This window comes from Hippichthys cyanospilos, chromosome 13, assembly GCF_059441005.1.
Source record: "Hippichthys cyanospilos isolate Australia breed blue-spotted pipefish chromosome 13, RoL_Hcya_1.0, whole genome shotgun sequence".
Taxonomy (NCBI): domain Eukaryota; kingdom Metazoa; phylum Chordata; class Actinopteri; order Syngnathiformes; family Syngnathidae; genus Hippichthys; species Hippichthys cyanospilos.
In genome coordinates, this window is record NC_142381.1 from 16302498 (window position 1) to 16373814 (window position 71317).

Below are 71317 nucleotides of genomic sequence, written 5' to 3' on the forward strand. Positions count from 1 at the left end.
AAAAAAATGTAAAACTGCAATATTAAATTATTCATATTTAAAATTAGGAAGTTACTTCACTCACCAGGTGTTTCCTCAATTTGTTTCTGCCACATAAAATTACTCCCCTGCTCCAAAAAGCTTACATTTTACTATTACAAAATAATTGTCAACCCTAAAAACCTCTTAACAATTAGTTGTCAGGAGGTTAAAAAAATGAGAATAATTCATTAGTATCTGTAATTAATTGATTGAATGAATATCATTTTATTCTCACCTAAACATTTTTGAGAAAAGCCCCAAACCCAACTCATTTTTTTTAAATAAATTGCATTATTGTGACAGATCAAATTATTGATATACAATAACAAAAAAGTTATCTTTTTTTTCTTCTTTTTTTTTTTTAACAGATGCAGCCGTTACCATTTAGCTTCTGGTATATTTAATACTTGTCCAAAGGCCTGGCAACAAACTTTGGTTTCCTAGCCTGATGCGTTCCGCCAGATTTAATCATCATACAGAAAGCATAGTAAGAAAATTAAAAGTAAGACTAACATGATTAAAAATCATAACGCTTTAGCGATGGCTCTTATGAAATGATCACAATTAATCTGTTATTTTGACAACTCTTTTTACATGATTATGTTTTATGTGCCCCTACATATTACTATTGGGTTTGTGGAACATGAATTAAGCATTAAAATGGGCCCATTTTTATCCAGCTCAAGGGGCGGCCATTTTCCCACTTGCTGTCAACTGAAAATGACATCACAACTGTTTAGGGTTTAAGTAACTGGTCATGACCGATCACAGCTCAGTTTGCAACCATCACATGACCAAACTCTAAAAAACAGGTGAGCCATGATTAGTTGTTACCAGAGACCTGACCCATTCATGTATTTACAAGAACAACTGGATTTTGCTGAATAAGATGAAAAAATATGATGTCATCTTGTTAATGAACTGGATACGCTAATGGGTGTCAAAGACGCCACTTTTATTGGATCGTTTTTAAAGGGAAGGTCAAACGCAAAATTTTCCTGCCTCTCCCGCTATGATAAACCGCCCTGAAAAATAGTACATAATCACTGGATGTCCTTTGTAACTCAGACAGATTTTTTGCCCACATGGTAGCGGCCGCACTCGTGGCTTTTTCGGGGAGAATCCCTGTTTGTGTAAATTCTTTTTTTGCGGTTGACCTTCCCTTTAAAAACGATCCAACAAAATTTGCGTCTTTGACACCCATTAGCGTATCCAGTTCATTAACAAGATGACATCATATTTTTTTCCACCCAGTCTGCTTCGGTTTCACTCTACTTCCCCACAATAATAATTTTTATTTTCGTTTTAACCTCCATTTTTATTTATCAGAAACAGTAATCCACTTGTATTATCAATCCAAAAATGTATTTCCACAAAATTCCCCTTCTACCTACGCCTCTATTTGCGGACATAAGGTAATTGCTACAAAATGTATGAAGCGCAAACAGCGTCACACATATCTGCCCATTGGATGCACATCAAAGCATACATGACTGCACGTGTTTGTGCGCATAGATGTGAGTTACTTTCGTCATGACCGCACACATAGCATGCCACAGTAAACCTGCAAGTGTAATACAGGTTTTTGACGACCAATGAACACACAGAATATCGGAAGCTATCAAGCATGTGATGTCGTGTCACAATCTCCCATTGCTCACAAAGAAAGGCCTCTGACTCTTTTGTGGTCCGCATATATTACAGTTTGTGTGCGGCTGCTACATCATCATCTAACGCTTTCACATATAAATAATACAAAGTCTAATAAAATAAAGAAACATCTTCCAACATTTGAAGAGGGTATGAATAAACTGCATGATGCATAGAGAAACAATTTGAGATACCGGAGAAAATGTGTGCGGTAGTACACAAATAATGAAAATAAATAGCCAAAGGCAAAGAAAAGGATAAAGTGAAGCTTCTTGGATGAGAGAGAATTTTAAAAAAAAAGAAACAAGACACAAATCCTGTTCAAAAGGCAAGCTTGATTGCCTGCCAAAGATTTTGATAATTTAATTGTATATTCTGAACGTCATTATTACATTATTTATTTTGTCATTCAGCTCTACCTACTTTGGATTTTCACTATTCCAAATTCAACATCCCCAAAAAATCACAACAGGAGTGCTATTTTTTTCAGTCAATATACTTACAAATTTCCCACAGTGTAAAATTTTACTTTAAAAATTTCCCCATAAATTCAGATAAGACATAGATTCCTAATTTTGAGTTGTCCACTTACTTTACTACAATTTAAAAATCATTGCAACAGCTTCCTTCCAGGATAATTATATGTGTACAATTTACCAGTTTTACCAGTTTCATCTCAAATATTTTGATAAACATCAGTTTTGTATCCAACAAAGTACTGTATTTTAATGGTCCACCCCTTTATTAGCTTACAACATGGCTGAAACCCATTATTTCGGCTTCAGATGTGGTGGATTTCTCTAAGTGACTAGTTTTTGCAACCTTCACATACTTACAGTAATTCACCTGCTTTAAGATTTCAACAGATTAATTTTCATATGTATAGACGTACCTTCCAAAGAAATTTTTATTCTGTTCACTTCCCCCAGCAGCAGACAATAACTGAGCAAAAGTTGAATAGCAATAAATAGCAATAAACAACACACGGAGACAATGGTGCTAATAATGTAGTGCAAAATATAATGTAAGTATAATGTAGTGCAAAAAAAAAAAAAAAAAAAGACATGATCCTTGCACTTGGTCTGGCACCCCGCCTATACAATACAATACATGTTTATTATATAGTCACAATATTTAACTTTTTAAAATGGTAAAATTCCAAATAATTTTCAATTGAGCAAACGTGTACGTTTTCTTTTTTGAGTGACTTGGCTGTGTTCTGGTACTGCATGTGGCGCTATTGAGAACAATATTTAAGTTTTCCCTTTTTTAATGAACTTACTTACGCATTTCAATTTGATTACAATGAATTCCACATCATTCCACGTAATCTAATGCAACTTCTAGCATTCACCTTTCAGCATTTCTCTTGAAGTTGCATGTCTAGATTTGTTATCATATTTCATGACAATAACTTCTAAATGAGATCATTTTCCTGTGGGTTCAATATTAACTTCTGTGGGTCTCTCGGATCATTTGATCTTGAGACCGTGGGAGCAAGACTTCCCATTTTTGTGTTTGAGTGCTCGAGTCTCTCATCAGGTTCAATAATGGACCACAGTGGAGGGAAGTGGTATCGCCTTTCAAGTCTTTTATGTCAGCAGAGGACTGGCTAGACACACACAGCCTGACTTATGACCAGCGGGAAAAGTTGGAAAGGGGCTAGGAGAAGCACTCAGAGAGCTTGTGGAAATGGCGAGCAGGGAAGAGAGTGAGATGCAAAATGCAGAGAAGAGGCAGCTGTCTCAGAGGTGTGTGTGCGTCCTATTTTTAGTTTCCCTAATGCACATCTTCCAGCTCAAACAGCTGCTGGAGCATTTGCATACCAAAACACTTGAGTGCTGTTGATGTTGCCGGTGAATTCCACGCAACAGGGAGGCCTTCACTGGCTCAGGTGTAGCTTAGCCGTAGGAGGATGAAGCCCCACCTCTTAGTCCTGCAGTTGTTATTTTTTTGTTCGCGTGAGTTACCTAAGCGCAGCGTCACATGACTAAAAGTGCTGCAGCTGCACAAGACGGCAGTAAATAGCTTTTACGTCCCATGCGAGGGTGTGAGTGGGACAAAACAGGCCGGAAGGGGTCATTAGTGAAGGTCTTTAATCCCATATCGTGAAGGGATTCCAAAAATTGACTCGTAGGCTATTGATAAAAGAGTGGTTAAGAAAGCTTAATATTTTCTAAACACATTTGGTTAAAAAAATAACCCAAACTGGACAAAACAAAAACAGACCCAAGGGGAGGATCATTATTTTTAAAACCTCTCACCCCGAAACAAAAGCTAGTTTGAAAAAAAAATAAAATAAAAAAAATACCCCAATATGGACCAAAATGGGTTATTTTGTTGTGATTCTGTTCCACCCTTTTTTGTGACCCAAATTTGGTTATTTTTCTCTCAAATCTTTGTAGAATATAAAGGGAAAAATTCTGGGTTGTTTTCCGAACCCACAAATTGGGTAGCTGTGGTGGTAGACTGGGTTACTGGAAAAATAGTCTCTTGAACTTTATTTAAATTTATTTAAGGAGGGGACTGAGCCAAACTTGAGTCATTGTGATTCAACTTTTTCAAACCAACAAACAGACAAAAACCACACAACTTGTTGCAAAACAACAAAAGAAAATGGGTGGTTTTGCGCAACACAATCCAGAAAGTTGGATCGAGTGGGCCTAAACAGTGGCTTAGTTTCTTTTTGACCCCAATTATTTCGGTCCCACTTGCTTTTAAAGTGTACACAAAAAACTAGGTGGTTCTCCTAACCTAGCTAGGTGTGGATTTTGAGCAGACATGGTTACTTTTAATGTAAAAATCAATTGGTCAAAGATAACCCATCCTGGGTCAGAAAGGTACTTATCCAATATTGGGTCAATTTGACCCAACGTTTTGAGTTGTTTTGGAAAAAAACAAACAAAAAAAACCCTCCAAAATATTGGGTTGTTTACAATCCAGAAAGTTGGGACAAATTGAGCAGGTTGGTCAATTTTCGAGCCAAATTTTTTTGACCCAATTGTTTTAAGAGTAGATGTAAACGCAATGTGGGGCACTCTGACAGGGAGAAGCCACTTAAATGGTATTATTTTTAACCTTGGCTATATTCATAACAAGTTTAATTCATTTTTGCTGGATCAAATCTTGCACTGGATATAAATAACGTGGCATTAGCTTAGTCCCTTTTAGACCCAAGTCTAGGTGAGCTTTTTAACCCAGTTCGGGTTCATTTTAACCCAGCAATCTTAGGAGTGGAATGTCTTGAAACATTCTTGGCCCAAGCCTCAGTTGACGTTGCCATGAGAAGTTCCTGCAAACGTAGATAGGGGAGCAACACAACCCAGAAGTACGAAAAAAGGTTGTTTCATTTATTTATCAAATGTAAAATATTTATAAGATTCAATCTACTGGCAGAGGACGACCAGGCATAGCAAACTGTGGGTGGAAGAATAGCAAAATTGTGTTATGGGTTGTGGATGTTTAAAAAAAAAAAAAAAATGCATGTGGTGGAGAGGCTTCCTGCTGCTCTGCATGCATTTTTTTTTGGGGGGGGGGTCCAGAATTACATTTGCCGGGCTTTCAGGCAGTCAGAAGTGAGTAGGTCAGCACACCGGGAGCTTCTAATGCGTCACTGTGGAGCCGTCGACCGACACTGGGAGTGGACACCTCGGCCGCATAAAAGGAGTCTGCCTGTTTAGACGCAAGAAAACTGCAGCCGTTCCAGTCGAGCCAGTTTAGCAAGGGCGCAGTGTTTTCCCTCAAACGTGTCTCTTTACAAAGTTCATCACAGGGCTTTGATGCACCTAGAACTGCTGCCTTTTTTTTTTGGCGTTAAGCCGCACCGAACGACTGTGTGAGGATTACACATTTTGACTGATGTCGCATTCAAATTAAACTCCGGAAAAAACACACAGCCACCCTCTCTGACGCACATCTTCACATACGGCAGGCGGATGATCAAACGCAAACGTGGGGGATAGGAACTTGGGGAAAACGGGGCGAGAGACGATGCGGCGACAGATCGCATTCAAGTGACTTAGCGGCAGTCTGAGCATGGCACTGTTTTAAATTAAACATGAAAGCGGGAGAAGAAGGCACTCCGGCGGATGCTGAGACTTGTGACAAAACATGATATTGTGAGAGACAGCACACACAGCTCCGAGCGACCCTTGGGAGGACGCTCCCCTTCATGCGGACTTTAAGTGGAAGGAGTGGCGGTCGACCGCAATCGGTTCCGGGACACACATCTGATTTGTTCTATCCCGCAACTATCTTTCCCATACAAGATAATGGAAATAGAAATATTTGTTTAGCGGAGAAGTCAAGTAAAAATTAAAAAAAAAAAATCTTTACAACATGCGCTCCTAGTAAGCTAAACATGGAAGTCTGATTAACTCATTCACTGCCAATGACGGTTGTAGACATTACGGATTCATTTTGATTGGGCTGGTAGTGAATGAGAATAGGTTGTGTTTATGGAATATGAATGAAGCAGCAAAATCTAGCCCGTTTTTAACTATATCTGGGGCGGCCATTTTGTTACTCGCGCTGGACTGAGAATTACATCACAAGTGCTCAGGTAACAACCAATCACGGCTTTTTTCACCTTGTGCATGAGACTATTGCAAGGTAACCCGTGATTGGTCGATTCCTCATCCCTGAATAATTGACAGCAAATGGCAAAAAGGCCAACCCCTGTGTTGATTGATTTTGCTGCTTGATTTATACTTTATAAACAATAATACAAATGCATTGTTTAGATTTGTGAGGACACACAGAACATATTGTCAAGTAAATGAATGACTGAAATTTAGTTTTAAGCATCTAACTATCATATAAGTGTAAAAAAACAAGTTTAAAACCCTGTAAGGTGATTGAGGAATAAATCACCTTAATCTGAATCATTTGTTTTTATAAAGTTTTAAATTCTAGATTAAAAATACATTTAAAAAGAGTATACAATATTAGGGATGGGTGAGTAGTGACACCAAGTATCAGTATTGAGTTGATACTTGATCATATTTCAAAATATTGGTATTCACAATGGCAGCCCTTATTAGTATCATCACCTCTCTTGGGGGAGTTTTAGGATCAAATATTACAGATTTGAAATAATAATAAAGAATTGCAATTACCATCATGAAATTTTGAGAAGAAATGCTTTATTGGACTACAAAGACCTTCTTTAAAATTATATAATCGTTTTGGGGGGAAAATATGTGTATCTAAAGTGGTATCAGTACTTAGTATCGGAGACTATTCTAGAGATGAACGCATTTCTATGCATCAGGGGTCACTAATAGGATGCCCGCGGGCACCACGCAGCTAGAGTTCTTTTTGCCATAAATACCCAAGGTTGCACTCCATCTGTGTCCCAAGTTTATGATTTTGTGTATATGCCAAAAGAACACAATTAATCGACGAGTCAAATGGGATAACTTTCTCTAACCGGTGCACTCTTAGTTGAATCAGAAAGTGACTTTTGTAGATTGTAGAGAATTATTGTCCCATGTATAGCACGAAATCACACAGTGAAATTCTTACTCTGTTCACAGAAGACGGCAACCACTTCAAGATCCTCTCGACTTTAGTAATATTCCTGTGAGTGAACACGGATGGACTCAAACGTGGGTTCAGTCTGCTCGCTTCTTTTATTGAAAATAATGCTGAGACAACCTCAGCTAACACGAGCTGCTGTTAGCTGCAAAAGGCACTGGCTGCCAACTGACGTCCGCTCTCTGCCTCGTACCGTTACGGTGATTATTTTAAGTAAGAATATGGCTGCCATAAAAATGCATACCTGTGCGTCAAAACCCTGCTAATGTGGCTGATGGATCAATATTCCTCTAACGGTGTTCAATAAAAAACAAAAAATCTAAGTCTTTTTAAGTTACTGTTTATTGGATGCACCCATACTCTTCGCCTTCATTTTTGGGCAATGAAGACTTATATCTAGGGAATTACATAACCGTTTATTATTTTTCTGGATTGCTTGCTGACATGTCTATTTTAGAGTACCTTGTTGAAAAGCCTTACGAGGACCCTATTGGATATATCCCAGTCGCTACTGGCTTAAAAGGGATCTATTTTCACAACTCAAACATGTATTTATGAGGAGACATAAAAAAAGCAGCTTGACAAAGTAGTATCCATTTGTCCACTACAGTATATAACTTCCGCATTTCAATTTAGAGGTCTCACTGTATATCAGAGCCACTCACACCATATCGGAGGTGTCTCAGAGGGGTCCAGATTGACCTTATGTGCATCCTCCCACCTCTTTAGTCTTGATATACTCTGACAGACAGTCCATCACCTCCACACATAGGAATGCTATAGTCATCAGTCAGTGGAGTTTTGACAACAAGGAACATTATCCATGAACTCAGATCAAGATCTGTTTAGATCCCCTTTCACTCAGTGCCATTAAACTAAGAGAGCTTGGAGAGAAAGAGCCTGTGTCAACACTGATATGACCATGTAAATAAGTCATGCGGATCTCTCTCTCGCTCTCTCTGCCACATACACTTTTAGAATTCCCTGATTTCTGCTGACGTGGAGAAACACATGAAAATTTCATGTTATTTTGAAAAATTCAAAAGGATGTTCTGAACTTTTGTAGGCAAGATGCATAAATCATGTATTCTCTTTGGACAAGCAGGGACTTGGGGGTTTGGAATTTTTCAAATCTAAACAACGATATGAAGACAAGAGCAGAAAATCAACACTAGTCCAATTTTTCTCACATCATTACAAATCTTAGAATTTGCTAAATGCTCGGTCTAGAGCTGGATTGTTTTAGTCACATATTTAATTTCATTTTGATTAGTAAATTAGTTTTGATCATTGATTTGGTGAAAACTCTTCATTTTAATTCATTGTTTATTAGCTATGAATGTTTTATAAAGCCATTTCGCACAAACTGTTTGATTCTTTAGATTTATTCATGTTATTACTTTATATATGATTAAAGTTAAATAGCATAGAGTGTGATTTTTCTTCTCAAAAATATGATCCAAATAGACTTTACATTTGATCAACTCCATTGGATTGACCAATATTTTCCATTTTAGAAAATGTTCTTCATCAGCTTCTATGTATTTAATTCACTGATCGATGAAAGACCCCTTTGATGAGCTCCATAAAATAATACATTGGAGCTGCATTGCTTCCACGCATACATTATCCATGTCAAACTGTCATATGCAGTGCTTCCACCCAAACATTACCCATGTCAAGCTGTCATAAGTGAATTTTTAGCCGTTCCTAAAAGATTTCGATACTACCTGCCAATTGCTGTGTTTATCTATTGGTGTATTTTAAAACATATTAAGTGATCAATAATTTTAAAATCCTATAGTGAATTTGAAAAATATTTAAAAGTACAGTACAGTTCGTACTAAGTGGCTAATTTTGAATCCTACGGCCTATAGTTCAGTGTGGTGCTTTGTGTGTGTGTGTGTGTGTTTTTTTTTTACTAGCTACCAGGGGGGAATTGCCCGATAACCAAAGGGAGACAGAAGATGATATGGAAGGGTTGATTTAGAGTTTTAATGGCTTATATAGGGGGAACTCACCATTATTATTCAAATTCAGGTGTGTTACTGTTGTGTTGATGCGGTATTCTAAGAATCTGGGTGTGTCTGTGTTTTGTTGAAAATGTGTTGGTGCTGCTCTGGCGTCTAAACATGCAGGCATCAGTCAGTCTTGAAGGCATGATGTTTGCTGTAACAAGGAAATAGTTTAAGTAAAGACAAAAAAAAGAACTTTCTGCATAAATATCTGGTGTTACAACCTGCGGCTATACATGACAAAAACACATTTTCTGTTCATTTTTTCTTGTTGCGTCTTACGATGGTGTGTTTCATCGTCTGAAAATTAGAGTACATACTGTACTTCATCTTGAGATTGGATTAGTAATCAGTTATTGTTTGATTTATTTAACTCGCTGATCGGTTCCGAAAATCCATGAGTAATGGTCTACAGCCTAATTACAAAAAAAATATGCTGGTCGTTTATGGGGGCTCAAATGGATTAATCCCTCACACACGCAATTTATGGGCAATTTAAGCCAACTGTATTCATATAGCAATCACAAAATGTTTTTTTCCCACCTGCATATTTTAGAAAATATCTGGAGGACACAAGCAGACTCGAACCCTCAACCCAGAACTGTGAGTCAGACGTTCTATTCACAAATCCAAAGTGCTGCTATTTCATGTATTTGTACTGTAATATCTAATTTACGATTTTGGATAAATGCCCATCTTTTGTTTGTCAGTCCTAATAAAGTGTTATGGAAGGCACTTTTGAGTACGTATATGTAGTTCTTTTTGAATGAAACTTAAGAGTTCTTGTCGCTTTGCTTTTAACAAGACTTCGGGTGACGCTGCATGGTCCGTAAACGCACCAGCAGAGGGAGACGATGACATATGACAAGTCTGAAAACCTGTTCTATTTCCTTACATTCATCCACAACCGAATGGAATACAGCCCAATGGAGCAAGTTCTCGTCGGAAAGTCTTTAGATTAATTAATTTAAAAAAAGGGACTTCGTTATCGTTCATATTCACGACTGAAGACACCTGCAGCCTCATAGCTCGGAGAATGCGGAAATTGGATAACACGGAGTTACATTAGTAAGTAAATTCTAAATAATTAAAGTGTTACGTCATCTTGCTCTCACTGCCTAATTATACCTTGTTTAGTCAATGACAATAGTTAGTATGTTAAGGGTTAATGTCGACTCTAGTGAAATTCGATACAGTTCCTGTTGAGGGTGCCTAACGCTAAAGAAGGAGCTTGTTACCTGTTGCTGCTTGTAAACGTTTGTTTCCACGCTTCTCAGGTGCGTCGTGGTCGCCATTAGCCGCGCCGATTTTTCTTTTGTCTTGCCGAAGCGGACGACGTCATGGCGGCGGCGGTGGAGAAGAACTCGTCCTTATATTTGGGAGTTGCTTTGGTGTTCTGCGGACGAGCATGTAAGTTGTAAATGTTTTCAGCCTGTGTTGTTCAAACACAAATGCACAGTCAAGTGAATTGACATGTTGTGACAGCGGCTGCTGTAGCACATGTGAACTTGGAAAAGGAAGTTTGAAGGAAATTTACACTTATGCCGTAGATCATCAGGTGGTATTAAGAACAAGTTTTCATTCTGATTCAGAAGGTGGGCAGTTTGTCACAAATGCAAATTAATCAACAAGATGGACATTGAATCAGTAGTGGCCATTTTACTTCTTTTTTTTTGCTCTGTCATTCGTCGGTGTCCCGCCCCCTTCCGTCATCGTAGGTCCCCCGTTTTTTCAAGCCCCTTTCATCCTGCTAAATAAATAAATAAATAACCTCATAAACCTCCGAAAAATTCTTTTACTTCTTGTGCGATTTTCTGTGTTTACACTTCCCCTACTTCCAATGTATAGGAAAGTTAGTATTTTTCAGAAATTTTAAAGATCAAATTGGGTGAAGTGACAAACCATTATTAACAGTGACAGGTGACATAGGTGGTGACGATAACGATGGATAAAAAAAAATTCCGTCGGCCAAGCTTGCTTTTGATGTTTCCCATCAATCAACAGACTTGATTTAAATATTCAAGGTCACTTTCAGGGTTCTGGAAAGCTGCTAATGAGGTAATCATTTGAGTCAGGTGTGTTAGTTGAAGGAAATCTGACCTAAAACAAAATAACCTAAAGTGCAACATTGTGCCTGTCAAGTTGTATCTTAAGATTTTTTTTGTGCATTTCCCAACTTGAAAGAATGAGACCCCAGGTCAGATTTGACACGTCACAGTGCCTGAAAAAAAAATGCAATTCTTATTGAAACATTTTTACTCAACTGAACCATTTGTTGCTGGGAAAAAAAAAAAAATAAATCAATAAATAATGTCACATCTAAAAGGATCTGGAATATTAACACAGGAGCAGAAATGTCTAAAATAATTTAACCTAAAGAAAAAGACATAAAACTGTGCTGATTTTTTTTTCTTTTTTATACATCACATTACTTATTGATACGATGTCGGAAAACAAATGGACAGCAATTCACAAAGTTTTTTTAACTATAGACTTTAACTGAGAGTGCCACAGTTAAAGGCAAACGTAAAGCCTGTTCCCTGTGCAACTTTGGGTATTGATGGTAAAATGAACTCTAAAGGCGTTGCGAGGAAAGGGAAAAACAACTTCTAGGAGCGCATTAAACTATACACTGGTGAGGCTTCACTGACTGCTCACAATTTGGGAATTCGGAAACACTCTTAAATTAACGTTACAGATATGAACACAAGAAAATATGAAGAGTTTAGGAAGATGAGATGTATTCTGTTTTACTATAGTTTTTACATTGTTGTCAAAGTTTTGGTGCGTCTTACACATGGTAAGATAGAAAATAGCAGAATGTATACACTGGTGCGACATACATTTGGGGATTACAGTACTTGGACAAACTCATCCCAAGTCAAATTCAAGTAGTCCTTCCTAAATTTGAGCCAAGCAAGTCCCAAGTCTTGAAATTAGCAAGTCTAACTCCAGATTCCCATCTCTGCTAACATCTCTCACCTCTTGTGTTTCAGAATGGTGGATTAAGTGATTGAGAAATTCCAGTCCCCACACAAATGGAGGCGCTCTCTGTCATGGCCTTGCTGGAGTGCCCTCTGTGTTCGAAGCAGCTGGACGCATCAGCCAAGGTGCTGCCCTGTCAGCACACTTTTTGTAAGGCCTGCTTGCAGAAGCACGAGGCGGCACACTCGCAGCTGCTCTGCCCAGAGTGCAGGGCGCCCGCCAGGGCCCGGACGGTGGAGGAGCTGCCTGCCAATATCCTTCTGGTGCGACTACTGGAGGGGTTACAGGGGTCAGTGGGGCCTCGCGGAAACTCGCACTACGCTGTGCCCTTTGCCAGGAGCGGCGGGACTGTCAGGGACGGTCATTACAGAGAGCAGCAAGGCCACAAAGAGGTCAGTCTGCATTTCTCTTTACCACTTTTGCTTGGGAGGAAATTAGGAAATGTGTCTAAAGACATTAAATGTAAAAATGAGGCTTTTTGGATGTACCCCAACCTCACAGTGATGTAAATGTGTTCCAAGTAGCAGTGATAACACAGTAGTTCTGTAGTCACCCGTTTGTCTTCTTTTTAGGAAATGAATGATGCAAACAGATGCAACCATAACAGTTTATGTGGAAAGTAAACATATAATTTGGAAGTAACTGAGTGAAGATGATTTGGGTTTTTTTTCCCCTAACCCTTTTGTTCATATACAGTGTGTGTGTGTGTTATGTGTGTTATAATGTTATATATATATATATATATATATATATATATATATATATATATATATATATGAGGTTGGGGTCGTAAGGTGAATTGGCCGTATGACTGGCAATCCAAACCTATGTTAAATATCTAATGCGTTTAGAACCCCAGGTAAAATCAAAATTGTACATACATATTAAAAATTGGTACCAAAATAGTATAGTAAGTGCTACGTATATATAATATACATGTATACAGAAAACATCATAAATAAAAAATATAGAAAGGATTTGTTTACCTTTGAGTGCTGCTTGTTATGCCCATATTCCCTAATAAGGGTCATCTCCAGCATCGTTCATCTTCTTACTTCTCTCTTTAACATCACTAGCAATCTTGGGACCCATGACTAACCCTTTCAACTTTGAATTAAGCAGTAAAATGCACTATAAATTCGGTATTGTAACCACTCACAATCAAACAAAGCTTTACTGTTCTGCAATTTTGAAACAGGTGAAGGCCTACCAATAGCAGACCACCATCTCCGTGAGGAGACACTGGCCAATAGCAGAATTGTAGTGACAAATTGCAGGGCCGGCAACTGAAAATAAGTCTTATTACCTAAAACGCCTGCAGATGGAGACGAAACAACACAAATACAGCCAAGCCCCTAGGGTCATGACAGTTACAAAACCGGAAAAATGTCATTAAGAGGGGATGAAAAAACTCAGTATTCCATGTCGCAACATGAAAATAACATAAGTCAGGGACGTTGTAACGTTATATATATATATATATATATATATATATATATATATATATATACAGTCGGCCCCCGGCTTACGAGCACCCTGATTTACGAACAATTCGCCTTACGAGCGTGGATCAGGGAGATTTTTGTCCTCCGCTTACGAACAAACCTCTCGCCTTACGAGCAATTCGACATGCCGGCCATTGAGTATGTAGAAATGTTCTTGTTTAATTGCGTCTATAAAATCAACAGTAGGGACACCATCAATCATCAGTAGATACTTGTGGCAGTAACGTGAACGCTATTGGTCTTACAACGTCACACTAACTGTCTCACTCACGGTCTCTAAATATATTACCATTTAAGTGTAGTGTTTGTACAGCTAAAGGGAAAAACAGCTGACATGAAATTAAATGTGCCGATTGCAGGACAAAGAATTGTCATTGGTTTAAATGTGTGTTTTTTTTAAATTAATTGTCAATACATTCCAACCGTTTAAAAAAAAAAGTGCGAATAATTATCAGTCAGTCACGGAGATGCGAATATGCTATTGGTCGATTAAGGTCACCCGGTTTCACTCACGGAGATGCTATTGGCCGGCGTCACACGTCAATCACAGAAATGCCGATATGCTATTGGCCGAACGCCTTTATCTAGCTTGATGGGACAGGATGGAAGGAAGGAGAGAAAATTAGTGAAAAACGGAATGTTGTGAAGACTTTGCAAACTTTATCTGTTAGACATAGCTTCTAAAATTACTAGCAGCGGTAAAGAAAGAAATAAGAGGATGATGTTTTAGTATCTGCGTGATTTGCACCCTGACTGAAAGAGTTACTGTAACACTGTAAGACCAATAGCATATCTATTGCTGTATTAACTTAGAGCGTTAGACTCTGCCCCCCTCTGCTTACACCCAGCTCAAGTCTCGTCGTTTTAAAGGTAAAAGCTATTTATACATTGTAATTATCGTATAATGCAAGTGTACAGCAGATTATGTCACTCAATTTTAATATATGTATACAGTGTGTCGTTTTTACCTAAGGCTTGGGCGCGCGTTGCACGCATTCACGAATTAACATGGGTTTGGATTGCCCGCTATACGAGCAATTCGAGATACGAGCGTAGCCGCTGAACGGATTAAGTTCGTAACCCGGGGGCCCACTGTATATATATATATATATATATATATATATATATATATATATATATATATATATATATGAATATGTATGAAGACCTTAAAAGGTGTTGGTATTCATTTATCCATATTCATCCATGCATAATTACAATGAACAATAATAAGATTTTGGTCTTATTGGTTAGGTTTACACAAAAAAATAGGCAAATTAACCATGCGTTCATTTAAGAGATGGCCAACCTAATGAACGCTCACTTGCAGACCTTAAAGCATTTAATATGACAACTTTTTTTGTCAAATTGTTTTTTTTTTTTTTTTTTGAGGGGTGGGGATGAGACAAACTTATGAAGTTTACTGTCATGCATGCTAACAATCAAATTGTTTGACCTGTTAAGCGCCAAGTGGCAGTTTTCTCATCTTCCAGCCAATGTAACATGAGTCATCTGACTCATTGTGTTTGGCACTCCTCCTTATGGTCTGCATATTTCTTTGTACTTTTTCTCTGCTGCATTCCTTGCGAGCTTTTGTTAACGTATACAATCCAAATTCTAATCGCTCAATAAACACAATAGAATGTTTCAACAAAATGGCCATTTACAAAATGCCCATTGAAAAGGACTATTCTGTGTGATGCTCAATTGTAAATGAATTCTGCCTCCTGGTGCATATTCCTCCACAATGTCAAAGTCTGATCTTCCCCACCACTAAGTGGTTTTATTCACGCAAAAGCCAGAGGAGATGAATACGATTACCTAACACGTCACAGCCTAAATGTGATCTGAACTATCAAATTATTTCCTCAGGCAAAGTGCAAATCAAGGGCTTCTCAAGTCTCAGACGTTCAGTTTTTTTTTTTAAACCAGTTCCTACAATGAGAACGTTTCCTTAACCTCTGACACTGACTGACATGAAGACGCTATTTTTGTCATTTTATATTCGAGTCCCGACTAAGATGATGACAATAGGAGATTGGCTTATAATAGAAGCCAGCATTAGCTTCTTTTCACGCCTAATTTTAGGCCAAATGGTAAATGAAATACATGCAATAACATATCTAGTTTATATTCTGACATCACTTTACTTTACGTCACTTTACTTTCATAGAGCTTGAAATTTTCTCTTCTGAATAAAAAAGCTGACGCTATACTGCATAACCTTTACATAGAGCTTTGAAGCGAAACAAAATCTTATTGTTTCAATAAATGTATGGAATGTGTTCTTTTCATAATTCAAAACAGATCCCGGAGTCTTAAAATGTATTGGGCATTACACAAAAAATCACAAGGATCAGGAATAACTGACACTGGCTAATTTTGGAGGCAGATCAGGCCCATGCTTTATCAATTTTGTCTACATTGAGAATGTAGGGAGGATAGGTACTCCTAATTGTTCATCATTTAAACCATTCAATGTTCACAAGTTGGACTGTAAATCCCTAACTTCGGTTCAGTTTGAGTTCAAAAAGCTCGGCTGAGTTCAGGAAGGGGGAGAGTTTGTGATCATTGTGCTATTTGGACGCCCGAGACAAGCTTCAGTTCATAGCTGCGTTATATAACCTATTCTACTTATCCTCTCAATCGGACCAGGCTTCACAAAATGTAATTTTAGTGTGCTTGATCTTAAAATAACATCAACCTGGCCATGAGAAGCCCTCTGTGCCTGAGAAGAAGGAAGAAGATAGCTTTGTGTCTTCATTCGGTCGAGTTCCTGTTAACTCGTCTTTAAATGCTGCATTAATGGAGAAAAGAGCCCATCTGGAGAATAAAGATTGTAGAATTAGTTTGTACAAGTAGGCTGTTGATGATTTATTTTAGTGGCACTCAATTTCCTCTGCAAAGATATTACCGGTATTTCTAGTGTTTTCTCCTTTCATTTACCCAAATAACATAACCAGAAAATTATCTCAGAGTATGTCGCGATAATTATGATTTTTATGTTGACTAAACACTAGTGTAATATTTCTTTTATGAATTAGGATTCTAAGCAGTATGATGGCCATGCCCAGTCACATCTCAGGCATTTGTCATACTTGTCATACTGTATCCGTACACATGTCTACCTACCACTTCTCAAGTGATCTTTCAACGTGTCCTCATGTGAACTCGGTGAGTCTGGATAATGTGTTGGATAATTCATACATTACTTGATGTCCCATTTCCATTTATCCCATATTTTGAAGCATTGGCTGACTTCCTTTACGCGTCGCCAAACAGATTTCACTGGTGCATATTCTACTATTCGGTAGCTGCTCCGGTAAAAATATCACCAATAAAAACAAGTTCACTTCATAGCGCACATGCCACAAACTACTCATCGCTACTGTATTCACTTGACATATACAATGCACATATGGCTAATTAATATGGTAATTTATTCACGTGTAGCTGATAGTCCCTCCATGAGCATGGGTGGGATTGGCAGGCGATGAGAATCACAAGAAGATCAATACGTTCATTATTTTGAATTGACTTAAAGTGTAACTCCGAGATGGATATCAGAAAGATAATTGCAGCAAGGAATGAGGGAGGTAAATTGAGTCTTAGCTAGCTAGGCAGCATAGGTTTTTCTTAAGTTCATGCTAAGTTAGCTAACGTTATTTCTTGCGTCAAGCCATCATTTTGCTGTACGAGCTGTTGGTGGTATTTGCATTACCAGATTAAATCTTTGCTACTGTATTCACTGCACATGAATAATGCGCACATGGCTAATTAATCTTGTAATTTTTTCCTATGTAGCTGCATGAAACATAATGCTGTTTATGGTCTGTTGGCTCTGCATGGATGATAATTTGGAGAACGCAGCCCTGAGCTTGTGTTAGTTGAAACATGTTGCAGCTGGAATCAGGGGTGCCAAACATATGGCCCATGGGCCGGTTCTGGCCCGCAAATGGGTTTAAAACAGCCCCTGTGATAATTTTGTGTGTACAAAAATATGATGAATTGCTTAAATAAATGAAAAATTGTAAATTTTTTATGATTAATAGTAATGTTGATATTTTACGATAAAAAATAGTCATGTACTTTATTTTGGACAGTTTTAAAAATGAATAATATATTTGATGTTTTTGTTTTAAAGTTAAAAAAGTATACAATCATTTTACCAGTCTGGCTTTCTTGGGAATAGATATTAAAAATTCAGCCCACAAGCTTAAACGAGTTTGACACTCCTGCTCTGGATGGTGCACTGGTTCTCAAAAGGTCTACCTCCAGGAGGAAAAACAGTTTTCCTTCTCATCAAGTTGTAATCCATATACATATATTTACTGTGACATTTGTTAATATCTGTTCTCGGTTTTTGCTCACCTCCTGTTACGTAGTTTGAAACCATTTTATTGCGCAATTTTTTGGGCTCCAAACATTTCTGTCAGGACCCATAGTTTTTTAGTATTGCAAGTCCCGGGGACCCAACAGTTTTCAGAGGTAAAATGAGCACTGCAGGAAAGACACCCTTGACAGTATTTGAGTTCCATGTCAATTTGTTCTCTAGGCATTTACTTCAATTGCAACTGGTCTGTTGTGGTTATTTTAGGGAGGTGGTTCTCAAAGTTGGGGGCAGGGACTGTTATGTAATCCATGTCAACGCTAATAAGTTTGTTGGTGATGTTCTTCTCTTCCCCAGGTTTCTTCAAGAACTTCCATGCACAGCCATCAAGGAGATCCAGAAGGAGATCTGATCCTCACCCCTCTTAACGGCATCACGACAAAACAAAGGGGAACACCGGTTGACGACTGGCATTATAGACACATTAGCGACAATAGCGGCACCTCCGTCACTGCTGGGACGCTGCACACCACCAGCCAGACGCCCCAACCGCTTTACCACCAGCAGTCGCTGCCTCTCTGCCGAGCACTGTGCGACTTTAGTCCCAAAGAGATGAACGTAGAGACCAGCGAGTCTTGTCTCAGCTTCCGGAAGGTATATGTCTCTCAATGCTACATGATTTGTTTTATTATTACTCTATATGTTCACTTATAGGTAAGGAATGAAGTAACTTAATTCATTAAATAATTGAACAATTCAATGCATTCTGGGAACTAAAAAGGAAAGTCCTTACTTTTTAAACCAATCATTCTCAAATAGCTGGACACATATCTCCCTGGAACTTCCTTCAGTGGATAGTGAGATTCTAACAAAGCAGTGGCCTGCATCTGCAAATAATAATCAAAGGATTTTTAATGCTGTGGCATTATTTGTTACAAATGCTATTAAATGTTTCCTTTCAAATTAAGAGCAAGTTAATTAGAACATGAAATCTAGAGATACCATTCCAAATGTAGTTCCAAAGTTTCAGACTTGGATGGCCCAGCATTCTTTTTAAGTGTTTTTTTTTTCCCCCCCAAAAAAATGCTCTTTAGGGCCATTTTGTACTTTCAAATAGCATCACAAAATTATTTTGATGCTTTTAGACTGGGCACAAGTTTTCTAATGTTCTTTTTCTGAAAGGTGAGAGAGATCAAGGCCTGACTGACTGATCTCACTCGATGTTTGTCACTTTTAGATTCTTTTACAGGTATTTTATCAAGTACAGGAAGGTCCTTGTGGTGGTCATTCATAATAGTGTTATTTTTTTTCATTTTGTTCTTTTTACTGTTATACCGCATTCATTGCTGCCCTCGAGGATTTTTGAGAGTTATATAAGGGCCTGGTTGCTGTATGCTTTTCCATTAAAGCGCACTTGAAGCTGGCCTTTCTTTCTTTTCGTTTTTTTTTTTTTTTTTTTTTAAATGGAGATGTTTTTTATAGCGACAAGACTGGTCACAGCAAAGGCCCAGGCCTTCACCAAGGGAGCTGATGCCTCATGAGTGGCCAGGCTTTACTATGATCATAAAAAAACTGACAAGCTGTCATTTTTTTTTCCAGCCCTGTCACCTCTTGCCTCTTTGTCACTTTTGCCTCCCCTTGAAGTTTGCTCACGCATGTTTGTGCTCCGCAGGGAGACATTCTCACTGTCATCAGACGGGTGGATGAACACTGGATTGAAGCCAAGCTGGGCGACAGAGTAGGAATTTGCCCTCTGCAGTTTACCGAGGTGAGTGTTCTCCTTATCGTACTACATGCTGTCAGAATTCCAGCATACTTGCAGCTTCCTCGTCTGTTTCTCACGCAAATCTTGGGATCTATTCCTAAATGTCACTCTGTGGCTGCAAAATGCTGAGAATAGGGAAGGCATCTTTGAAGCCCTGCTGTGTTTGCAGACGCTCATTAGTCCGGTTCGCAGCGCTTGCTTAGCTTGCTGCCTGTCATTTGTTTTCTTCTGAGCTACTTGACTGCAGGTATAAATATGCGCCACGCTGGGACACATTGCTGGTTCATGTGATGGATTTAATCCCTTGATGCCAGAATTTATTTCAAATAACTACGGATTTTTGGGGGATGTTAGTAGATGCCTAATTAAGCATCTTAAGTTAGTAGCTGCTTAAATTGAGTGCGCATAAAATATTAAATTTGGATATGATGCAAATTAATGATGAGGCAATAATGGTAGGAGATCGTTGTAAAATAATCCGTAACAAACTCAGGTGGAGATTATCCAGCAAGTTTAACTGAATTTTACTCTTGAAGTACAACAATTAACCCGCAGCTAACTGATTATCAAATTAAATAACCTGCAGCTAACTGATTATCAAATGAATTTTTTTTTATTATAAATTTATCATTAGAGAACCAAAAATTGTCCAACTCCTCATAATTTCAGGCTCACAGCAGTAACTCTTCTCAGGTTTCTTTAGTCCTTTATGAGAGCAGGCTGATTAGGATTTTGTTGAATCAAAATAAGACATTTACAAGCACCTCCATTTCGGGTAGCAGATCAATCTTTTAATCAATTTCATGACATGTTGGTGACCCAAACAGTAAATATGTCATAATAATAATATTAATAATGTTTTAGTTAATGTTTTAATGTTCACATTTGACATTCCAAGAATAACAAAATAGCACAGCTCGAGCTCAACGGTCCAAAAAAGAATGTACTGTCGTGTTCCATCTGACAGAAAACCAAATAAATCATAAATAAATAAATAAATGGTTGAGCAATGTTCTTTCTAAGTTGTTCTAAGAGATTGGTCACAAATCAACTGCCAGTGGAGAACTACAGATGCTATTTTTGTCTGTATTAGGAGCTGAACGGGTGTGATGCAAATTTGTGACATTTAGCATCAATTATTGTAAGGTGGGATGATCTGTCTCAAACAAATTATTTTGTTTTGTTTTTTTCTACACAAGGAAATCATAGTTTCTGGTTAACAATCCACAGTTAAGTAAATATTGAAAGTTGTAACTTGTGCAAAACCTCGCATTCAAATGATTAATTTTTAGCCCATGGTTAACGTGCTGGCATCTGAGTTCGTCCACTTCCTTCTTTTTTTATTTAATCTCACATCTTTCCTTACTTATTTCCCAAGCACTTCCCCTCCCCTCTTCAGTCCTCTTACTCCTCCGTATCGTTCTCCTCAAGCTCCGCCTCAGCAGCCTTCCAATCTTTTCTACCTCTGGACTCTTTCATCCTCCTCTCCTCGTGCCGCGCAGCCAGGCGTGAAGACGCGGTAATGCTTTCTCTGCTCGGATGGCATAACAGCACATCACTGTGGTGAGTGAAAGCATTAACCCAGCCGTGCCTGTTGTGTGACGCTCTATATTTCACCTTGCCTCCCACTCCGCTCTCAGCGCCAGTCGATCCTTCCAGGCTTACTGGCTGCTACTTATCTTTTTGCCTGCCCGTCCAACAAGTTGGAGTGGGTGAGTGGAGTGATGAGCAACCGTATTTAGACAGCGGCTTGGCTGCTCAGCGCTCAGCCTGTCAGGTGCTGGTGACAGGTCGACTTTGAGAGGCTTTCCTAGGTTGAAGACGGGCTGTAAGGAGCTGACATCACTTTCTCTTCTCTGCTTTCGTCTTTGCCAGCTAAACTCGGTGGCAACCAAACTGCTGGAGGGAAAGAGTCCACGGAGGAGTGACTCAGCAGAATTTCAACATCGGGGCGGTAGCCGAAGCAAAGACAAGGCCTCAGAGGCATCGCACAGGACCGCGAATCACAGAGTCACCCAAGTTCTCGCAAAGACTCCTCTTAGCGCTCTGGTGCCCTCCAACTCACACAAGCAGCCCAAAATAAACAGTAGTAACTTTTCCCGCACGCCCGGCTCGGAGGAGATCGGTCGACGACAGTCACACCGCGCCTCCGTGCGATCTCCCGTTCGTGGGCACGCACATCCCTCCAGAGTGAACTCTCAGAGAGTTCGCCGCCACTCCGACGGCCAGCAAAAGCTCCTCTTACTGGTGAGTTAACATCTCATCGTTCTCTGGTCTTCTATTTTGTTGTTCTATTTTGTTCTTTGAGCTGATAGATGTTTTCATTTGAAAAGATCAGGGTGTACTCGGGGATTCAGGGTGGGGACCATTGCGCGTCAGACCCAAAGAATGAAAACAGACAGAGGGGAGTCACCCTGATCTAAGCACGATTAAGACAAAACACATGTGAAAAATGCTGCGAATGAAAACTGCTCGGGGAAAATATTGAAGGCCGAAGGTGAGCAGAGTGGAACTTTTCAAACGTTCGTAATCGGAGACCTTGGGCTTCCGCCAGTTTCTTGTCAGAGGTGAACTTGACACTATGTGTGCCGTTTTCCTCTTCCAACAAAAACTCAGCCAAAATCATCACAGGAAAATTGTTATTCTACGAGGTAGCATAATAGAGGAGTATAATGCCCTTTAGAAAAATGCATGAAAATAATTAAAATGCCTAAATAGCAGGATCTAATGTTATGCACAATAACTTTGACACTCTGGGGATTCACACAACGACAATTTCCCAAACTTTTAAAATAAACTATATATATATATATATATATATGTATAGATATAAACTAATATAGCCATTTTCAGCTGTAAAAAGTTAGTATTGTGACTAGATTGTTTAACAGTGAAATTATTTTTCATGTACAATTAATAACTTTATAAAACATTTTGCTACTTGATGTCGCCTGAAAATGACATCACATTTACTCAAGGCTCAGGTAAAAAAGTAGTTCAACTTGCAAACTTCACATGACCAAACCCAGAAAACAGGTGAGCCGTGATTGGTCGTTACCTGCGCCTTGAGCACATGACATTCTTTTTAGTCCAGAGGAAGTTGGAAATGTCTTTAAAAACGTATTAAACGTTTTAATTACCATCCTTTCTATTTTTTTTTTAAAGTGACGGTGTAAAAAAATGCACTCCTTTTTTTTAATTATTTGGTTTGTGGTAGGTCCATAAAATGTCAGAAAATTCACATTTTTTAAATGATTTTTTTCCTCCACAGTAGAAACTGATGTTTATAAATGTCTTATTTTGTTTCAACACAATGACTATCAGTCTGCTTTCATAACAAAGAAATTCATTTAAATTAATTTTGTCTAGCAAGGGACTGAATTTCTTAAGGTTTGGACTATTAATCCATTATCAAAAATAATGACCAATTAATTAAATTAATTTCAATCGAATACTTATTGATTAATCATTGCATGTTTAGTATTATACATGATTTTTTACCATATTTATAGAGCGGACAAAATGTTAACTTTTCACTGCTGAAAATGGCTAAATATGTTTAGTTTCCCTTTGAAATCCTGTACATTAACTTGCTTAATCTTAGCGTGACTGATTACTATAAAAATTGGATTAACACATCTAAAGCACTTATTTTTGCAATCCAATCCAAAATTCAAGAGAAGATGGGGTGGCAGGGGGAGTCAAAAGAACACTTTCATGCAAGATCAGCTCAATATTTCACAAGTATATTATAGTTAAAAGGAAAATCCAAATGTTTTGTGGTTGTAGTGTGCAGTGGTGTAGAACTACTCATCGCTCTGACAGCTGTTTCTGCAATCTTCATTTGCATCATTTGGATTCATCAGAAGGGCAAAGTAACAGAAACGCCTACACCCACTCTAAGAGAACACAATGTTACATCGAAACTGCATTTGTACACCTTATAGGCTATCTTCAGTGACTGAGTTTCATTTCGTGGGGCTCATAAAAACATTGATAGATAGCCTATTAAGGTTCATGTGGCAGAATGATGGATAGCTGATGTGGACCTCGAGCTAACAATTTGGATTGTGTCCCAAATGAGACAAGGGCGTAGTGGAATGAGCAAAAGATATGCTGTGTTCTGATCACCTCAGCATAAAACGTTCAAAGGACATGTGAATGGTGCCTATGTGCTGACCATCCATTTCCTTTTTTTTTTTTTTCCTTTTTTTTTTTGAGGGAGTGGGACACAACTTAATGAGGAAACTACAGAGTCACAGTAAGGTTATGCAGCACCAACATGAAAGCCTCAGCAAAGGTTTTCAGAGTTTAACTTTGCGCCAAGTGCCCTGCTTCCTGAGATAATGATTTCCTTTGATTCAGCCCGTTTCATTGCTCTACCCTGCAATTAAATATGTCAGTTCATAACACCCCCGCCCCATGCGCACACACACACACACACCTCATGTTGGCCTGATAGCAAGATTAAAAATCTGACCGATAATGATATTTCAAAAATTAGGGAGTCACCTTGAGAAAAGTGAACAAAAAACTCAAATTTGAAGTTCTCTATAGGCAACTAAGTAAGAAGATGAGGGGAAAAATGAGCGATACTGTAGATTCAGCGTGTAGGAGGCTCGGAGAGTCCCTCAATGCGTCTGCTTATCTCTCTCATGCTGATGATGATGAGTCACTGGTGAAATTTGTTATATAACAGACCCCCATCTCTCGCTCGTTCTCTCTCACCCCCATTGCTTTAAAACTCCTTCCTCTTCACTAAGCAGGTAACATCCACTCACACATCAGTAGGCCAGCAATAGCAGACAAGCCCTGCTTTCTTTAAGGAGGTCTGTCCTGAAACATGATGCTCGGACCGAGGACTCTTGAATCGGATTTCAGACCATTGAGGGTCAAAAAAAACAAAAAACAAATGTGGATATCACCCCTGTTCAAATTGCAGGGTTTTGTGATACACTCAGTCCAAAACGTGTTCCAATTAAAATAATGATTCCATCGATTCATTGGATTTGACATTTAGGTTTATTCCAAAATTATTGTTCTTTGATTAAGGCTTGTAAACTATATACAGTATTCTTGTTTAGTGATATTGTTTAGTGATTAAAACAACTAAATAACATCAAAGCAATATTGCACCAGAGGAATTGATGTTACTCACCAAAGTTTCTGAAATTGATTCAGTTATTGGTTCAGGCACTGATTTCCAATATAAAAGCTAAATTTTGAAAATTGTTTATTTTGATTAAAAGTAACAGATAATCATACATCAGATGATAACTACATTTAAGAAGCTGAAATGAGAGCATTTAGACATTTTTAAGTTAATGGCTTTGAACCTTGAACCTTTTGATCCTTTTTTTTTTTCTTCCTATCATTAATTTACAGAATAATTGGGTGGGGACTTTATTGGTGAGTGGCTGTTAGAAGAAACTGCAGTTGCACAAGTGTGCACACCCTTTTAAAATGTGGATGTGGCTGTTTAGAATTACCCAATCAAATTTAAGCAACCACATATCCTCAGTTGATCATAATTCCCTCTTGAGAATATTTCAGATGTATTTTATACAGGTTGTAGGTCATGTGGGTCAAGTTTTGATAATACAACTTTCCATTATGATCTTTTTTTTCTGAAAGACACACAAAGTATGCAGGTCCATCGCATACATTGCAACTCCCTCCCATGTGACAGGGATTCTGAATTCAGCAAATCAAGTCAAGCTTCCGTGCCTTTCTGTGAGTGGAACGAGTGGGTGTACGTGTGAGGCAGGCAACCAGTGAGGAGAGAAGTGCAAGGAAGCAAATTTAGGCTGAAGAGATGGACCACATTAACTTTTCAGTGAGGAAACCTGCTCAACTACCTTTTGAGTGTCTTGTTATTGAATTGCCATTAATACCATAATAATATTGTCTTGTCATGTTTATACTCCTGCTTTGGGTCTTAGTGAAATAAGCTATACTTTTTGAGCATCGTCTTGGTTATCAATGAGTGAACTTAATCTGGGGAAGGGTGTGTAATTATTTCCAGAGGATTGCTTGGTCCTGTTTATACTCACACACAAATTATAATTACCACTAAATAAGTTCTTGGTACAGATTTAAAAGTGCCTCATTATTGCAAAGTTATTAAGGGAAGAGACAGAAATTAAATAATTGATTTAGTGGATAGACTTAGAGAGAGGATTAATATTTTATCCTTTTACCCCTTCACATCTTCATTGCAAAAGTTGTCAAGGATGTGGTGGATGTTTGAAATGCTCGAATTGAAAACATCATAAACCATCAATCAAAAGAAATATAATAGATTGACAATTGCCATTAATCCTGTAAACAATTAATGTACAAAACAAGAGCTACAGTAGGACCTATTTTTCATTTGTGCTTGAGATATTGGAAATTATTACAAATTATCGTTATCTGCATTGTACAAATACTGTACAATGAACCTTTATCAATAATACTGATTGCCACTCAGCAATATTTATATTCTAACACAAAACTGAAAAAGATGTGTGAACAAAGAAGAGTATAGAAATTATCCACAAGTAATCAAAATACAAATATGTGCTCTATTTTCCAAAAAATATAAGAATATGACTTACGGTAGGCTAGAAATTGAGGGTATATGTACCTCTGGGGGGCATGAAGGCACTTCAGAGATTTCTGCGGTTATCAGCAAATCTATTTTACTGTAGTGACAGAAACAGTACTGTACATTTTTTCTTTTCTAACTGAGAGCAAATGAATTGCCCTGAAAGCCTTCAAAAAACATCAACGCTTATTACATAGTAAACATGTTTTTGCTTGTAGCATCTTATTTTTTTCAATGAATTTTGTATGGCCGTCAGAAGATTTCATATGGGCCGAAATGGCCTCTAATGGAAAAATGGACCTCCGCCCGTAAATTATAAGTCCCGTGTTTGGCCAATGGAGTTCCTCTGCTTGTAAATAATCTGTAGCCATTGCTGGGTCATTGCATGTTGCAATTGCGTGACTGCTGCTTGAGCGAGACGGCCTCCTTGTATCTGATAAAACAGACCAAGAATAGAAGACGGACACAGAGAAGTGAAAGGACCTAAATAATTAATTCAATACATGAAGAATGCAGTGTCGTGCTTTCTCCTGCTGTATAACTTGCAAGGAGTTAATGGCATTCACAAATGATTAATTACTCTTATTTCATCAAGAGTTTGTTCACATTTTTTTCGCCGTCTTGCCTGTAAATATGTCAAGGCTGAGATTTACTTCATGATCTCTGAAAGCTCGAATGTCTCCAGGACATACTCAATGCACTTTATCCACATATTTACAGTACATATGTGCCTCACAGCTTTGCTTTTCACAAGTCACTTTTAGGTAGTAGCAATGAGTTAACGTAAATCCGAGCTTGCTTTATGTTTCATGTTAGCGTTGAATGCAAGTGTATATGCAACGCAGCCTAATGGTCACACAGCCTCAGGATCCAGGCACCTGCTATAAAGGGAACCTCTTGCTTCACTGGCCTCTATTAATTCTTTAAGCACTAGATGTGCTTTAAATAGCAATATGCTTGTGCTGAGGCCACGACGGGGAACATTTCTCTTGCCGGCCAAAATATAACACGTAATTGTCTAACTCGGTCCAATACAAAAGATGTAAGAAACACAAGGGATGTTGGGCCAATTTATTATCAGTCATGGAATAATTGTCCATTTTTTTACGTCACCATATAAAAACACATTGCTTGCACACACACCCAGATATAAAAAAATTCCTAATACGGTATTAATGTGAAACTTGTAACCACCTTCTTTTTAAACTTTGTAATAAAATGAAGTGGACAGCCCGAGAACCAGAAAACCTTAGTACTCACGCTCTCTTTTGCAAAAGATTGTTTTTGACTCGGTCTTTACCCTTTTCTCCTGTCTTTTATTATTGATAACTCTGACATTCAGTTTTACTGTATGAACAAGTTTTTTGTGGAGGAAAAAAAATGTTCACATTCAATGATCGATGCGCGAAGGGAAAAATGAATGTGAGTAGTGTACTCACTGAAGATGTGTTCAATGACAACTCACATTGTAAGACATCACAAACTTCAAAATACTAATTCAATGCATCAAACAGAAATGACTAGTCCCTTAACGCTGAGTATATGTTCTGGTATGCTTATGAGTCGTATCCTTGAGCTGTTCCCCAACACCACCCAGAGTATTTTACACAGAGTGTGCTGTGGTTTAAAAGTTCAACCATCCTCCTTAAATTCCAGTTGATGACCGTTTTGCCTTCATTTCTTTACAGAGTGACAAGATGACCAATGAGGCTCCACCCAACATCTCCATGGCTCTGTCAAACTCGCAAATTTCTGGCGACAGCAAAAACTCCAACACGCAGCAACTCTCCATCAGTGTGTGAGTCAACGAATCAAAACTTTTGTAGTGGGATCAACTGAAGTGGACCGTAATGTATATGTGATGCTGTATTAATTGGTTTGGGTTAGAGATAGATCAAAACGCTACCCATCAGAAAACATTCATCCCTGCAGGCAATTGTTTACTTAGCGTAAAAGTAGGTCGCACACTCTTCTATATTACTGACAACGGTGTAATTTACATAGCCACTTTGTAAAGGGAAAATGGAAAAAAACAACAACAACAAGAGACTATGAAATTGACAACGGTGGTGTTTTTATCAGTTTGCTAACTTATATCGTAAAATCACGTGACTAACACACACCATATATAATACATAATGAACCTTAAAAAGTGTTTATTTATGTATGTATTTGTTTGTTTTATAATTCCTCGCTCCGATTTACTCTTATTTTTTCACAATCTGAGTGAATAATATGAAGGGAAAAAGGTTCAAAACAAAATCTTGCACATTTACACACTTTTAGTAATTTTAGTAAACTACTTTTTGTTTCTTTGCATGTCTTTAAAATTTCGAATGGCTTTTAAATAATGTACTTTTAGTTAGATTGTATATGAAAAGCACTATAAATCAGTTTTTTTCCGGTATTGTTTTTCTTCTTGGTATTGGTAAACACCAAAACAGTGTGACAAAAAACACCTGATTCTTAATAACTGCTTTTTGTTTGTGTTTTTTTCTCGCAAAACTGTTGTTAGCAGGATTTTAAAGTTTAATTGCGTCACAAGTCACATTTTAGGGGAATTTTGCATTTTCCTATAATGGTCTGTCCTCTTTCAAGTTATTGGCCAATCAAAAATGTTAAAAATTGATTGAGATGCAATGCTAATGGTTGAACAAACTTGCCATGCTTTACAAACTTGCTTCACGTTTTTACAGTATTTGAACTATAACGAAGTTACTTTGTGTATGAAATGCTCTATATTTTATTGTAACAAACCCTTGGCACTACTTATTAGATAGTAAAAAATTTAAACGGTGAAAAAAAATCAGGTTCTTAAGAAACTCTCTGAAGTTAGGATCTTTTTTTTGTTTCTTGTTTTGCCCCCAAAAAAAACATTATTTACTGGATTTTACAGTTCACAAGTCACATTTTGATTAATTTCGTACTTTCTTCAAAAATTTAGATCATTGGTCAGTCCACACACTTGGGAGTTATTTTATTTATTTATTTTTACAAATTTTTGACCAATCTAAAGTGTGAAAAATGTAACTAACTTGCCCTTACCAGACATGTGAAACAAATTTGAGCAACCGTATGTTGCGAATGAAATGCGCTATAAATCAGTGACAGTTATTTCCACAAACTAAATGTTCAGGAAACACAATTTGTTTCCTAATAAGATCTTATGATTCAGGACTCTTTTTTTTTTTTTTTTTTTTTTTCCCCCCCAAAAAAATAATCCACAGGATTTTTCAGTTCACTACCCTCACGTCACATTTTGTTTTTTGTTTTTTGTTTTTTTCCTAAAAATTTACACTCATGCTCAGTCCACACAAGTGGGTGTTTTTTTTTTTTTTTAATTACCTGGCCAATCTAAAGTATGAAAATCGATTAACATTCCTGCAAAGTTAATTTTTTCTTCTTTTTTTTTTTTTAAATACAAGGATTCTGTCCAGCGCCCATTCAATGATTTGATGCCTAGAACGGGGGTCTTGCAAATATTCTGATGTTACTGTCATAAGTGATTCAAATGGCTTCAAGCTTTGTGCAACTCATTTTCCCCCACAGCACTGTTTGAATTCCAATTAGTTTGACCATTCGGGGAAATGCAATTTAAGATATTCCAGCCTAAACAAGTTGAGGACATTTAGAAGCACATGTCTGCTTCCTAGATTATGATAACGTGTGTTACCTCACCCTTCAGGTGTGCTGTGCTGTACTCCTATAAGCCGCAACGGTCAGAGGAGATGGAGCTGAGGAAAGGCGAGATGGTGGGCGTGTACGGCAAGTTCAAAGAAGGCTGGCTGCGTGGGTTGTCTCTCCGAACGGGCAAAGTGGGCATCCTGCCCAGCAACTACATCACTCCTGTGCTCAGGTGAAAGGCCACGATCCCTGACGGCGGTATGCGTCAGCAGAAGGACGCTCAGATGCGGATGCGGTGCATTTGTGTGGGCAGGAATATGTTAAATCATTCTAAATGGGAAATGTAACAGACGTACAATATTAAGTTACATAAAAGATTCTAAAGAATGCTTCATTTAAAGCTCTTGTGAAACTTTTTCTTTTTAACCACCTAAGCAGCAATTTCGTAAAATGGAGTGCTATTCTACCCATATTTGGTTTATTAAACTCTAGAACAACATTTGCTTAGAGGAACAAAATTGTCTGAATACATTCATGAATAAATAATGTGACAATAAAAACCAGTATGAATAAAATAAATGGAAATATAAATGGGGAAAAAATGCATAAATAAAAATGAACACAAAAATTATTGCAGAAATAAGTGCAAAATAAATATATAAATAGAATTCAATCTACAGCTATAAATGAAAATGCTCTGCTCCCATATTAATTTTTTTTCACATTGAAGATGATATATATGAAGAGTTATTTATTTTCATTTTCAATTTTATTATTTATTATCAGCAGTTTTGGTCCCCCAAACATTTCCAGTGGTACCTCTAGACGTCTTTTATTCAACGCGATAATTTAGGTCATATGACATCCACTGTTTTACTTCTGGCTCATCACCTGGAAAATTGTGTCACTCATGACACTAAAACTAAACAGAACAAACAACATTTTGAAAAGGAGGGAATGTAACACAATTTAGCAAGAAGTTACTTCATGTTCCAATTAATTTGCTCTTCATTTGAAAAAGCATGTATTGTTCATGTTATTTAAATATTTATTTGCTCTTATTTCAAAAAGAAAAAAAATGTGTTTTTTTTATTTATTTATTTATGTATTTACTCGTTTATTTGGTAGTTTTCCATACATTTGTAGTGGTATCTTTAGGTGTTTTTTATTCAGCAACTTAACTCATTCAGTGCCGTAGATGAGAATTATCAATTCTGGTCAAATACATTTTTTTTATGGAGAAGAGCTGAGACCCTTAACTAACGCTTACCTAATATAACCCAATTGACCACTGTAGTGGTAACTGTGACCATTGGATGGCAGTGTTTCGACACTTACAACACAGCTATTACCTACATCAATTCTAACTGAAGAATGGAAGTCAATCATTCATATGGCAGCACCCATATTTACATAGACATAGCACACAATTTTGGCCTTGAAAGGTGAGTGAAAATGCTAAGTACAGTCAGCCCCCTGCTTACGAGCATCCTGATTTGCGAACATTCCGCCTTACGAGCGTGGATCAGGGAGAATTTTGTCCTCCGCTTACGAGCAAACCTCTCGTCTTGCGAGCATTCCGTCAAACCAGCCATTGAGTAAGTAGAAATGTTCTCGCCTAACTGCGTCAATATATTCAGCAGTTGCGTCATCTACAATCATTAATAGATACTAATGGCGGTAACGTGAACGCTATTGGTCTTACAATCTCACACTGACTGTCTCACTCACGGTGTCTAAATATATTACCATTTAAGTGTAGTGTTTGTACAGCTAAAGGGAAAAACAGCTGACATGAAATTAAATGTGCCGATTGCAGGACAAAGAATTGTCATTGGTTTAAATGTGTGTTTTTTTTTTAATTAATTGTCAATACATTCCAACCGTTTAAAAAAAAGTGCGAATAATTATCAGTCAGTCAAGGAGACGCCAATATGCTATTGGTCGATTAAGGTCACCCGGTCTCACTCACGGAGATGCTATTGGCCGGCGTCACACGTCAATCACAGAAATGCCGATATGCTATTGGCCGAACGCCTTTATCTAGCTTGATGGGACAGGATGGAAGGAAGTAGACAAAATGAGTGAAAAACGGAATGTTTTGAAGACTTTGCAAACTTTATCTGTTAGACATAGCTTCTAAAATTACTAGCAGCGGTAAAGGAAGAAATAAGAGGATGATGTTTTAGTATCTCCGTGATTTGCACCATGACTGAAAGAGTTACTGTAACACTGTAAGACCAATAGCCTATATGCGTTGCCGTATTAACTCAAGAGGTTAATCTCTGCACCCTATTACGGGTGATGATACAGTGCCATATAATGGTTGCTAGACAAGATTGCATGTCAGGTTAGTCGGCGATCTCCCGATATGCATTGGGACAGCGTCGTTGTTGCAATTTTGTGAGTTGTAACCAAAGGTGAACTGACGCTCGAACAAGCCATAAGTGTGCTGCCTAGTAAATGCAACACACACAACCACCTCTCCGCTTCCACCGTGCTCAATTCACGTCGGGAAAAACAGTTGACATGAAATTAAGTGTGCCGATTGCAGGACAAAAAATCGTCACAGATTTAAATGTGTTTTAATCAATAAGATGTCAATACATTCCAACCGTTTAAAAAAAAAGTGCAAATAATTATCAGTCAGTCAAGGAGACGCCAATATGCTATTGGTCGATTAAGGTCACCCGGTCTCACTCACGGAGATGCTATTGGCCGGTGTCACACGTCAATCACAGAAGTGCCGATATGCTATTGGCCGAACGCCTTTATCTAGCTTGATGGCACAGCTGGTTGGGATGGAAGGAAGTAGAGAAAACCCTGACTGAAAAAGTTACTTTGACACTGTAAGACCAATAGCATATCTGATTTACCGTATTGACTTAGAGCATTCATCTCTGCTCATCTCTGCTTATCTCAGCACAAGTCACGTCTATCCAAAGGTAAAAGTCATTTATCCTTTGTATTTGTTATTTAATGCAACTGTACAGTAGATTATGTCACTTAATATTAATTTATGTATACAGTGTGATGATTTTACCTAAGGCTTCTGCGCGCGTTGCACGCACTCACGAATTAACATGGGTTTGGATTGCCCGCTATACGAGCAATTCGAGATACGAGCGTAGCCGCTGAACGGATTAAGTTCGTAACCCGGGGGCCCACTGTATACTGTACTGGCCCTCTAGAGGTTTCCTTCTCCAATAACTCTTGGCACTGAAAGAGTTAAGAAGCGAGATAGTGTCATGTGTGGTTAATTTCTGTTACATCAGCGGAAAAATTGTCTCACTGATGTCAATAAAAATTTGGAGACAGCAATTTGCAAAGGAGTCCCGACAACACAATTTACTTCATGTTTCAATGGCTTTGCTCTTAGTTTGAAAGGAAAAATGAAATATTCTTGTCTCACCCATTCCCTCTTTGAGAACTGCTGATTTAAAGAGTGGCTAGCTAACGTTATCATACTTTATGTCCCTGCAGAACGTCAGCCAGGCTCCTGGAGACTAAAGCGGCGAGCACGTCGTCACAGCACAACACAGTGGCGGCAAAGAAGCACACAGCTGCCAGGAACCCCGCTGTGGTCCTTGCTCCTGATAGGGTAAATACTGATGGAGCACTGTACTCAGCAGGACAGGTCCCACATGTGCCAAATGGAGCACAGCACGCAATGTCATCCACAGGCCCCGGAAAATCATCCTTCTATGGGAGCTCGCCAGGTTGGGAGACAGTTAGGCGAATATTTAACCCACATAGAGGTGACTGCAGCGACTCCATCTTTTCATTTCAGAATCAGTGTACAGACCCTCGGACAATGTCTCCTAAATTATCTTTCTCCAATATGTCTTTTTCAGTATCCAATCCTTTCAACCATTCGTCCAATTTAAACGTACCCTCCAACTCGGAGCACTTTGCTCAAGTTCAGGCATCCGGCTACTCGCCTGCCATGCAGAGGAAGAAAAACGGAGGCATTCTAGGCAACACTGGAAGACTTGCCGGCTGGCTGAGTGAGCCAACAGCGCTCTCTGCTGCCCCGCTGTCAAAAGAGCGGGACTTCAGTTCCTTACATGAGGCTGGGGCCTATCATCCTGAGCGGCATCCGTCCACTGGCCCTCATTCAATTCTTGTCAGGCCCGATTCGCATAAGAGCACTGCAGACAAGGTAAAGTACTGCGTAAATTAAGTTATTTTGTAGTCACTCATCTACAAGAGTGTCTACTGGACACAATTTTCTGCTGATCTACTTTAGATTTTCATTTTTGCCTGCATCAAAGCAAATAGAATCGTGCTGTAGTATTTTATGAAAAAGAAAAAAAATGCACAGCTGTCAACTCAGTGGTCTAAAACGTCCTCTGAAAGGAAAATGTTGATGGGATGATTTTCTCCCACAAATGTTGTTTGTGTGAACAGCTGCCCAGAAAAACAAAGTCAGATTGTCATTGATACTTTAAAATTTACAGTCTTTTTTTTCCAGATTGCATCACCAAGTAGTCAAAATTAATCAATTATTGGACAACTAATTGATTATCCAAAAAAATCATAGCTATTTTAATAATCATGTGTAGAGCCATTGTTTCATTTAACATTGTCCAAATCCTCTCATTTCACCATCTTAACATGAAAGGCTCTAATCCGGCCTGTTGTGTTTGGTATTTTGACAAACTCTGCTTTTTGTCTCAATAAGCGTTCCGGCGCAACTGCACGCCACGCCCATGGCGCATCTTGCAATTCTGTGACCAAAAGTAGACCAAATTTTAAACCACAGTCTTATTGTTTATCTTTTTTTAATCATGCAAAAAATACTTATAAGCATGCGCTTTTGAAAACAGACCAAACCAGTCTCAGAGTAAGCTTCAAAAAGGTATCTGAGATATCAAACCCCTCTTGTTGTTTAGCTGTTTTCTTAGCCACTAAATCACTAGTGTCAAACTCAAAGGGGGCCTCAAATCTGGCCTACCACATCATTTTATGTGGCCCACCAAAGTAAAGTTGACTGACTTCATTTAACTTGCGAAAATACCCAAATTGCTCATTTATTTTTTTAAAGCATTGCGCTATTACAAGCATTTTTTTTTGTCAATCCACCTTTTAAAATAACGTTACTCAATTATACCACTTTAAAAGGGCCATAAATAATTGAAAGGATTACAAATAAAAAATGAAAACAAAATACAATACGTAATAAACAATAAAATAATAAATTGTAAATGTGAAATAAAAAGTAAATAATGGAAGCGTTGATAGAATAATTGATTCTAAAAATATGAACTAAAGACAGCCTTATTTCTAACACACAATTTTTTTGTCCTTGTTGTTTCCAGCCTGCCAAGTCAGTGCGCTTCCTCACAGATGAAGACCCTCCACCTCCACGGCTTCGGACCTCCTCCTGGTCTTCAGGAAGCCAGGTTCCGTCCACCTTCGCTCCAGCACCTGCCGCACTAGAAGTATGGGCACCGTCACTTACCCTTGGAAGAGACGGACCAGGAATCATCCTCAAAGACGGAAAAGCTCCAACTCCCAGGAAAGGAATGGAAACTGTGCTCTCGGATTTAAACCCAAACCCGCAAAAACCAGTGTCACTGCAGCCCCCGCTATCAGCTATGTCGGCCCAGTTCAGCCCCACCAGGTACTTTGAGAATTAGAACACCCGATAACAAAAGAGTCATTGTTCATGATGCGTTTTTCGCCCTCAGGCACCGAGTGAATTCAACACACCTGGCCCAGACAGACTCTGAGCTCAGTCTGCTTCAAGGAGAGCTGGTCCTGGTCCACAGACCTCGACCTGATGGCCGCGTCCTAGTTACTCAGGAGACCAGCGGCCAAACGGGCCTCTTTCACAGTAGTATTCTTCATTCTCTGGAGAGGCTCACTTGACTCTTGGTTGAAAAGATATATTTTGTATACCCTTTGTCAAGATCCAGCGAATGAAACTGCTGAAAGAGATTTCCATGGAGTTTATTTTTGCCCTGGGTTCATATTAAAATATGTAGAAATATATTTTCTTGTTTTTTCAATGTAACAGCATGTACTGTATGTCTCACTTGTACTGAGAATTTGCACACAAATTCACGGCTTTCTCCCCATTTTTGCCCATGTTACATACAGTACATAGGTGAGTGCCTTTGTCAAAGCCTACAAAGGAAAGACAATCTATTTAACGTTGTGAAGTCAAATATAAAAAACTTCTGTGGCAATAAACTACCTAAGACGACTAACAGATATGTGTCATGCTTAAGTGGGTTGGTTGATAACAGTCCAATTACCACTACAAAAAGGAACCAAAAGGAAGCAACATCACATTAAAGCCAAACTATGATAAAGATGAGACTAAATATTGTTTTCGAAGTTCAAACTATATAGAAAATACAAAATATACCTGCCAGGTACCAGATTTATAATAGCCATTTCAATAAATGTGATGCAAGCTTACAAGTTTGCTTGTACAGAATATTCAAACTATTGTGTGGAGTCTACATTTGTTTGTTGCACCGGACTTGTCATTCGCAATCTAGATCAGATAGTAAATCTCTGAAGACATTTTGCATCAATAATTAAAACATGTCTATTAAAAAATGATTACTGTATATGACTAAACATAGTTGAAATGTGATGTTACTTAAACGGATACTTATTTTGCCATTTTCAGCAGCAAAAACCTAATTTGTCTAAAATTAGATAGCTTCATTACTTTTCCCATTTCATTTATTTAAAAAAAAAAAACACACACACATATTGTGTCACTTGCTGTGAAACAAAAATGACAAGTTTGGTCATGTGATGTTCGTAAACCGAGCCTTGATTGGTCATCGTCTGATCTCACTTTAACGGTAGTTATCGAACATGACAATGAAAGGTTAACACATTAATTTTAGAAGAAATAGGTTGCTGAAAAATGTCTAAATATTGAAAGGATCTTTTGTAAACTTTACTTGGAAACTTATGTATTTATCAACGATGGAAAGCACACTGTGTTTTGAGAGCAAATTTAACGTAGCTTTTTGTGGGGTAAAAAAACGACTTTTGAGTTAATTCATATTTGTTTTTATAAAGGTCATAATATGTCGCATTATGACAACTGCGAGGAATTTCGATTTCGTTACCTCGCAGCAGGTGACGCATGCGCAGAGAGTCTCAGCCAAGCTGCCGAACGTGAGATTGATGTTATGGATTTTACAATGGCGTTTAAATACTTTGAATAACCAGTCTAATGTCAAACGAACGCCACTTTATGAATACCAGTTATTACGCATATACTGTAACTACACATCTGCTGCGTTACTATGCCGGTAAGTCGCTCTAGCCGTTTATATTTTGCTTTGTTGGCCAAGGGTTCCTCCCTTCCTCCCAATCCAATGAATGTGATGCTAACCGGTTAGCTTGTTAGCTCACTCGCCGTTTACCGGAGTGATACGAAAATGTACATTTTGTGCTTTGTTGCATGTTGTCTGTTTTTGTCCAATGCATACAACTACAGGAAGTACTCGTCAATTTTTCTTTAACTGTTGATGTTATCCAATGTTAGCGTCTCGTCATCCTTAGCAACCAAACGCCGATGATCCCAAACGAGTGTTGATTAGCCAACATCCTCTGATTTTTCCGTTTCTACTTGTGCATTCCAAATGATTTCCGATCATATTTCATGACCGAACGTGATATCTTGCAGAGCAATAAGCTTGACAAGCTGGAGGTGAGCGATAACGTCAAGGTGGTGGTGCGATGCCGTCCGCTCAACCAGAAAGAGACGGCGATGTGCCACAAGCAGGCCGTCGCCGTGGACGAGATCCGCGGTACCATCACCGTCAACAAGCTGGAGACCCAGCAGGAGCCCCCCAAAACCTTCACCTTTGACACGGTCTTTGGACCAGAAAGCAAACAGCTGGATGTCTACAACCTCACTGCCAGGCCCATCGTTGACTCTGTGCTGGCAGGATACAACGGTAAAACATGTGATCACGTTTTTGTTGTTTTATTTGATTTATTTATTTATTTATTTATTTATTTATTTAGGGGGGGGTGTCACGAATCATAAAACAGTTTCCCAACATTGAGCCAAGGCGCACATCTTGCAACCCATTTGGATGTTTTTTTTTTTTTTTTTTAAATGTTTATTTCTTTCCATTATAGGTACCATCTTTGCCTACGGGCAAACTGGAACCGGGAAAACCTTCACCATGGAAGGTGTGCGAGCAGTACCAGAGCTCCGTGGGATAATCCCCAACTCCTTTGCTCATATATTTGGTCACATTGCCAAAGCAGAGGGGGACACTAGGTACATAAACACTATTAACTCAAGGATTTTATTTCATCATAATTAATATTGCCTCTTTCTTTTGTATGTTGCACTTTTGCATTTCCAGCTGAAACATTTTTGCCATTGTACATTTTTTACAGGTTTCTGGTTCATGTATCATATCTGGAGATTTATAATGAAGAAGTGCGTGACTTGCTGGCCAAGGACCAGACACAAAGATTGGAGGTATCATATCCATAACTGAAAATAACGCAATTCCGCAAATACAGGATGCATCCTTAATTTAAGGGTCAGATTCTGGTATTTTCTGTTACCGTGTATAGGACGCACCAACAGTTCAGCCACAATGTAAAAACTATAGCAAAATACAATAAATTGCATCTTTGGAAATTGTTCATATTTTCATGTGTTCTTATACGTAAGTTATATATTTGTTGCCAGTTAAGTGTGTTTCAGATTTTCCACATCGTGAGTGGCCAGTGAACACTGTGCCAGTGTAATGCTGAATATGCTCAAAGCAGTAGCTTTTTTCTTTTCCTCGCGGTGCAACCTAAGTTCATTTTGCCATAAATACTCGAAGTTGCACAGCATCCATGTTTCACCAAGTTTATGATTGTGTGTATATGACACGGCTCCATACTTTGCCACTTTTAATTGAATCAGCTGGCGACATCATAACCTTTACTTGGTCCTCTCCGTTTTTAGTCATATTCCTGTGTATGAACATGTAAGGACTTGGACGTTGGTTCAGCCTGCTTGCTTCTTTTATTGAAAATAGTTCCATAACAACCTCAGCTAACATGAGCTGCTGTTAGCTGCCACAGGCACTGGTTGCCAATAGTCAACAGATTTCATTCCTCTCGCTCATCCCGTTTCGGTAATTATTGTAAGTAAGAATACAGCTGATGTAAAAATGTGCATCTGTGCATCAAAACTCAGCTAACATGGGTGACATATATATATATATATATATATATATATATATATATATATATATATATATATATATATATATATATATATATATATATATATATATATATATATATATCTTTTTTGGGGGGGGAAGTGAGTCAAAAGTAACTACCCAATTACCCAACTGTTGGGTAATTACGATACTTTTGATTCAGTGATTGATATTTAAACACATTGTCATTGTCAGATCTATAACTGGCAGAAAGAATTGCTGCACATTATAAATGTCTTTTTTCTACCTAATAGGTTAAAGAAAGACCAGATGTTGGTGTGTACATCAAAGATCTTTCTGGGTATGTTGCGAACAATGCTGATGACATGGACCGGATCATGACTTTGGGCAACAAGAACCGTAAGAATAGACTCAACAATCACACATTACAATATTATCTGTAATCTGTCTGCACAAAATGTTCAATGGGGTGACGTGGAAAAACCACAATGCGAATAATAAGGAATGCTAACTGACTGGAAAGAGGCTTTATTAGCAAGCTTGTACTTTGTAGCCTTTTAATTCACATACAATGGATGTTTTGTTGTGGCTTCGTCAATATTTTCACCAAAATACATTTCTTTTTTTTTTTTGCATTTAACTTTTAAAAGGCTCTGTTGGTGCCACAAACATGAATGAGCACAGCTCCAGATCGCACGCCATTTTCACCATCACCATCGAATGCAGCGAAAAGGGTGTGGATGGAAACCAGCACGTGCGCATGGGAAAACTTCATCTGGTTGATCTCGCAGTGCGTAAAACATTAGCTGCTTCACTTTAAAATTTAGACATTACTGCACCAGAAAAATTTCAAAAATTAGAACTCCTTATATACATATTTTTCCCGCTTTGTTGTCCGATCCAACACTTTTTATTCCCTAAACACTTCCCTATTAATTATGTTGTAAAAAACTATGTCCAATAAAATGTGCTGTTTTAGTTTGCAAAAATGAGTACAGTGATCCCTCGTATTTCGCGGTTAAACGGTTTAACTGGACACGCACACACACATAGAATTTAATGCATATTATTTACATTATTGACAAATATTACTCTAGTAGTGTACACACATTTACTTCAATCTTAAATGATTAAACCTTGTTCACTCACTGAACAGTAGTTACCACTTTCCATCTTTTGAACTTTCGTGAGCAGCTGCCCGGACATCCAATGAAAGTGAAGCCTCTTATATCATAACAATACACTTGAAATTTCAATTTATTACAGAAGAAATCTAGGTAAAAGTCAGATTTACAAAGCTGTGCATTTCTCCGTTGCTGTCTATGTAGGCACACAGATGGGTGTGCGCGCTTGTTCTCGGCACGCAAACGAGTCACGTGATCGACTCCCAGAGACCAAGCTTTCAATCAATGTGCTTACTAGCACGTTTGTAACATGTGCGTGTGTGCTGAGCGCACACTGGCGGTTACAGGAGAGACCCAGTAGAGACAAAAGCATCCTTTGGGATCCTCTAGCCTTTTGTAATAAATCAGAATTTAAGGAGTAAACTCTGCGTTTTAATCATGTTCAGTAAGCTTCTTGTTCCTCGCTCTCGTCGGACGTCCGAAGAAGTGCTAAACGTATTAGGCACGTGACTAGACAATGGAAGACATGGAAAAGAGAAGGATTATCGCTACATTTACTGTATAAGGTTTAATCATTTAAGATTAAAGTATATATTTGTACTGCAGTAGTAGTTCAACTTCCAAGGAGTGCCAGTGACAAGTATAGATAACTCGCCTATCTGGCACATCTCTCCGCAATATACCCCCCCCCCCCCCCCCCCCCCCCCCCTGACTTTTGTTTTTTAAACCAAAGTGGGGGATGGTTGTCAAATATCTCACATACAGTAAATCTCAAATACGTTTACTACTTTTGTCGTTAAGAGAAAAGAGAAGTTATTTTGAACATCTTATGTAAAGAAAGGTTTAGCCTTTATGATAATCCAAATAAAATAAAATGAAAAAGCGATAATGTAGACCAAGCCTGTGCCTAACTATTAATGTAATCCCTCCACGTCTCTCACAAGGGTTCAGAAAGACAAGGTAAAACAGGGGCCACGGGTCAGCGCCTCAAGGAAGCAACAAAAATCAATCTGTCGCTCTCCACACTTGGTAATGTCATCTCCGCCCTGGTGGATGGCAAGAGCACCCATGTGCCCTACAGGAACTCCAAACTTACCCGCCTGCTGCAAGATTCTCTCGGAGGCAACTCAAAGACCTTGATGGTAAGGTTCCAAGTTTGTAATGTTTGTACACACACCAAAAAAGTCACTATTTTAGAAATGGTAAAAGTTCAGCATGCTGACATTATTTGTTTGTCAACAAACAGTGCGCAAACATAGGTCCTGCAGACTACAACTACGACGAGACCATCAGTACCTTGCGCTATGCTAACAGAGCCAAAAACATCAAGAACAAAGCCAGAATCAACGAGGATCCCAAGGAAGCTCTCCTCCGAAAATTCCAGAAGGAAATAGAGGATCTGAAAAAGAAACTTGAAGAAGGTAGTAAACCAGTTGCTTGTTTGTTGTCTTTGGCATGTGACCTTGTATTGTTCTTTAACGCCTTGACCGTCCCAGGTGAGGAGATCTCAGGCTCAGACGGCAGCGGTTCAGAAGAGGTGGATGAAGGGGACGAAGAAGGAGGGGACGCTGGACAAGGACGCAGAAGGCGAAGAGGTAACAGAAAATTGAACTCATTTTGTCGTCATATGAAGGCAGGACATTTAACGTTGTGACATGCTGTCATGATTCCGTGTTAAGATAACATTATCATATGTTTTCCATCTTCTCTGGTTTTCTCAGAAGTATATTATTTTCCTACGTATTATTATTATTATTATTATTATTACTTAATTATTTTCCTACCTACAAATTGAGATGTGTTCAGTATTTACTTCCTGTGATGTCATGATATCTTTAAGGCAGATCACTATATCTTACTTTTACTGTAGTTGAAGAGACTCTTAAACTATGGTACCTGGAACATTTACTGTATATTTGACAAATTACAGTATAATTATTATTGAATTATAGGCTTTATTTTTAATTGCCCTCATTCCGCTCATGACTCAGCTCGGCTTTCAGGCCTTCACCTTCATTTTGTTCCATTTATTGACGTGTGTCATGCGTTCTGATTGTCTCCGCTGTGGTGGTATTTGTGTCTAACTGTTGTGTGTCCTTTCTCTTTCTGACATTATGTCTTAACAACACCTCTTCCTTCAAGGAGAAAGAGGTCGGTGTATTAATCTTCATGGTCTTTCTGTCTTGTCTTGCGACTGTTTTTGTTGAAAAGGATATAGTTGCAGGGTTATTCTTAAGTATGGTATAGCCCTAGTAATGTTTCTGCTCAAGAATGAATCCCACCTGTGGTTGTTCTTTATGTGCCGCTAAAATATTGGACATTGCACTTTTCCATTAACAAACCTTGTTTCAGGGAAGAAAAAGGTTTCCCCAGAAAAGATGGTGGAGATGCAGGCCAAGATTGAAGAGGAGCGAAAGGCTTTGGAGGCCAAGCTGGACATGGAGGAGGAAGAGAGGAACAAGGCAAAAGCCGAACTGGAGAAGAGGGAGAAGGATCTTCTCAAAGCACAGTGAGTCCACGAGAAGACTAAAGACAATTCCTTACTTTTCACTTAAAAACACATTTTCACCTTTAGGCAGGAGCATCATCTTCTGCGTGAGAAATTGTCTGCATTGGAGAAGAAGGTCATCGTGGGGGGCGTCGACCTCTTAGCGAAGGCTGAGGAGCAGGAGAAGCTCCTAGAGGAATCCAACAGTGAGTTGGAAGAACGTAGGCAAAGGGCAGAGCGTCTTCGCAAGGAGCTGGAGGAGAAGGAGGTAATAATTCAGCATAGATACTTTTATTGTGGCGGTTCTCTTTGGGGTTTTTTTCTGGTGGTAACTGGTGGATTGTTATTTTTAACATTTAGTTATAAAGCAATACTTTATCACAGGTAGTTGTAGACCATTCCAACAAAAAGTGAAATCTGTGATAAAGAAATTTACCTTAGCCCAGATTGTATATGGAATTTATGACTTTTATCATTTTTTAAGGTCTTTAAACACATTTGTCAATTCCTTTCTACCTACTGTACACAGTACCCTTGCTTTTCTGTGAATGTTAAAACAGCAAGAGCGCTTAGACATTGAGGAGAAGTACACAAGCCTCCAGGAGGAGGCCCAAGGGAAGACCAAGAAACTGAAAAAAGTGTGGACCATGCTGATGGCTGCCAAATCAGAGGTAAGTGACTCTGGCGGGGCAGTATGTTCAACATAAACTTAATTAGATTTGGAAATATACAAGCATCTGCTATACTCGTGCAGACCTTCATCAAGGTTGAACACGTTTGCCCAGTAGGTGGCAGAAAAATGCAGTTTCAGTGCAGTGAATATCACCAATCTTTACCAAATTGCTCCTCAATGTTTTGTGAAAATTAGAATGTAAGAAGGCAATAATTTACAATGAGGCGAATAAAGCTTGTCGTTGTCTTATGTGGCACTTTCTTTTTGTACTTCAGTTGGCAGATTTGCAACAAGAGCATCATCGTGAGATTGAGGGCCTCCTGGAAAACATCCGCCAGCTGAGCCGGGAGCTGCGTCTTCAAATGCTCGTCATAGACAACTTTATCCCTCAAGAATACCAGGTCGGCATTCATATGTCGTTTATACTTGTTTAAAATTTGTTGCCTCACATTTATTTATATACTTAATAATGCATATCAAGTTAGTCTTTGGGAGACGATGATGATGTGTGACTATGACAACATGCTCACAGCAAACACGGCCAAAGAATTGATCCTTTGTTGTTAATGAAGTTTGCAAGATATTTATCTAATGCTATAAATAAAATTAAAGCCAAAGTTTAAAACTAGACAAATTAAGAGTGTACATTGATGCCATCACTGCTCTTTATCGTGGCAAATATATAAACAACATCAATGTATTCTTTCCTTGTGAAGTGGCCTGTAACACTAGAATTATTTTTGAAATGCTCACATTGATCCAATCTCATTGTGGAAAATGTATATGTGTACATTTGACATCCCATTTTTTTCCGGATAGGAGATGATTGAGAACTATGTGCACTGGAATGAAGACATTGGAGAATGGCAACTGGTAATTTCCAATACATAGTGTAAGCGAATCATGGTGCCAAGTTCAGTATTGTCTATAACTTTGAATCTTTGTTTTGTCAGAAATGTGTCGCCTTCACTGGCAACAACATGAGAAAACAGACGCCTGCTCCGGGCAAAAAAGAAAAAGATGTAAGTGTTTTCTGCTCTGTTTGTCCAAGGCTAGTTGACAAATTTTCAAATCTGTCACTTCTGACCATCTCATCCTACAGCCTTTCGAGGTGGACCTGTCCTATGTGTATTATGCATACACAGAGGAGAGTATGCAACAGTCACTGATGAGACTAGAGAGGCCCAAAACCTCCAAAAGTAGTAAGAGTGGCCGACCAAAGACTGGCCGCAGGTAATTAAATTGCAGATCACACTACAACGTTATATGGGGTTAATCAAAAGCACTATAAATGTACATGATGTCAGTTAGCATTAATGTGGTGATAGTTCATTCTAGTGATAAGCACTTGTGCAACCACACTATTGACTATTGACTATATGACATGTAAGAACATAATATCTACTTATCTGCTGGTTTTTCCCACCGGTCAAGCAAATGTGTGTTCAAGGAGTCAGTTTATGGAACAACTATGAAATAGAACTGAAAAGATGTTGAATCAATGGCTGTACTCCAAAAGAGTTTTAAAATGTATTATTAAAAATATTTTTTTAAAAAAAAGATCTAAATTGATTACGATCTTGTATTAAAGTTTGTGACGTGTAAATTTGATATACGATATACAGTATATATAATTGTATTTATGCATGTTTTATTGTTTATACAGTATTGTTATTTTGCAGTGTGTGCAATGTTCACTAAAATAATCTATCAATTAAACAACAGGAGACAATGATATATGGATTTCGAGTTTGAACTGCTATTTAACTTTGCAGTATTCTGTTGGTTATATCCATCCATCTATTTTCTATAAATATACTATGTTAAATTTGTAAAATATACACATCGCTGACATCGGGCCAAAATCACATAAAGGCATTCTTTCATTCAGGAAAAAAAAAAAAAAAGATTTCACCACTCTTGGTCAGTCTACAGGTGCAATTCTTCCACAATCTTATTTTGTTTGAAATGGTCTGTTCGCGTTCTTGATGCAATGCTAATTTTAAAACAAATATACAATGTTTGGGGTCTGATAAAAGGTAACAATTTCTGAGAAGCAAGGATTCTGCCCGACGCCAGCAATTATACAGCATATTTTAAAAAATACATAAATAAATAAAAAGCTGGCCAGTGGAATAAAGCTGTGTTTGTTTGTTTATGTTTTGTTTTTCCCCATCATTGCACCCCATGTATATCAGATAGAAAGAGGTTAGTCGTTATCGGTGATTCGAAAATAGCGATCTTATTACATTGGATGCCAATTCGAATCAAGTTATAATTTAGCCCTATTTGATACAGTGACCTATCTGTTGTACATTCATGCCGATGTCAGGATATAATCTGCCGTTCTGAGAAGCTGCCTTCCTGATAGAGCGTTAGCACTTATCTGGTATCGTTTTTCACAGGAAAAGGTCTGCGAAAGCAGAGGCGGCCGTCGAGTCCCCTCTGCAGTGAAGACATGAAGAGCTTCACTGATGCCCCTTTTTTAAAAGGTGAATGGAGTACACTGTTTAGCTGACACAGGTTTCAATGTGACGCAGTATAAGCTGTTTGGAGTATTATAGTCAATATCCAGTAAAAGATGTGAAAATATGTGAGCTGGATCTGTAGGTTCTGCTAATTGATATCATACACTTATGAAAGATCTATAAGACAAATTGAATTTTGAACGATTGAGGCAAATACTTTTACTCAGAGGAAAGATTAGCGATAAGTATTTAGGTGAAAGTGCGCTTTCTACTATTTCACGTGGGTCAGAAACTTGGAGAGCGTGCATGTCAGCCGGCTCTCATTAGTGCCACTTGTTTGTCTTTTGTTTTGAAAAATGCTACAGCTGTATTATTGAGATGCATCATATTTACTGTATGCCTTAGTATAATGCACTTGTATGAGGCTTTGTGAAGGTCATGTTCATTTTGTAGTGGTGGCTACCGGCTTTTGTTTTATATCATATATGTCTATTGTTTACATTCACCCTGAATATTTTATTTATTAAATTATTTTACACACGTTTACCTCAATTTTGTGTCGCTCGTCATTGTTTTTCTCTATTATATTTGAGGTTCTTTAGTAAGATGTGGTCCATTCCAAATTAAATCAAATGAGATGAGAAAGCAAGTTTGGAATGAAATACGGCAGGTCAAAATTGACATCATCCAAAGTGTACCACATCATGGGTCGAACAAACCATTTAGGATGTTGAACATCAAAATCAAACTTTGTTTTATCAGACAGTTACACATTTTGAGGTTTTTTTATGTAGTTGCGCTTAGATGATTTTCTTTACAAAACAAGTTTATTCACAGTGGCTCTGAAATGGGAGAGGTACGCGTACCCCTGCATTTACATGAAGGAACTTCAGGTGGTATATGACATTTTAACAGACTTTATGCAGGTATCAACAAAGCTAATGCTTGTTAATGTTGTTGCAGAAAAGCTCTTTCAAATCAAGAGCAAATTAATTGGAATGTGAAGCAACATTTAAATTGTGGTCCAATTAAGTTGTATGCTTTTGAGGAGGGGGAGGGGGGGCTGGGTGTTGGGTCAAAACAACCCAAATACTGTAGCAGTCAGTCCCTTATTGACCCATAATGGGTCATAACTTTTTATATCTTATAATTGAGTGGCAACCTGTCCTGAGGTCCCCCCATGTCCTGTCCAAAATCATTTGGATCAGAGTACAAGTCACGCTTCTCATTCCTTTACAGCAAACTAATAAATTAACAAAAACGTAAAAGGTACACTTCAGTCACATTTTGTACATGATTGTTTTATTCCCCATCCATCGATATTGGAAAATAATTAGCATTTTGCTGACAAATAAATATGAACAATTCAACTGTGCAAAAATAAATATATTTTGTAAAGAATAAAATAAGTTATTCAAATAAACTCATCACTTTTATCAATAAAACTGTTGCTGTACGCATTTTACAATATCTGCTAACAGCTTGCATAGGGAATATTTTGCGTTTCTCAGGTGACATGTCTCAACTCCGTTCTGGAAGACAACAGGTTCAGTAAATTACTAAACTGGAAGAAATTCACATATACACACACACACACACATATATATATATATATATATATATATATATATATATATATATATATATATATATATATATATATATATATATATATATATATATATATATTATTATTATTAAACAAAATTAATTACCTTCTTGTTGTACTGATGCAGGTTACGGGCGAGTATCTCTAATTCTTGACCAGTAGTAAATTTCAAGGCTTTGTCAGCTTTGCAGAAGGAATTTTTCTGGAAAGAAAAAGGCTCCTGTTAATTAGGTCAAGTATGTTTTGACCAAGCCAATCATTTAAAAGTGTCTTAACCCTACCGGACATGTGTTGGTGGATGCTCTCAGCTGCATTAGACTGGGCGACTTGGAGAAATTACTTTTCAGGGCTTTCTCAGCTTCGCAAAAGAAACGTTTCTGTAAAGAAAAGTCCACCGTCAATAATTTTATTACACCTTCACATGATGCCTCTTTTTGCTGTCATTTTACTCTCATGCAGTATTATGACAATTTTGGGGTCATTTTCTTCCACATCATTCACTCAGAATTTTAGCCGAATGGTGCTACACTTCTGGTAGTGTGATAACTAAGTGGTGGTGCCATGTTGAACTTTGACATGTCACTATCTGGGTGAAATTTCAACTCGCTGGCATCTTCTTTCAATGCCTTTCCCTTTGACGTGAAATGCATTTGATGTAAAGATCCAAGGATTGGACACAATACCACACAAGGGTTAAAAATGTCTCAAACATACCGAGCATGTGGTGGTAGTTGGCCTTTGCACCATTAGACCCTGCAACTGTAAAAAATAAAATAAATTAAAAAAAATGTCAGCATTAATCTAATAAAATATAAACGTACATGTGTACTTACTGGGAGAAGACAGGCATCCTCTGCTGCTTTCTTGATCGTCTTCAGGAGGACGTCTTGCGAAAATGCAAGGGATGCTGAAAAGACAACCATGAGTAAGATTACATCAACTCTATACATCTTCATGATTCTGAAGGCCGAACACAGGCCAACACTTTCGGGTGTTGAAAAATTGTTGAATGAGACCCAATTTCAAATGTCTGCTTCTTATACCGACAAAAAATGCGATCATTGCAGAGACGTAAGAGGAAAGCGCCACCATATAAGGGCTTCATCAAAATCTCTCATTGATGCGTTCCCCTTTCTTATCTGATTCTTTAAGGAATTACTTCACATTGCAGGTGTGAAAAACGGAAATAATGTATAGGCAAACATACACACACACACACACACATAAATGTGTGTGTATGTGTGTGTGTATATATATATATATATATATATATATATAATATATATATATATATATATATATATATATATATATATATATATATATATATATATATATATATATATGTATGTGTGTGTGTGTGTGTGTGTGTGTGTATTTTATTTTGTCCATTTACATAGAATTTGATTGTTGTCTTTTAATATTTTTGTTTGTTCATCAGACAACTTTCCCCTTGTTATTAATTATTTTCGGTTTTCAGAATAATTTGCGCGTTTAAAAAAATGTTGTTTGTGTGTGTGTGTGTGTGTGTGTGTTTTTTTCCAAATGTTTTCTTTTTACCATTTTTTCTGGATTTTTTTTTTTTAGAATAAATGTTATCTATTGTACAAAATTTTAATCTGTATTTTTTTCTCTATTTTGGACCTCTTCATTTTCCTGGAATTTTTATTTTTCACTAAATTTTTGTCTGTTTTTCAGAACATTTCCCCCTTAGTAATGAATTATTTTTGTTTTTCGGAATAAGTTATCAGTCTCTATGTTTGCTTTTTCGTATTCTTCTTAGACCCCTCTTCATTTCTGTGCACTATTATGTACATTTTATCTCAAAAAGAGAGTAACTTAAGTCTATTGTATTGCTTGAGACATCAATTGGGATAGGCCGGGGATGTCCTCTACTGAGGACTTAGGAGGATAGTTTGAAAGAATCAGACGATATGGACCAGAAATGCCCGCTACAGTGGACACAAATGAATAGAATGTTGTCTCAAGAAGTGAAGACAAAATGAATGCTTCAGATGTGATTGTTGATCAAATGCAACATGCCGTATCGCTCTTAGTTTTGGGTGAAGGATTTATTTTTAAAAACATCCTGTTTGCTGTGATGTTTATTGACAACACCCCCCCCCCCCCCCCACCACCACCCCACAAACACACACACACACACACATATACACCAGATAAGAAAACTGTGAGCCAGCGTTTATCAAAATCTATCTTCAGTGGGAAGGCCGCAAGGAGGTTTTGAGTAATTTAATTTTCCCCGTGCATGATGTAGAGAAACGTGACACATTTTTGACACACTAAAGATAAGTTTAAAAAAAAATGTAGGCCAAATATGACATATCACAAAAGACTGTATCATCATGTAAAGTTAGTGAACCTCATGTAGAATCTCTATTCACTATAGGATATTTTATGATCTTGTTTTATTATTATTTATATTTTTTTTCATACGTTTGATTGTATTATTATTTGATGGGCAATATTGTGTAATTAATGCTTGATTAACATATGATTTACCCCCCAAACGATGCAGGAAAGGTTCAACAAGCCACAGCCAGACAAGAAACTATTTTGTCGCATATGTTCTTCTTTCTGAGGATACCTTTTTCTTGTATTTCTGATATTATTTTTCTGAGGGTTTTTTTCACAAGTTTTTTTTTGTTATAATTTCCTTAAAACATCATTGTTGTTTTTCATTAGATTTTTGTTCACTTTTCAGACCACTTTCCTTTTGTTGTGGATTTATTTTAATTTTGTTGGATATTTTATTAGTTTTTAGATATTTTTCCCTTCTGTTTTTGTGTTTTTTGGGTTTTCCAAAAATATTTTTTAAGAGTATTTTCCTCAAGTTTTTTTTGTTATAATTTCCTTAAAATGTCATTGCTGTTTTTCATAAGATTTTTGTTCACTTTTCAGACCACTTTCCTTTTATTGTGGATTTATTTGTATTTTGTTGGATAATTTATGAGTTTTTAGATATTTTTTCCTCCTGTTCTTGTGTTTTTTCAGATTTCCATATTTTTTGCTTACTGTTTTTCTAAATATTTTATTCAGTGTAGCAGGTACCGAACCAAGGATGCTACTTTTACTGATGATTTTCTTTCCTTTAATTGATTAGCAACTTTGTCCATCCAATCCTAATCGCTCACCTTCACCTTGATCACCGCAAGAGCTGAAAAATAACGTTCAAATGGGTACAAATATGAATATAATAAAAGCTCGTTCCAATTGTAAACAAAACATACATGAAATGAAATATGCATTAAAAACACACAGAGAAGGCCTTGCTGGTGGTTCGTTACCACAATGGGAGCTGTGAAGCCGCAGGCCCTGACCATCCTGAAAGAAGTGACCTTGAGCCTCAAAGCCCTCACCTGCACTGACAGGAGAGTGACATGCAATCCAAAACTGAGGTTGGCTGTATTCCTTTGGCCATTACAGAAGGGGCCGAAAGCAATATTATGCATGATAATGTTGTGCTTGGTGTTCATGACTTTTCATCTCATGCAGCTTCTGGCTGACGAGTAAGAAGATGGAAGTGACATCATCAGAAGACCACAACTTGTGTCGAATGAACACCATGACATGATCCATGATGCTTTTACATATTGCCCTGTTAAACACTTGGAATAATGTTTGGCATTATTGTATAGTGGCATAATTGTATACATGTATAGTATAGTATAGTATAGTATAGTATAGTATAGTATAGTATAGTATAGTATAGTATAGTATAGTATAGTATAGTATAGTATAATTCATTATATAGAATCTCTACGCACTATAGGATATTTTATGATATATATATATATTGTTATAAAGTGTAATATTATAATAGTGTGTTTTATAAAGGACAACACAGAGGACAAAGTACTGTTTTTTATTGTTGCTTATTCACATTTCTAAAAAATGTGAAAAAATTTTCTCTCAATATTTTATTTAGAGTAATTTGGGTGTTTTATGAAATGTTATTGTTTTATATTTTCATCCCCATTTTTCAAATTTTTTCCAGTTTTGTCTTTATTCCTGGAATATTTTGTTTAAATTTTTTCTAGTTTAACATTATAAAATTATTATTTTTTAGTATATAGAAAAGAGTTTCCGTGATTTTCATAATATTTTTTTTTCAGTTTTGGGGATTTTTGTCTGGAGTTTAATTGCTGTTTCTCATCACTTCAACCTTGTTATGAATCATATTTGTTTTTCTGAATAATTCATCAGTTTGATATTTTTACCTTCTTTATTTTTTAAAAATAATGCTTATTCTCTGTTTCTTGGAAACATTTTTTTCTGTTGTCTGATTTTTTTTTTCAAACCTGTGGGTCCTAGCCTCTTCATTTATGTCCACTGTTGTGTTGTTTTTTTGTGTCAGCAAGACTGCAAAGTTTATTGCATCCCATTCAAACACACGAGACATCACTGGAAACTCCAGGATCTCGTCCACTGAGCACACTTGTACGCTTAAGCCAAAGCGTAAAAAGATACCGCATAGACTAAAAACAAATGTCCACAACAGTGGACACAAACGAACAGTGTCGCCATCTGCAGGCAGTTAGTTGAAATACACCATTGCTCTTAGCACCAGCTTGCACGGTGCGCCCACCTCGAATGTGGACCAGTGAGAGCGGGAAGGCATCCGAGGCCGTTAGCCAATAGGAGCGCTCGCTGGATTTGGGCTCCATGCGCCATTTTAGCGCGTCCACGGCCATCCGGTAAGATGGTCTCCGCGCTTTGTCTCCACTGACTGGAGTTGTTACGCGTATTCGGGGACTTGTGTCGCCTCTTCCTGCCGTCAATCGTCGCCACCTTCGATCCGTCGGACCCGTCCTCGCCGAGAACAAAGGCCGTCTTCGTGCATCGAGAAATGACGACCGCGACCAGCAGGTAAAAAGAGCCTGATTCGAATGTGTTTACACAAGTGTGTTGTGCATTGATTATACTGGAGTGAGCTACCATTTTTTTTTTTTTGCTAGCGCTACGCCTAGCCATTTAGTGTTTGTTGGGGTTTAGCACGCTAGGCTAACTAGCCGTCACCGACCGGCAATGTTCAACATGTTACAAATGCAACTTCCAGTATTCTCGCACGCGACCCAGAATGGTCGCCGAGTTTGGCGACATCATTTTAAACCGACTTTGGGAAACGGACGACTTCCATTTCGTCCCCCCAGCTGGCAAAAATGTATTAGCGGCTAGGTCGCTAGTGGTGCCAGCCAGCTTTTCGGCGCTCCGGTTCTTGCCATATTGTCAGAGGGATGCAAGGCCCCGACCATTGCATTTTTCGGTGCATGCCCATGCATCGGGGCTGGCATGCAGCAGCGTGATGGAGAGCGAGAAGGGGGGAGGGTGGTGGGTTGCAAGGTTGCCAGGGCAACGTGGGATGGAGGGTAAAAAGAAGTAGCCCCTTCTCCTCGCTGAAAACGAAAGCATGTCTCAACTTAGAGTTGGTATGTTTTGAAAACATGTCAAGGCGGAAATTGGAAGAAAGGAGCACATGCAGGGGCCTTCTCTGAAGTGACATGGCAATGCAGGAAAATGCAATGATCTAATTGCAAAGGCTGAAAACTATAAAGTTGTTACTATGAAACACCTTCCTGCAAACTTCAGATTTAGATAGATCGTTTGCAACATTGTCTTGTTATTATTCTCTGTCTGTTGTAGGGCTGTCACTATCAACCAATTTCAGAATCGATATTTCTTGCAATTATTCCACTGATTAATTCAATAATTTTCTACAGTCGTATATTGCATGAAAACCTTTAAAAACCTTTCTTTATTACTGTTTATTTACCAGTTACCGTTGCTTATTTGGTATTATTTGGTCATCAGAAACACCCAAACATCTATTAAAAATCTACCACAAGCTAAAATAATCAATTGCATTCAATTTGTTATATTACTGTTGAGTAATTACCCAGCCAGAATAGATACATTGACAGGGCAGTAACTAATGAGTGTACGAAATAGTCAGAAGTGCAACACATTACATGAAAGAATGTCAACCCACTGCATTATAGTGAAACAGCCGAATGGTGTGAGAAGGCCAACCAATGCTTCTAAAATAAACTGTACCATAAAAAGTAATTTATCACAAAGTAACGACCTTAGTGCGGTTTTATTTTGAAGTTCCTCCCGAAAGAGTGTTTGCAATAATGGCTTTCAACTTATACTTATACTACTACTTATTACTTGCTCCGGATGTAAACAATGACGTGTTGTGTAATTACGTTCAAATGTCAATTCAGGGTGCTCAAAATACAACACAATCAATTGACCACTTTTATACGTCTGGTTTATACTGTGATCTATTTCCTGGTTTGGTCATTGCTTTCCGAGGTAAAAGCAAATGTTTGTAAAAGTCTTATTCCAAGTCAAGATTAAATATAATTAGTCCGGATTCGTGGTCTACAAAAATCAATGAATAATTAATGCTGAGAGGATACACTTGAGAAATGCGAAACAACGACTCTCAACAATTACCCGGTTATTAAAGCAGTTGTCAAACATTTCATTAAAAAACTGTTGGTCATTTGATGTATTTTAACAGCTCTAGTCTGTTGATGTAAAACGTCTGTTTCTTTAGGTAAAATGAGTCTGCCTATTACGGAATCCAGTCAAGACCAAATGGCAGAAAATACAGAAAAAGTAGGTTTTCCCCCATTATCTTCTTTTGGTTGCCCACTCGAGTGCCTGCGTGCTTTTCTACTACAAACATGCCATAATGTCGATTTGAAAGTCATGTTTTTTTTTTTTTTTTACCCTTACTGCTTTTAGCCTTGTAGCTCCACAGAAACAACACTTTCTTCTTCCCGAAGCAAGAGGTGAGCAACACTTATTTTATGCCTTTCAATTGCAAGCGTTATTGCACTGTTTGGACTTCTTACATATTTTGTTGCTCCCTAATTATAGGAAGCCCACTAAGAATGACTCTGGCAATTCAGATAACAGTGACAATGAAGGGGCCACTTCTGACAGTAACACAGGAAGCACATCCAAAGGTATGCACATATGATGTTTTTCTTTTTGTTTTTGTAATTAAGAACCAAACTAAACCAATCTTGTTCTGTTTGTGTTCCAAGGCACTCTGGTTTTGCGGCCTGCGGGGAGTGAAAATAAAGGCACAGTAAAGTTCAAAGTGGATTACAAACACAAACCTTCAGGTAATTAATTGACATTGATTTATGTTTTGGTATGGGGATGCTCACAGCGCAGTCTAAATATAAACTTTTTTTGTTTGTTTTTTACTATAAGTTCCTATATGTAGAGCGTATGGGGGGCATCAACAAAAACAACATATATTTTTGCTACATCTCCCTAAAGGAGTCCTTATTAATTGTATATAAAATTTACTTTTCAAATTAATTTCAGACATATTTACTTATTTATGCTGAAAGCGGCTAATTAAGTGTACTATCCCTGTAGCTATTCTCACTTTTGTGTTACATATTTATTCTAAGCTTGTGTTCTAAGGTGTTTACATTTTACTGTCAACGGTCCTTAGCTTACTTTTTACCCTTGTCTTGTTAAAAATATTTATTTAAAGTTTAGGATGGTTGTTTGACTTGTACATGGAGACTTTATGAATTTCTGTTATATTTTGAGTCAAAAATGATTTTTTTTTTTAAATGTCTTTTGCCCACAGATGACCCCCTGCAAAAGAAGATGAACTGCACAGCTTGCGGAAAGCAAGTTAACCAATTTCAGCGAAACTCCGTATACCAGCACCCTGCTCTCAAAGTGCTTATTTGCAAGGTCCATACATGATTTTACAAATGGTTGATGAAAAATATTTTTTCATCATTTCAGCAAGGCTCAAGTGAGACAGTCTTTTTATGTCTTTCTTCCAGTCATGTTACAATTACTACACGAGCGATGACATCAGCAGAGACTCAGATGGAATGGACGAGCAGTGCAGGTAAGACATATCAGTGTAGCCAAATAATTTAGTGTACTAGTTGTAATTCCAGTCGCATAGCTTTTTGCATCGCCCTTCATCTGACCATCCATTTTCCAGGTGGTGTGCCGAAGGGGGAAAACTCATCTGCTGTGACTACTGCAACAATGCGTTCTGCAAGAAGTGCATCCTTCGCAACCTGGGCAGACGGGAGATGTCAGTCATCACCGATGAGAACTCCAAGTGGCACTGCTACGTGTGCAGGCCCGAACCTCTCCAGGACCTTATCTCCAAGTGTAACGGCGTCTTGGCAAAGATCGACAACGAGAAAAGCAAGCAGCGTAAATCCGGCAAAAGCGAGGAACGCAAGAGCAAGACGTGTAATAGCGCTGAAGGCAAAGAGCACAAAGCGGTTGTGAACGGGAAGGAACACGCCGACGGCTCAGGGACCATTACATTCTCTTACAAAAAACTGCCGATACCCAAAGAACTTTTAAAGAAAGCAAAAAAGTTAGTTGAGACCACAACTGGTTTGAACAATACCTTCATCCAGTTTGTGCAGCAGGCCGCCGCGAAGCAGGATGACAAGTCTGTCAGGTACAGGCATTTGAAAGCATTCAAGGCTGTGCTTTCCGATTTGAAAAAAGCCCACGCTGCCTTGGAGGAGGCCTTGGAACCAGAGTTCAGAAGTATGAAGATGCAGAACGGTGACAAAGGGCAGCAGCAAGTCAGAAAAAACGTCCGCGCGGCGCACTCTGGTGTGATTGACGACGGCGACGAGGGGGGCACCACCGAGGATTCCGATGGGTCGCAAGACCTGAACGAAGAGCGCGATGAGGCTGCGGTGGCGCGCAAGTCTGGGGGGAAGGGTGATGCCAAGCAGCTTGTTGAGCCAGAAGAAGAGGAAGCCCAAACTCTGAGAAACAAAGGCGGGCCGGACAAGGAAGCCCTTGGGAAAGACTGCCAGACAGAAGATGTAGCCAAAAATGTCGCTAAAAGCAAAACTTGTGATGGTGAGCTGCTCTCGCCTGGTGAAATGTCACTTGATCATGACATTATGTCTGTTCCCCCTTCAGTTCCCGAGGAGCTTTTTCAGATGGTGGAAAGTCTCGCGGATCCCAACATGCTGGCTCAGACCGATCCGACTTTGGCTGCTGAATCGGATTCTGAAGAAAACGGGAGCTCCAGACAGAAGGTGAAGAACCTCATTGTTAAATTGACTCCGGTGCCTGTCGTCAGGACAAGTAGGTCAAAATCCTCCAGGTCCAAAAGCAAAGAACCACAAGAGGAAAATGGTGGTTCCGACACAGCAGACAAACCTGCCAGCCCGCCCCCCAATCGGCACCCCAGTCGAGTGAAGACAACTCCACTGAGGAAGCAAGCAGATAAGAGTCTCAAAGACTCTTCTGAATCAGAGGAGTCAGAAAAGGAAAAGAGTGACAAATCTGAGTCCTCCAAAAACTCTAGGACTGCAGTAAAAGAGAAGAAGCAGAAAAATCCTTCCTTGTCAGAGAAAGATGCGGGAGACTCCGACTCAGACGAGGTTCCTGACATTTTGCTGGACAAGGTGGCACAGTGCAACAGTAGCGATGAAGAGAAAGAAACCCCAAGTTCCAAAAAACGCTTATTTAAAGAGAAGCCCTCTATGGACACAGACAAAACATCCAAACGTAAGAGGAAGTCACAAGGCTCCGAGTCTGACGTGGACAATAGAAGCAAGAAAGCCTCAAAGAAGAAAAAACAAAACGTCTCCGACTCCACCGACTCCGAGCAAGATAAAACAGCGGCAAAGAGGCGATCGAGCCGCACGGTCAAACTAGAGAAAGCAAAAGAAGAGAACAAAAGTGAAAAGAAGGTAGCTACCCCTAAAAGATCGTATGAGAAGAAGCGCAAAGCGAGGAGCTCAACGGCTGTCGCCAAGGTGGAGTCATCCTCCAGCGAGGACGAGGACGAACGACAGGCCGATGGGGACTCCGGAGACGACAGTGACCGAGAGACGTTCCAGCCCCTGACGGCAGACGGCGAGCGGGGAGGTAATAGCGCTTTGCGGTGTTTGCGAGCAATTCGGCAAATAATGACTTACTTGTTCCGGACTTGATGCTACCTGTGCATTTTGTTGTTAAGATGATGAAACCCCTATCAAAGAAGAAGCGCCTCAAATAGATGACGACGATGATCCTGAAAACAGGTACCCCCATCAAGGACACACCAACTCAATGCTGATTTTTGGCAGGAAAATCTGTTGGACCCTAGCCACAATCGTGCAGATGTATAACTATAGAAGTCATTTATACAGTATACAATTCTACAACCTCTATTAACAAAAAAAAAAAAAAAAGTGACATTTTGAAAGGCTAAAAAATAAATGTTGGGGCTCGGGTTATGCATGCCAAGAAGCTTTTTCCTAATCTCTTAACTAGGTTTGCAATTGTGATCCTTTCAGTATGATTGTTTTTAATGTGGGAAAATCATTCTTCTTTTCCTTCTTTTTAAGGATCGCCAAGAAAATGCTCCTCGCCCAGATTAAGTCCAACTTTTCCTCCGGGGCTGAGAGCTCCTCCGAAAATGAAGGCGAGGACTTGGAGGAGAAACCCTCCAAAAAGGTTGTTAAAAAGGAAGATGATGAAGAGAAACCGCAAGGTAGAGTGGACTTACTGAATGTAAAACATTTATTATTATTAATACTACTATTTTGTAACCGGGTTGTGTTCCTGTTCAGCTTCGGAAATCACAGAGGACTCCGGTTCCGATGTGGAGGTGAAGAAGAGTAATCGACGGCATAAGCTGCTTCGTCACAAGCTGACGCTCAGTGAGGCCGACTCGGATGATGACAAAGAAGACAACGCGCAAAAGACCAAAAAGGGGGCCAAGAAGAAGAGAGAACGGAAAAAAGGTTCATTTTGCACTTTGCATCAAAAAGTGAACTCAATATTTGCTTTGTAGTGTGTGACTTCTGTCTTCTGCCTGGCAGTGGACAGCGACGATTCTGCGGATTCTGACTTCAAGAAGTCGGCTTCCAGTGAGGAGTCGGCCATGAGCGAAGCGCTCAGCGAGTCTGACAACGAAGGGAAGCGGCGTAAGACAAGGCGAGAAATCCAAACACAACGATCGCTATTATTGATTGTACATGTGTGGCCTTGCTCAAAAACTAATCCTCTTATGCATGTGTAGATCCTCCAAGAAGAAGGATGACGAGAAGCAGAAAGGTCAAAAACAGAAGAAGAAGAGACGAAGGATCAAAGTACAGGATTCCTCCAGCAATGAGAAGGTGTTTAAAATTGATAACTTTTTGCAGTACCCAACAGAATTATGTGACCATACGACAATCTTATACTTATACATACATTTATTAAAATTGGAGCTTGGATTCAGAGGCCAGTCAATGTTGGCTGTTTTAAACCAATTTAACTCATTCAATCCCAAAAGCATATTTTCCATATGTTTATTATTTTTTTATGGCAGTTGTTCAATTCCAGATACTAATGTCTTTTTTTTTTTTTCAATTATTTGGCTGAATAGGTGTCTAGAAATGACATACTAAAAGAATTTAGTACTGTAGTAATCAATTTATTTACGTAATGTGGAATTTAGGCTAGATCAGTGAAATAGTCTGGAAAACAAATTTGTTTTGATTTTTGAAGCTTCAGATAGACAGAGCAATCAAGTGCGAAGAGACAAAGGATTCACATAGGGAAGCAAACTAACAGGAAGAAAGCCATCCCTGACACAAAGAAGCACTTGTCTGTGGAACTTACTTATCTGTCACGATCATCTCATTCTAGCTTCACAGAATTCGCATGTACACAAAGCCAAAGGTTCATATCACTGACAACAGGCAGAATGGCCATGTCTTCACTTTTCTGCTCAAAAGTTTGTTCACCCCTTAAGATCGCTCCATGAAAGAGAGCGAGCCGTTATAGGTTTATGAATGCATATAAAATTCACCAAAATGTGTCTTATGTTTTGGCCTCATCAATCCTTGATGCATTTTTTGATTAGTGCAGCTTAGTCTTAAAAAAGATGGCACATATGTTGTGTTTGACAGCAATACCTGTGGATTTACTTATTTAAATAGTGAAGTGTGCAATCTGCTACATTTTAAAATAAATATGCGTAAAATAAAACAAATCTAACTACAATTGTAGAAATTCTTTTTGTTTTTCTGATAAATGGGTTAAATGATGACAATTACACCAGTTGTTGATATGAAGAGTATGAAATGCTCAAAGTTTTCAGTCAGACTTGCCTAGCCTTAGCAATTGCCGTCATGCTTGACACACAAATTGAATTTTCATCTCATCCCCGGGTTGTGTTATAAGGATTACGGAAGGCACACAATCATGGGGCTCGCAGGCTACAGATCAAAGGTTTTAGCCTGGTTTCCCCCCCAAAGGGCTAAAGATCTGAGAGCTTAAGTCAAATGTTCATTTCCACAGAGCGAGGATGAAGATGGCGAAGACGCGGATGGAGAAGAGCGCAAGGGACGCAAAAAGATCCGCAAAATCCTGAAGGATGACAAGCTGCGGACAGAAACGCGGGACGCTCTGAAGGAAGAGGAAGACCGGAGGAAGCGCATAGCAGAAAGAGAAGAGCTGAGGAAGAAACTCAGAGAGGTAAAAATGAAGTATTGGCATTGACAATTTTAACAGGCTTTATGCCTTTTTTTTTTTTTTTTAAACAGTCGCATTATCCAGCTAATATTTAAGACTGTTTCATTGTTTTTTCGACACATTTTTGCGCTCAGACAATTGTGCTGGAGGAGTCCTCCCAGGTGACATGTCCCATCACCACCAAGCTGGTTCTGGATGAAAATGAAGAAACCAAGGAGCCGCTGGTGCAGGTGCACAGAAACCTGGTCACCAAGCTCAAACCTCACCAGGTTGATGGTAAGGAAAGATGGGGATGGCTATAAGTCCACCTGCTGTTTTTCTCTTTAAAAGCAAAGTCAACGCGAACATTTTCTTCACTGTGGTATTTTGGATGCAACACCACTCGTCTAAAGAACATACTGATTACTATTGCGTTTGTGGAAGACAAATTAAGCAGCAAAATCCATCCGTTTTTATTCATCTTGGGACGGCCACGTTTCCGTGTCTGGAAACAACATCACAGTTGGTGGCTGGTACGAAATAAATTCCGGTCAATACAAAAGAAATCCTTTACCTTTGCACCAAAGTTAGAATGGCTGCCAACTGAGATGGATAAAAATGGGTTGATTTTGAGTCTCAATTTATATTGCACAAACACAATAAGAAAAGTTCTAGGATTAATTAATATTTTTTTCACAACAAAATAAGGCAGTGTGGAATTTGTTTTAACTTATTTTTTAAATATAGTGGAAGTAGAAGTCCTTTAAGTTAACACGAATACAAGAATATTGTAAACAAATACAGAATGTCGCACCAGAATATCAGGTACTTACTTTCGACAAAATTAAGTTTGTATTGGTGAAGCAATTTTGTCTTTGCGGTGTTTCCAGGCGTGCAATTCATGTGGGATTGTTGCTGTGAGTCTGTGAAGAAGGTGGAGAAGTCGCCTGGCTCTGGTTGCATCCTTGCCCACTGTATGGGACTGGGGAAAACACTTCAGGTTTGTTGGTACAAGCGGGAAGCTGTCAACATTAATTATTTTTAATGTTGTAATAGGCTACATTTACCATCACTGTCCAACGCAATTGAATCCCATTCAAACTTTTTTAAATGCAGTTCTCCTCTTTCTCCTGTAGGTGGTGACATTCCTTCATACTTTGCTTCTTTGTGAGAAGCTCGATTTCTCAACAGCTCTGGTGGTTTGTCCCCTCAACACAGTCCTTAATTGGGTCAACGAGTTTGAGAAATGGCAAGAGGGAATGAAAGATGATGAGTGTTTAGAGGTAATTCATTTGCTTTGGCAGCTCTTCTTCACTACACGTCGCTTGGGGAATTAACCTTTGATCTGGGGTGCCTTGAACAGGTGACGGAACTCGCCACAGTAAAACGACCACAGGAGCGAGCGGTCGCCCTCCAGCAATGGCAAGAAATGGGGGGTATTATGATCATTGGCTACGAGATGTACCGAAACCTGACACAGGGACGGAACATCAAAAGTAAGAAGCTGAAAGAGACATTCCAGAAGACTCTGGTAGACCCAGGTATGAACATGCATTATTATAACATATTTATGTCCTTGAGTGCTTTGAAACAAATATGATTATTTTTAACCTATTAAATGTTGGCTGTTTTTCTTTTTTTTTTTTTTTTTTAACCTTCCTTTACATTGACACTTGAAAAAAATTATTACCTGGGTTTGAATGCCTGGACTCTTTAAAAACAAAGAAATGTGAAATGTCATGTTTGTGATTGAATGAGTTAAAATGTTGAAACCATTATTCAAACACAATAATTGTTTTTTCCAAATGCTTTTCAATTTGCGTTCTCTTCAGGTCCCGACTTGGTGATATGCGACGAAGGTCACATCTTGAAGAACGAGGCATCTGCTGTGTCCAAAGCCATGAACTCCATCAGAACTAGGCGGAGGGTGGTGCTGACCGGAACACCTCTTCAAAATAACCTAATTGAATGTAAGCCTACCCACGCGCGTTGAATTTATCGTACTGTATATCCAAAAAGCGACTCTCATTTTCTCTTAGACCACTGCATGGTGAACTTCATCAAGGAGAACCTGCTAGGGTCAGTTAAAGAGTTCCGCAATCGCTTCATCAACCCCATCCAGAATGGGCAGTGCGCAGACTCCACCATGCAAGATGTCCGCATCATGAAAAAGAGGGCTCACATCTTGTATGAGATGTTGGCTGGGTGTGTTCAGGTAACACCTCCGCCTCCCTCCAATTTTCCTCTGTCTTCAGATGGTTGGAGCTCCAAATCATCTTTTTGTTTTCCCAGAGGAAGGATTACACAGCACTCACAAAGTTCCTGCCACCCAAGCACGAGTATGTGTTGTCCGTTAGAGTTACTCCCCTCCAGTGTAAACTCTACAGATACTACTTGGAGCACTTTACTGGTGAGATTAAAACTTTGTTTTCTTGCACACAGCCATTTGATTTGTCTCATGACTTCACAATGCACTCAAGTTATTGGGGGTTATTTGTAGCATGGCCTCTAGTGCCTGCTGAGCATTTCAAATCAGTGCTTCTCAATTATATTTCGCCAAGCCCCACAGAGGAAGGAGAAGACTTTTCGTGCACCCCTCACTCAACACGCTGACTATAAATAATATTATGATCCATAAAAATTGTATAAGTATGCCTAAACCTGTATCCTTTTTAACTCATTCGATGCCAGAGACATATTTTCACCTTTTTCACGAGTCTGGACATTCAATCCCAGATTTGCAAGTATCGATTTAATAATTCAGTATCTGGAAATTACCGTCCTTAATATACTTAAGTATCGATTTAGTAGTTAAGTATCTTTGATTTAATGTCTGGATTCTTAAAAAAAAACATAAAAATATGTCTGTGGTATTGAATGAGTTTACATTATTTAAAAAAAAAATCAACTTTCAACTGTTATTTTTTACAGCATTATTTTTTTTTTTTACTTTTTTTCTGCCTTCAATATTCTCTGCCTCTTTGAAATACCGTTTAGTGGACCTTTCTCTATGTGTGTGTGGATACTAGTGTGGCAGCTGGCAGAGTGCCGCAGGCAGGCTTTAAGCACGCTTTCCCACGTCTCTCTAATGAAGAGTTTGGGGAGAAAGGGCGTGTTATGTGGGGGCATACAGGAAAGGCAAAGACATTGAGGTGGTTAGGTGGCAACATTTTTTGCACCAAAACTTAAAACAAAGTAGGAGGTTTGGTAGTTAGAAAGAACTAATAGGATCAGAGGGGGTTGTTGCTATGTGCTGTGGCTCATTAACAGCAGTGTTTTCCACGGGTTACAGTGCTGATGTTGTGACTCTGACTGCTGACCTCCACAGGAGTGTCTTTGCCCCCACCCATCCCCCAGGACCTCCAGGCAGTCTGTTATGGTCGAACATTTCTTCCATTCATGCTTTTTCCGTAACCCAAAATTGCTGATATTGATGCTGCCAGCACTGCAAGTACAGTGCCAATGAACGTTTTTGGAACACTTTCAAATACAAATGGTTTGAAACACATTAAGATGTCAAGAAATTCCAGTTGTCAATTTTTGAAAATGCACATCTGTGAACTGAAAACATCATCCATACCAAAAAATAGCTCACTGAGAATAGACGAGATGCACAAAACGATCCGCCGAAAAGATTTTATATTGAATCAAAATGATAAAACATTCTGTTTTTATTTACTTTTTTTATTGTTTACCAAATAATTCCATTAATATTTCTTCCCAATTTAATTGACTACAATTTCAGCAATTTTTAATAATGAATAAACATTGGATATAGGGTAGAGCTGCACTATTATGTCCAAAATAATAATCACAATTATTTTGATCAATATCGAAATGAGGATCATTAATCATGAACAAGCAGTATGCAAACAAGGTATTAATCATGAACAAGCAGTATATAAACAAGACTTCAAGGCTTGATACTTACAAATAATAATAATAAACTAAAATAGGTAAATAAAGTAAATAATTATTGGCAAAAACCTGACACATTGGGCAACACAGCTAACTTACTTGCTGAGTGCAAACCAATGAAAAAAATTAAGCCTACTTAGAACCAAGCTCGTTTACTTACAGCTAATTAATCGTGGCAGCCAAGATTGTGATCACGATGAAAAGTCTATTCATTGTGCAGCCTTAATACAGGAGTGAAATAAGTCTTCGGTTCAAAAATAACCTCGGCTGTTGCCTTGGATACCCACTTAGTGTACATGTCAGAAAAAATGTCCTGCCAGAAAAAATGTCCAGCCAATCCAATCGCAATAACAATGCTGAAAGATAACTGTAAACAACGCCAGAACACAACACGGTTCTGAAACAAGATTCAGTCGCTAAATGCTTTTTTTTCTGAACATATTTGCATCGGGGGGATCCCTGGAAAATTGATTTCTAAAAAGGGTCCCTGACTCCAAAAGGTTTGAGAACCCCTGTCATAGAGGCCTAAAGAAATGTGAAAACATTACAGAGGCTGAAATTCTGGGCATTTGGACAATTTTCCGTCTCTAAATGATTGATTAATTCCTCCGCACCTCTAATTGAAGTAGTTTTCCAACTTTTTACTAGTCCTGTATGTATAAGTATGCAAAGAGGGAACGATGCCCTCTCACAGTGTTCCTTGTTTTCATTATCCGTATGCAAGATTCAGCTGTCAATGCGGCCCCTTTTCATGTTATCCGCCGACCATTTTCTGTGTAGAGAGATGAACCTTCAGGCAAACATGTTCACCCTCTCCTTCTTGTTGCAGGTGTGGGGAATGCTTTGGAGGGGAGCCGAGGCCGCGCAGGGACCAAACTCTTCCAGGATTTCCAGATGCTCAGCAGAATCTGGACCCATCCCTGGTGCCTTCAGCTGGATTACATCAGCAAAGAAAACAGGGTATGTATGGGAAGATGAAACGAGACGAAACCTCGCTACGTGATCCACTGGGAATATGAGTGATGATCATCCGCTTTTTTTGGAAAAACAAATACGCATGTGCGTGGATTATGTATTTGGTACGCCACAACATGTTTGAGCCTCTTCCGATTGTTCTCTGCTTCAGGGTTTCTTTGACGAAGACAGCATGGAGGAATTCATCGCCTCAGAAACCGACGAGTCATCCCTTAGCCTGAGCTCAGAGGAGGAAAAACAAAAAAAGTAAAGATTCCACTTCATCGAGTTGGATATTTACAAAACGAGAGACACATTTGTACTCCCCCTGCTTCCATCTGTTACTCTTGCTGACCCTGTGTCCTCCGCTGTCCCTCCTTAATAGGAAAAAGAAGAAAGGCAAGGGAAGAAAGAAGGGATCTGATGACTCCGATAGCGATGAGGTCGAAGTCATCAAGGAGTGGAACACCAGTTCTCGGGGCAATAATGGAGAGGGGCGAAACAGGGCTGATCCTGTAGAAGAGCGTAAGTTTGGAGACTCTAGAAATGCTTTGCATGTTCTAACTTCAGTGGCTCTTAACCTTTTTTCAGTGATGTATTCCTTGTGAAATACATTTTTCTGCCAAGTACCTCCAAACCAGCGCTTAGTTTTTAGGATTAAAACAAAAATGTACTGTACCAAACGTACATAAGCCGCACCAGCATGTAGTAGGCCGCTGCAGTAAAAATTGAGCAAATAAACCTGTTTTTAATTCCCTGCTTACTGCAACATCCTTTCTTCAACGGACTGAATAAGCCTGCATGTTTTGAACAACCGTATTTACTGAAAATGGACGGATCGTTTCACCATAACACTGACAGTGTGAATATATATATAATGGGCCCTCGTATTAATCTGTTCCGCGGTTGGGCTCGTAAAGCAAATTCACCGTATGGCAGGCAATCCTAACCTATGTTGAATAGCTAATGTGTTTAGAACCACAGATAAAAACATCAAAATTGTACATACATATTAAAAATGTACATACATATTAAATATGTACCCGTCATAAAACCTTTATAAAAGATCTTATTCAATTTATATTTTTTTTTATATATTCAATACTTGTGTTCTGTTTCATAGTTGTTCAATAAATTGTCACGTAGAACGGATACACACGTTTGATTTGCCGGTGGATTGTCTCCTGTTGGCTGGCAAAAATAATGATTTAAAAAAAAAAAAAAACCTACAGATAAGCTGAACAGGACTACAAGCAGAAGGGCTCAAATCATGAGGAAAAAAGTTGTGCCTTATAGTCCAAAAAATATGCTTGTTTCTAAATTTAATAACCAGACACGGGTTGCAAAGCATTCTGCTTTTGTGAAGTTTGGAATTTATATTTCATATTCATCAGTTTTAGGAGGTAGATTGTGTAACATCTGTTGTATTACTGAAACGTCTATCAGTAAAATTGAATCACCAATGACAATGCACATCCGTAAAAAAAGTGTAGCAAAATAAAGCCACTGAGAGCTACATTGTGCCCTGTGAGAGTATTAGACTCCCTTTAACTTTTGTACTTCAGGTAACAAACAGATTAAAACTGGATTAATTTTTTTCGTGTGAAGAATCAACACCAAATGTGACAGACTTGTGGAATGAAATGAGCTTTATTAACTTGGTAGTTGCGATGACTGTACACTTAACTAATTAGTCTTTATTGCAAAACTAGCTCAACCCTCTGGCTCAGCACCAGGGAGCCCCACAGCTGACTGGCACAAGGAATTTGTCACAGAGGCCGATGCGGAAATCATGGAACACTCTGGAAAAATAATGCTTCTCTTTGAGATCCTGCGCATGGCAGAGGAAGTTGAAGATAAAGTGTAAGTAATCTCTGTGCGCTTCTAAGGATATCGGCACACATCTCTGGAATGCCTGTTTGTGTGTAGCAAGTTTGTAGTGTAAAGAGATAGCTTTCGGAAAAGTAAAGTGACACCAAGGAATCTTTGTGCCCATCCACAGCTTGGTGTTTAGTCAGTCTCTTATCTCTTTGGACCTGATTGAGGATTTCCTGGAGCTGTCTTGCAGAGCTGCAGATGAAGGCAAGACCTCACCATACAAAGGTAGGCTTTATACTTCCGTCCCACATGTTCTTTTATTCCAGAAGATCTTGTTGGCTCCTTTGTGAGGCTGTTAATTACTTTCGTGAATGATCCGATCTTGTATTTGCCTGTGATCAGCTTCCAATTGAATGTTTTACTCTGTAATGCTGCTCTTATTCATGATGAGCTAAACTAACCAAGTAGCGATTAACATTAGAAACCAGCCTCTGATTTATAGAGCTTGATGAGGTTTGTTGTAGGTCCCAATATTTATTTTGATCTTATTTTGGTGCTGACTTCATAAGGTCACATTACCATTAGGGCCAGGGAAGGGAAAAAAAAGTTGACCAAGTCAGGTCAGCTGACTTTAAAAATAGGCTGGCTAAAAATATATGGAACCATGATCTTTACCACCACACAAATCTCACTTGCAGGCTTATGCTTGTTAAACTTTTGACACGTCACCATCTTTAAAGTTTTGGCACCTTTATCCTTCAGCGATGCACCTATCAATATTTTCATACACTTCCGTTGCAGTTTGAACGTTTCGGCCGCTGGGATGAGACCTTAATTTTTTTTTTTTTTTTTTTGGACATACACACATAAATACATACATTATATATATATATATATATATATATATATATATATATATATATATATATATATATATATATATATATATATATATATATTATATATACACACACGCACACACATCCCTACTTACCAACAGTGCCACTGGTGTAAGGTCATGTTCCTAATTAAACTTGAGCAGCTGTTTTTGCTTTCATTTTGAAAATGATTAGACCTTGACTTTTTATTCCACCAAAAATGTTTGCTCAAGGGTTTGTAATTTGTAATGAAAAGATCACAGTACTCTAATTGGAAACATGCTCAACTGCTGCCGACGAAGGCTAGCGAGGGGGTGGCCATCTTGAAGGTTACATACTGCGAAGGGCCTCCATCCGCCATGACCGTCTTATCTACTCAGACCCAAAACCAGGCCCGCTTTGACAAGAAACGGCTTAGTTGATGCTGACGTTTGATGATGACACTGATTAGCAAATTTTCTTCTCTCTTATGTGTCTCGTGAAGGTGAAGGCAAGTGGTTCAGGAACATTGACTACTATCGTCTGGATGGCTCCACCAATGCCACCACCAGGAAGAAATGGGCTGAGGAGTTTAACGACCCAAGCAACACAAGGTGATTAATTAATTTCAATGTCTGACTGTAATAAAATAATTGAGACGTCATCGTTTGATTTGATGTTTTCATCTTTACAAACCAATCCAGGGGTCGTTTGTTCCTCATTTCCACACGAGCTGGCTCCCTTGGGATTAACCTGGTGGCGTCCAACAGAGTCATTATCTTTGACGCCTCTTGGAATCCTTCATTTGATATCCAGAGTATATTCAGGGTGTATCGCTTCGGCCAGCTGAAGACAGTCTTTGTCTACAGGTTCCTGGCGCAGGTGATCTTGCCAGAATATTTTCTCTCCGACCTTTTCCCGCTTAGCACTAAATTAATGCTGGCAACTCTATTTTTACGTCTTGGAACTCCAGGTTATATTTATCAGACTTTCTTTCATTTCATATTTTCCCCTCAGGGCACAATGGAAGAAAAAATTTATGACCGGCAAGTTACCAAACAGTCTTTGTCATATCGAGTGGTGGACCAGCAGCAGATTGAAAGGCACTTTACTATGAACGAGTTGGCGGAACTCTACACCTTTGAGCCCGACATGCTGGACGATCCGTCCGGGAAGAAAAGCAAGAAAGCCACACCGATGCTCCCCAAGGTAATCTTTCAGTTTTATACTTCTATACTCCTACTTTTGTTTTTATACTTTTATACCTGTGCGCCAAACCAGTCTACTAATAAATTGAATCTAGGCTAAGTCAGATGTGTAATTAGGATTTTATGGAGTTCTTTATTAAGTTGCCAAAAATCCTTAAAGTCATGAGTAATACTGTCTCACTGTATTTGGGTCCAACTCTCCAAGCTAGCTTTCTATTCATGCTAATAATTTTTGGGTGTTAACTGTAGAACAGTGGTTCCCAACCTGTTTTCAATGTTGGAATTTTACCCCCTGTGAAATATTCTTGCAGCCAAGTACTCCTTTACCAGTGCAATATATTTTTTGGTCGGATTTATTAAAAAAAAAATAAAGTAAAAGAAAAAAGATTAAAACAGACTTTTGGAGTGCTTTTGCAGTGGTATGTCTCAGCAAATTTCAACCCCAGATAGATTGTGTAACATCTTCTGTGTTGTTTCTGGCTCATGTTCCTGAAAATGATGTCACTAATTACAACGTGAATCCTAGAGCTGGGCGATAAGGCCAAAAAATATCATCTCAGTTTTTTACAATCATTCCGATTTTAATATATTTTAATTGAAGTAATATAGCCAAGAAACAGTTATTTAAAAAAAGCCTGATTTATTAAGAAACAAATCCAGTAAAATGTTCAGGCAAAAATAGAGCTGCACAATTAAGTAAACTCAAATCGCGATCATGATATTGGCTGCCACGATGAATTAAAATGATCCTCGGCGATATTAACTTTTAAAAAGCCGGCTATCGTATGTACCGGTATGTCAAATCAAAGACTTTGTCATCCAACCTCCAGGGGGCAAAGTTTCGCACATGTTTGCATGACAAAAGGCCCTGCTTTCTCATCCTATTTTATTATTTACCAGTGTGAAATGGCGTTGAGTTTCGAGTAGTGCTGCTGCTACTTGCAGAAACTTTGTTAAAATTCTCAAGTACCCCCTTGAAGTGGCTTCAAGTACTCCAAGGGTTTTTCAGAACCCGTTTGAACCTCACTTTTGGATATATTCCGTAAATGATAGGTGTGAATGTGTGAGTAAACGTATACTGCCAGTCTGCTACACTTCAAAAATGATTTTAAAACGTGTTCATGAAAATTCATTATTTAGAATATTTCAAATGCTCTTGTCTTTAGCAAAGACTGAAATTAAAATATATTTTAAATCCATTTGCCATCGCTGGAGTTCAGGTTATTCAAGATTATTCTTAGTTCTTCAGATATGTTGCTCTGCCCACATAGGAATTCAGCAATGCGCAATCTGCTAGCTGTTATGATTTTTGTGACCTTTTTTGAGAAGTGAATCAGCGTTCTTATGTGAATGGTTTTTCCCCTCCCACTTTTACTTTGTTATTTTGGCCCCCTGGGTTTTAATGAGAACACACTGCACTCACATGAGCCATCCAGCAAAGCGCAGCTGCGCGTGTGTGTTTACTGCTATTTACTAAATAGTCTTCTCCTTGCGATGCTGCTATAAACCGGCACTATTTCTTCATTTCTTCCCATCATTTACTTTGTTGATCTCCTAATTTGTCCCCTTGACTCTCTCTCTCTCTCTCTCTCTCTCTCTCTCTTATTATTATTTTTTTTTTTTTATATATTTTTTTCCCAGATTTGAGTCACTTTTGTTGTTGTGTTAAGATACTCTTGGTTTGGGTTTGAGCAAGATTTCTTAGCAGAAATCTGTAAACAGGGGGGATAAAATACACACAGCTCATGCTAAACTTTAAGCCATCTGTCGTTCATTTACACGGTTCACAGGCTAAATCACCTTTTAATGTTCCAGCGATGCATGAATGAACAGGTAGGAGCACTAAATCTACATTGACAGAGATAGCAGCATTTATTTGACTCAATATTATGTATGATTTTTTTTATTTTGGCTAATGTTGGTTTTTGGCAGGAAATAATCAATAAAATAGCATTTGTTACCTCACAATGCATTTCAATAGGTGTCAATTGTATGCAGATTTTCATCATTCTCGGGCTCCTATGGTACCTACTCCCTGTGTATGGCACGGGTCAACACTTAATATATTGATATTTAAAACTGAATGCATTGCGTGACAATTGATAAAGTTAAGGACAATTATTCTTGTCCTATCTGTTTGTTTAACTCGTAATTGAGCGGGTGTCATTTATGTTGCACTAGCACCAGGTATTTAATGTTATTTTTTTATCACTGTAACTTCAGGTTGTAACTTGGCTAATTGCTTTTCAAAATTAGCATTTGTTTCATTTTGAATGATTGCTCCACAGAATGACCATCAACAAATTTCATGATATTGTATACCGGTATTTAAGGAGACAATATTCTGGTATGGATTCATAACAGTAATGACACTAATGTTATTTGTATGCAACTGATGTAAACGTTTAGCGTACGTGAAGGCAGATACATAAAATAAAGGGCAAAAAAATTCTAGTATGAAGGCCGAGGTTGAAGTCATTGACAAGCTGCCTGTTTTGGGTAACTTGCTGCCGCTG

The 71317-nt window shown here is 38.5% G+C and overlaps 3 protein-coding genes across 6 annotated transcripts in view; all 3 read left to right on the top strand.

Annotated features, from left to right (window-relative positions):
• Positions 1 to 10143: 10143 nt before the first annotated feature.
• sh3rf2 (SH3 domain containing ring finger 2) lies at positions 10144 to 36237 on the top strand. Of its 3 annotated transcripts, XM_088431174.1 has the most exons (13): positions 10144 to 10292; positions 10502 to 10634; positions 12221 to 12601; positions 18402 to 18698; positions 19717 to 19811; positions 21499 to 21586; positions 21685 to 22056; positions 28087 to 28196; positions 30084 to 30254; positions 33506 to 33780; positions 33877 to 34184; positions 35344 to 35648; positions 35716 to 36237. In XM_088431174.1, the coding sequence occupies exons 3-13, from the start codon at positions 12263 to 12265 to the stop codon at positions 35894 to 35896; spliced, it is 2541 nt and encodes an 846-aa protein (XP_088287300.1). In that variant the 5' UTR covers positions 10144 to 10292; positions 10502 to 10634; positions 12221 to 12262; the 3' UTR covers positions 35897 to 36237. The 3 variants fall into 3 exon arrangements, with proteins under 3 accessions (XP_088287300.1, XP_088287298.1, XP_088287299.1); XM_088431172.1 differs by lacking the exon at positions 21499 to 21586 and having other exon boundaries at positions 19717 to 19812; XM_088431173.1 differs by lacking the exons at positions 10144 to 10292; positions 21499 to 21586 and having other exon boundaries at positions 10449 to 10634; positions 19717 to 19812.
• A 916-nt stretch (positions 36238 to 37153) lies between these two features.
• Positions 37154 to 46506, top strand: kif3a (kinesin family member 3A). The gene is made up of 17 exons (XM_088431175.1): positions 37154 to 37308; positions 37686 to 37959; positions 38147 to 38291; positions 38414 to 38498; positions 39495 to 39600; positions 39852 to 39991; positions 41270 to 41467; positions 41572 to 41746; positions 41822 to 41920; positions 42678 to 42834; positions 42901 to 43081; positions 43374 to 43484; positions 43762 to 43887; positions 44306 to 44359; positions 44440 to 44508; positions 44589 to 44719; positions 45892 to 46506. Exons 1-17 carry the CDS (start codon positions 37303 to 37305, stop codon positions 45938 to 45940), a joined length of 2106 nt encoding a protein of 701 aa, XP_088287301.1. The 5' UTR covers positions 37154 to 37302; the 3' UTR covers positions 45941 to 46506.
• A 5768-nt stretch (positions 46507 to 52274) lies between these two features.
• The window catches only part of atrx (ATRX chromatin remodeler), a 32923-nt gene continuing 13880 nt past the window's right edge, over positions 52275 to 71317 (top strand). The window contains exons 1-30 of one of the 2 annotated variants that reach the window (XM_088431635.1): positions 52275 to 52450; positions 54147 to 54208; positions 54338 to 54384; positions 54473 to 54561; positions 54643 to 54723; positions 55206 to 55315; positions 55411 to 55478; positions 55578 to 56470; positions 56534 to 57490; positions 57582 to 57645; positions 57952 to 58097; positions 58177 to 58350; positions 58429 to 58543; positions 58629 to 58725; positions 59894 to 60070; positions 60202 to 60343; positions 60937 to 61046; positions 61183 to 61329; positions 61410 to 61587; positions 61879 to 62016; positions 62086 to 62261; positions 62339 to 62456; positions 64794 to 64924; positions 65091 to 65185; positions 65304 to 65443; positions 66631 to 66781; positions 66921 to 67021; positions 68099 to 68207; positions 68298 to 68475; positions 68611 to 68802. In XM_088431635.1, the coding sequence (XP_088287761.1) occupies positions 54152 to 54208; positions 54338 to 54384; positions 54473 to 54561; positions 54643 to 54723; positions 55206 to 55315; positions 55411 to 55478; positions 55578 to 56470; positions 56534 to 57490; positions 57582 to 57645; positions 57952 to 58097; positions 58177 to 58350; positions 58429 to 58543; positions 58629 to 58725; positions 59894 to 60070; positions 60202 to 60343; positions 60937 to 61046; positions 61183 to 61329; positions 61410 to 61587; positions 61879 to 62016; positions 62086 to 62261; positions 62339 to 62456; positions 64794 to 64924; positions 65091 to 65185; positions 65304 to 65443; positions 66631 to 66781; positions 66921 to 67021; positions 68099 to 68207; positions 68298 to 68475; positions 68611 to 68802 (5181 nt within the window). In that variant the 5' untranslated portion in view covers positions 52275 to 52450; positions 54147 to 54151. Of the gene's footprint in view, positions 52451 to 54146; positions 54209 to 54337; positions 54385 to 54472; positions 54562 to 54642; positions 54724 to 55205; positions 55316 to 55410; positions 55479 to 55577; positions 57491 to 57581; positions 57646 to 57951; positions 58098 to 58176; positions 58351 to 58428; positions 58544 to 58628; positions 58726 to 59893; positions 60071 to 60201; positions 60344 to 60936; positions 61047 to 61182; positions 61330 to 61409; positions 61588 to 61878; positions 62017 to 62085; positions 62262 to 62338; positions 62457 to 64793; positions 64925 to 65090; positions 65186 to 65303; positions 65444 to 66630; positions 66782 to 66920; positions 67022 to 68098; positions 68208 to 68297; positions 68476 to 68610; positions 68803 to 71317 lie in introns of both variants that reach the window. The other variant, XM_088431634.1, reaches the window with a different exon arrangement.

What these genes read in the sequence shown, in the direction of transcription:
- kif3a (XM_088431175.1), top strand. An exon ending in TGTGCTGGCAGGATACAACG is followed by an intron (nt 37,960 to 38,146) that starts GTAAAACATGTG and finishes TTTCCATTATAG; the next exon opens with GTACCATCTTTGCCTACGGG. An exon ending in TGATGGCTGCCAAATCAGAG is followed by an intron (nt 43,485 to 43,761) that starts GTAAGTGACTCT and finishes TTTGTACTTCAG; the next exon opens with TTGGCAGATTTGCAACAAGA.
- sh3rf2 (XM_088431174.1), top strand. Translation starts at nt 12,263, where the DNA reads ATGGAGGCGCTCTCTGTCATGGCCTTGCTGGAGTGCCCTCTGTGTTCG. An exon ending in CAGCAACTCTCCATCAGTGT is followed by an intron (nt 28,197 to 30,083) that starts GTGAGTCAACGA and finishes CTCACCCTTCAG; the next exon opens with GTGTGCTGTGCTGTACTCCT. An exon ending in GCCCAGTTCAGCCCCACCAG is followed by an intron (nt 35,649 to 35,715) that starts GTACTTTGAGAA and finishes TTTCGCCCTCAG; the next exon opens with GCACCGAGTGAATTCAACAC.